General features: G+C 38.9%; 1 long non-coding RNA gene across 1 annotated transcript; it reads right to left on the bottom strand.

Annotated features, from left to right (window-relative positions):
• Positions 1–41,624: 41,624 nt before the first annotated feature.
• Positions 41,625–52,591, bottom strand: LOC136360906 (uncharacterized). Its single transcript, XR_010743540.1, has 3 exons — positions 52,470–52,591; positions 49,989–50,076; positions 41,625–42,248 (listed from the first exon to the last, which is right to left on the bottom strand). It is a non-coding gene; the product is annotated as an uncharacterized lncRNA (long non-coding RNA).
• Between the last annotated feature and the right edge of the window lie 19,498 nt (positions 52,592–72,089).

The following is a 72,089-nucleotide window of genomic DNA, read 5'->3' as shown; positions in this document are numbered from 1 at the left end:
TTAGTTAAGGGTGCATATGGATTGGATTGTCTACCAAGTTTTTACTCTTTGAAAAAGCTTGTAGTCAACCTAGGCTACTGCATACTGCCTGCTGGAGGCATCCTCTATAATAAGCATTCTGAGGAATTTCTAGGCAGACATCTTCTGTTTGTTTATCCTTCACCCTAACCTCTTCCCCCACACCTAGAGAAGTCTCAGGCAAGGTATCTACAGACCAAGATTTCATTAACAGACAGTTTGTGTCATGGTTATCTACTCTTTGTAGCTTCATCTTGTCCAGTATCTTCACATCACCCTGGAGTCCCTTCCAGTGTCAGAAACTCTGCCCCTGAAACTGCTTTTCTAGCCTAGGCCGGGTCTGACATGCTCTTTCCCAGAGACAAAGGGAAATAAAACCATTTTTCATTCCTCCTCTTTATAAGCATGGTTCTATTTTCTGTTCCCTCTTCTCCAACAGAATTCTGCATTCAGATAAATGTGACAGTAATTGTTCCTTGCCATTCCAGACACTCACAGAGAACCACTAATTGTTCTTTATCGTGCTACATTTAGGCGCTGCGGAATCTCCTGAGAGCTTTAAAATAACCTAATCACCAAATGAAGGAAGTTTAGTCAGCTTATGTCTGCCTGGTTTTCAGTTAATTTCCCCAGCAACCTGGAGGGTTTGTCCAGGAAACTGTGTCTGCACCTTCTGAAGTTTTTCTCAAACTCTACTCCCACCTGATAGCGGGCAAAACCCACATTTTTCTGACATCCTTTGTATACGTTCTCTTGTCTTCCCCCACTAATTAACATGACAGATAGTGGCTCACAGAGGTGGAGTGAGCCATGTGGACTAAATTATACAGTGTTTAGGGTTCACTGTATGAATTACTAAGATAGGTAATCCTAAGACCCCTTCTTGTACCCCCCACCTGAGACACTCAGCCTGACTTATATCCTTACCATGACAACCCCCACAGCTGTCCAAGCACAAGCTGCTTGTTGGATGTGTGCTTGGCTGTTTTTCCGGAGGAAAAGGAGGTGGTGGGGAAAGCTGCAACAGAACCAGTTAATGGTGAGATGAAACAGCACAAGAATCAACTTACAAGAATAAATAAAACTATGTTAAGTTGTGTAGTGTTGCCACAGGTTTGCTAATGGCAGCCAAGCTCCTTCACTCACAGCTCATTCAGGAAGCTCCTTGCCCATTATTGGGACAAGCAGCTTTTGACTCAGGTTCATAGGATCTGCACAGGTGTGGCCAGCTTTCCACACCCTCCACCCAGTTGCATGTCCACATTTCCTTAGGGTCAAGACAACAGACACATTTTTTTAAGTTATGAGGAGAGTTATCTGGAGATTTTCACATGCAAGACATGATGTTAACTACTGAGAGTTCCCATCACTGCACTCCTGAATTCCCTCCATCAGCAGCCTGATTCTTGATTGCTTATTCACCTCCAAAGGCTGCTGAGCAGGCTGGAACCTGGTCAGACTGTGCAGATGAATCCAACAATTAGCTTGAAGTCCACATGCTCTGATTTGTGTTCATGAAATAGGTTTCAGTTTACATATTTTGCTACAGGACTAGAATCAGAGAAATTTGAACAACAAAAGAGACCAAATTTTTTTCCTTTTGAATTTCTATTTTTTTTCATGGAAATTCTGACAGAATACTCCTTTCTTATTCCTTTAGGAAACATTGACACTTGGCCTGTTTTATTCTCAGGTTTACCTACATATAGCAAATTCTGTAGCTTGGGAGAACATCTTGGCTGCAGGCAAGAAGAAAAAAGCATTATAATTATAATATGATCTCTGAGCTTGGCTGGTGACCACCTTCAGAAGCCACAACAGGCAGGACACAGGGTCAGTAGTGAGGCACACCTTGTATTTTTAGGCCAGTTCATATAAAAAAAAATAATTTCTTTATGAATGATGAAAATGTGTGTGCATGTACATGGGTTTAGTAGTCCAGAACCACATGTGTGACTGGTGAGGTAACATTTTAGGGAAGGGAACAGGGCAGCAGGGGGAAGAAGGGAGGAAGGGAGGAAGGAAGGAAAGTAAATCCCACTGTTTTTCTGTAATATGGGAGATGTTTAAGTTAGGAGTCAGTATTCTACAGATATCTAATTTTGTGGATATATAACAAACAATATTTTTGAAGATGACAGAAATAGGCTCTTGTGAACTTTTGAAAACCCTGGGAAACAAACAATAATGGGATTTCAACTTATTTAATTTGCTGAAGCTTTATTTTTTTTCTTTTTTTCTGGAACCAAAGATGACTTGGCATTTGAAAGAAATAGATGAATGTGACATCCAGTGTATGGACATTTATTTTCATTTGAGCTCATTTGGCTGCAGCACAGAAAAAGAACATTTTCATCAGTCATTTCTCAGTTAGAATTTAGGAATATAGAAATTAAAAAAAAAAGTCAAAATCGACTGTGAAATACAATCTCTACATATAGCTAGATTTTTGGCCATCTTGATTTCCTTGTCCCCTCTCTTCCACACACAATACCGTGGCCAGAACAAGCTACTGTAGATGTGAGAAGAAAATGCACGTCATTCTGATTTAAAGCACATGTCTCAACCACTCTGTCTTTCCTGAGAATTTAGCCAGTGGTAACACATTAAAACACTTTAGGGCCCATTCAGCACAGGACTGTGTTACATATGCATGCTGGCCTTTTCATTAAAATTCATGAGTAGTAGTGCCTTAAACTTGCCTACTACAAGGATTTTTTTGTTTGGATAGCCCAGACAGGCTCATAAAAGCCACTGGTGCTTTACATTCTAGATCCAGCTCCGCAACAATAAAAGCCTTTAAAAATTGCACATATAAGGAATTAAAACAATTGCCACAATATAAAGAAAACTGTAAAACCCCTACATTGTATTCTTAAACACACAACTTAATCATTCCCTGTAAGATTAGTATCTGTACCCTGTTTGAATTAAAAAAGATCTTATATTTCATGGCTGGAATTCCAGTAAAATTGGCCAATGATATGAAAATATTTTCTTCTCCATTGAAGACTCCAAATCAATAATTTCTGGAAAGCGGGCTATTTATTTTTTATTTTTAGGAATGGTAGCATGAATAAGTTCTTAAACTAGGCTAGTAGGATGTACAGTAGATTGTCACTAACCCTTTTAGCTAATCCATCTCTTTTGTCATTCTCACCTGAGAAGGGATCTTCTTCCTTCACTTCTCACAAAAGGTTTAATGTTAAATTTTCACATTCTACAAAAGACTTAACCAAGTGTACAACATGACAAATATAGGTTGATGGGATAACTACACGGAATGAGGTTTTGAACTTTGTGTTGGAGGTTCTCCTGTGACAGCCTCAGAGTGAGTCTGCAGACAGGTTTAGGTATAGAAAGGCTTTGAATTTAAAATTATTTGTGTTTAGAAATTATGTGTAGACTGTTTATTGAAACAACGAAAAATTTAATGGATCTGTCTAATTAATTGTGACAAGAATAGATGATATGAGTTTCCTATTAAAAATGACAAATCTAAAAAATAAAGAATCTTTGAGTCCTGGATTATGGAAGAATTTCTGGATTTTTTAAATCAAATTTGATTTAAATTCTCAACCAAAATGACCTTATAAATATATGTGCAGGATCTTGGTTTATATTTTATGAAGATGAATTCTTCAACTACGTAAAGACTTTTTAGCAAACCTTGTAAACTAGAGAATGTAGTGATGATGAATAATCACTGACATTTTCATGTTTCTAATGTTTATATTTCAATTGAAGTTTTTGTTTGTTTGTTTGTTTTTTTTTTTTGTTTTTTTTTTGTTTTTTTTTTTTTTTTACAGTTCCCTACATTTTCAGAATGTTTTTTTAACAGTTCCTTGCATTTTCATTCATGAATTTCCCATTTTCCTTTTTTCTTTTTTTTCCTTTTGGAATTGGTAATCCATAGTTAGAGCAGCTCTTGGGAAGGTATGTAGAGGTTTTCAGCTCTGTTTTAAACCCCAGGATGGTGTAAGCAGTACAGTGGGGATGCTGCAGAGCTTGGGGCATCCCAGCTGATTGGGTACTCACCCAGCATTTTTGGCACACACAGTAGCACCTGTGCATCTGCAATTTGCTTTTTGACTCATCATTTGTGATTTTCAGCTAATAATCCCTGCACTCTGGTAGTTCAACACATTCAGCCTCATCTTTGCTGGGATTATGGTAACCTCTGGCAGAGGAGAAAGTGGGAGGCAGGGAATGATGACTTCTGTTGTTGTCCTGATGCCAAATGTGATGCAAGGGGTTGAAGCTTGAGAACATCTGTGAGCTGCACTTGAGGAAATGACAACTCTGCAGGTATCTGTTATGAAGTACAACTAAAAGCACATTACTCCCCTAGGGAGTCCTAAAGGAGATATGGTATTAGGGTTTTTTTGTCATATGATATTATTTATTTTAATAAATTAGCTAAAGGAGAAAAGACCTGTCATGGTTTAACCTCAGACAGCAACTAAGCACCACACAGCTGGCTTGCTCACTCATTCTCAGTGGGATAGGGGAGAGAATTGGAAGGGTAAAAGTGAGAAAACTCATGGATTTAAGAGTTAGAACAAATGCTGTACACACAAGCAAAGCAAAACAAGGAATTCTTTCCCCACATCCCAAGGGCAGGCAGGTGTTCAGCAATCTCCAGGAGAGCAGGGCTCCATCACATGTAATGGTTACTTGAGAGGACAAAAGCCATCACTGTGGACATCCTCTCTTCCTCCTTCTTCCCCAGCTTTAGATGCTGAGCATGATCCAGGTGATCTGGGACGTGCCTTTGGTCAGTTGGGGTCAGCTGTCCTGGCTGTGTCCCCTCCCACTGGCGGGGTGGGTGAGGGGCAGAAAAGGCCTTGGCTCAGCAATAACTAAAACATCTCTGTGTTACCAGCACTGCTTCCAGCACAATTCCAAAAATGGGGTAAGTGGCTTTAAGAAGACCCCTTATTTTTATAACTACATGAAACTACAGGTAAGACAGACTTAAGATTTACTCTAGCTGTATGCTTTCCTGCAGAACAGTTTGAAAAAGCCCCAGTGGAATATGTGAAGAGATGTACCACAAAGATGTCTTTTTTCCTCTGCCTCTCCGCCTTTCTGATACAGCTGCTGAACTCTAGATATAGCTGGGCATTCTGCAGGCAGACAGATTGCAGTACAAAGGCCTCATGTCCACACAAAATACTAGATAAGCCTGGTCCTTCTGTAAATCCATTCCATACCAAGTTCAGAGAATGTGCCAGGTGTCTCTAATTTTTGTCACCTGGAGAAAATTTGGAGCCTTTCCCTTCTCAGAAGTCTGGTGTTCTTTCTTCCCCACTCCCACTCTCCATGCTCTCTAATTTATTACTGCCCTGCCTTATTGCTGCTAGACCAGGCTTTAAGTGGGAGTGAATCTTTGACCATCCTTTCTCAAACCTTTTGCTGTGCCATGTAGCCCTGGCATGTCTGGGGTGGTTTATGGATTGGCTTTGTTTACGTAACTCCAATGTGAAGATTATTCTGTGAAAGTTCTCAGAGTGTCCTGAGCAAAACTAGGAGTTCAGCTCCTTCTTCAGAGCATTTTATAATTGATGTTACTTTGGAAGAAAAGAGGTGGGATTTTTTTTTTCTTGTAGGCTATCTGGGGAATACTTTCTCACAGTAAATACCAGAGCACCTTTCATTTTTGACCACTGAGGTGGCTTACTGACAGGACTATGGTTTCTGGTGTGTGTAGGAAATTCAGGCTGAAACTCATAACCTGTACATTTCACTGTTATTACAGGAATAAATTTAAATAATATATATCTGTTTCAAATAAGTTGCATAGTTAAGCTCTTGCCTTGCTTTACTGCAGCATCTGGGATTCATCAAATTATTATACAGCTGGTTAGATGTAAAATACATTTGTGTACTCAGTGTCTGTGTTTTCTGTTTCTGTAAACTATTAGTGGTTTATTTTCTCTTTGTTTGAAATAAGCAAATTTTTAATATTCTACATTTGGATTGTATGGACAGCTGAGTTTGGCAACTTCCGTCTTCCTAACCAAATTTCTGTTATGGAGAGAGTTAAGCTACATTTTATAAAGTGAATCTATCATCAGTTTGAGTCATTGTGAGAAACAATAGATGGTGTAACTCTTTGTAGGAAAAAATAGATATGCAAAGACAAATTAACATTATTCTGTTTATCTGCTATTGTTATGTTCTTTCCAATTGTAATTGGAAAGAATTCTTGTTTATGCTTCAAAGTACAACATCAGTTTCAATATTACAGTTCAATTACAACTTATTTTGATAACTTTTTTTTTTTTTTTCTGAAGTAAAGGAGTTAATTGTAGAGAACATTTGATCTCAGAAGCTGAACCCAAATGGTGATCAGGGCAGCAGGGACTTGTACTGCTCCAGCCTTCCTGCCCTCCCTCGGACTTGAAAGCAGTACTTCAACACTGGTGATGCCAACTTCCATGACCTCAGGATTCAGAGATGTTTTTCTTACAGCATTGCCGTTTTTCAATCCCATAATTTTTAGAAGCCCTGATCATAATTTTGGAATAGCTGAGTTTAGCAAAATGGATTTTCACCGGGGATAGTGATTATAGAATATTTCTGAGGTCCAAATTGTTTTGACAACAGAGGAAATGTTTCCTTGCTTTCTGCTTCTTATGATGCTTAGAACACTGACAGTCTTTCCTAGGGCAATTCAGGGATAAATAAAAAATCTCCTCACACTGCCTGCAGTACCAAGTATTCTACTTGCCCTTGTATTCATGGAGCAGTTCTGGTGTACCTCTGCTGGTGGGTGAGTTCAGGAGGCTGTCACTGATTTTGAGCTCTATTTAACAATGCCCTGCTGCCTTTGCCTCATTAACCCTTGGGTTAATAGCACTGTTTCAGAGTGGTGTAGTAATGAAGCTTATGTAGGTACATGATAAGGGGTGTGTTGGCCATCAAGAAGATTATGGGGTTTAAGGGAGTCTTAGATGGGAATGCCAGCTCCTAAAGGCAGTTTGCTGTGGGATCATATGCCCTTTGTGCTGTGATGTGTTTGTTGACAAGTGTGACATAAAGAAATTTAGGAGGAAAAAGAAACCACATTTTCTTAAAGTGTTTTAGATCACTTTGTGGTCTAACCACATGCTCAAAAACTTCCTGAGCTGGAAACAGTCTCCAGATGACCTACAGGCTTTAAAACGTACCAAAACAAAAAGCTCTCTACCACAAAAGCATTCCAATGGTTGTACTCTGGTAGAAAAGAGTTTCTCATCATACCCTTTAATACTGAAAAATGTACTGGTTCTTTGTCACCTTTTATTCTCCTGTAGAAAATACAAGTTTGTTATAGTTTAACATAGCTTTTGGCTTACGGGGTGGCTCTGTACATGCAGCAATAAATTGGGGCATACAATAAAACTTTTCCATAACTTGCCAAATTATCTTGAATGTCAGCCAGGCACAACTGTTTCTCGTGGCATCAATTTCTATAGCGTTTAAACAGCACAATGCACATTTCTAGCATCTCTTTTGTAGAAAGTGCAGTTTCATTGGAAAACTTATCTGCTGTGAACACAGGGAATAAGTGACCACATCCAGTAGTAATTTCAGTTTAACAATACAATTTGTCCATGATTTCAGAGGGGCTTTGAGCTAGAGGATTTACAATTGAGGCTGACGTGGTAGAGCTTTTTTCTGATCTTTGACACTAAAGCTTTCTTTTGCAAGTTTCTGCAGTATTAGAGCAGTGACACTTCCACCATGAAAGACACCACTGTACATGTCCATGGGATTCTGGCTTTCTTTGAACATACTGAATTGTACAGGCTGTGGTTCTTCTCTATACCCTTGTGTCTGCTGTAGTCCAATGTAAATGCACCTCATTTAGACTTACCTGGCTTTGGACCAAATCCCTTGGGACTGTTATCTAACCTCTGCACAGCCTGCATCACGTGCTGGAGAAACTCTGCTCTGTTCTCCTGGGGTTCATTGTTATCAATACTGGAAGAGGCTGGTCTCAACCCAGTTCGGGAATGTTAACTATTCACACCTTTCATTGCAGGGTATTACGCTCTTAACCAGCCAAATGTTTCCTGGAATGCAAGCTAACCTTTGGAACTCGATTCTTTAGTTCTCCCAGTTCTATCCTGCAGTTCGAAGTGACCCTAAATGGGATGCTTGGATGAACTGATATAATATTAAAGCAGGACTAAATGATCAAATTTTAATCCTTTTTACTGTGATAGAGTAAAAGCATTCCCTTGTTATACGTACATTTGGGCTGCTTGTGCAACCCTCTCTAAGCTTAAATAGGCACAAATACTCAAGGTCTATGCTCACAATCTGCTATGAACTGCAACCCTTACCTCTCTCCTTACAAGTACACAGCTGATCTTGGCTCTGCTCATCTGAAAAGGTAAATATCTTTCAATGCAGATCCCTCCAATCACAAGTATAATGAATATAATTTTTGCCAGCTGGCCAGGGTTCATTGTGAAAGTCTCTCTCCTGGTCAATAAACTTAATCATTCTGAAGGATTTATGTGCTTTGAAGGTCTTTATTCAGCTCAGTTTCATATGTGACTTCACAACTACTTCTAAAAATAAAACTTTTTTTTTTTTTCAAAACTTGGGAGTTAAACTAAAAATTTAATAGAGAGACTTCAGCTTTTCTGTGAAGTTCAATTTAATGATTTAAAATTTAAAAAATAGCAAGTTTCAAGATCAAAAGGAACTAACTATTTTTCATTCTTCAGCTGTTAACTTTTAAAATTTAAATTGCTGTTGGAGGTAGAAACCTGCAGGATTTAGACCAGTTATTTATGGCTATTTTGTGTGTCCTAGGAACATTCTGTAGACTGCCAGCATTGAATATAAATGTGTTAGACCTGAGAAGTTTTGTTCTTAGAGTCATTTTTATTTTTGCTGGAGTCAGCCCCTGCTTTTTTGTTGTTATAGGGCACCATCCTTACTTCATTAAAGCTTACACACATGTAGAACTCGTTTCTAGGAGTTGTTAAACATCATTATTAATAGAGAAATACTAGAATCTTTCAGAGTAGAAGGTTAACTATATAAAAAATTAAGCCAACAAGATTTCATTAATAAAGCAAGTAAAGCTTAACTCAGTGTTTGAAGAAAAATTAGTGGTAGGAGAAGCTGTACCTGAACCATGTAGTTCTAATCTTTGCAATCCTTCAAGATGTTGTAAGGATTATTTTAGGGTCTCTTTAGATTTCTATCTGCAAAATTTTGTAGGATGGTTCCTGAACTATCATTTGTTTCCTTTTGGAAGCAACAAATGCTTTCAAAAATACATATATATTAATATTCTTTCTACAATATATTTCAATTTTCCTTGAACTTTATACTAGTTCTGACCAGCTGTACTGTTAAGTCAACTAAAAGTTGGACTATAAGGTCTGAGGAAAGAACATGCCTTCAGTGAAAGCTTAATTTGCTCCCAGCTTTCTTGATTTTCAGATCTATTGCACACGACACCTGTGTGGTTCTGCTGACGTCTTTGCCTGAACTTTGTGGTGTGGTTTTTATACACTTGGTTGTAGCTGAACACAATAGAGGTTTGGCTGGTGTAGAATTAAGTGCACAATTAACTGTTCTCTCCAACAAGATAAACAATACTGATTAACTATTCCTTTCTGTGTAAAGATAAATCCCTGTAAGCAATTCCTGATTCTTTGTGCTGTGTAATTCATAGAACTGAATGAGAAAGCAGAGCAAGCAATCATGTCCAGTTTTCTGCTTTCCTTCTTTTTTAAATGAAAAATGTGGTAAGTGAATTAGAGTTTACTTTTTCAAACTCCATCTTTTTAGGGTATTATTTCACTAGGCAGATTCTGTGCTGTTAGGGGACAAACGGACAAATGGATTGGCAACATCCCAGCTTGCCAGACTGGTCTTAACAAGAATTTCTGTGCTAATTATCCACATTCAATGCTACAAGTGCACGTTTTCTACCCAGAAGTCTATAGATCCTTACAGTTTATTGCTTTTGTCTCATCATAGAAAATCTATGAAGATGGAAGCTGTATATCTGCCTGCAGAGTCTCTATTTGGAATATGTGCAAACAAATGAGATCTTTGGAAAATTACAAGTTCCATTACAAACATTTTATACTGAGAAACTCTTCTGCCTTACTGCCACTTGATTTTTCTTTTTGACAAAGCAGTGGTTTGGGTTTAGTGCTTTGTGAACTGATGAGCAATACATGTGGTTTTGTATTGCCCTGTGTAAATCAAATCAACACAACACTAATGAAATCCTTGAGCACTGTTCCCTTCTCTCATTGTGACTCCTTTTTTCCTGTGCTGAATTTTTATAGTGTAGAATTATAGGATGCGAAATGTGAAGCAGATATGCAGCATAAGAGCAAGTTTTGGTACCCCTCAAAAAAGAGGCTATGGAATGACAGATACAGAGCTTGCAGTCCTTGTTCTAAAAGTCTCAAAAAGTTGCCATGCGTTGTTTCTTTTCTCTCCTTCTTACGCCATTGATATTCATACTAAGGAACCTCCAATGGAAAAAAACATCATTTATCTTCTCTTCCATTTTTTTCTGCAATGGGACCAAATGTGATTTTTCTTTGAGTTAAAAACGCGTGGATAGCTCTTTTTATCTTGCCATTGATTTCAAGGCAGATAAGGCTTTAAACTGAATCCACCATTGACCTGAGACTTCTGAATTGTAACACACGCCCTAGAGCAGACCAAGGGTCAAACACACTCCTGTACAGTGGCTTAGTACAAACCTGATGATGTAAGAGCCTCATAAATCCTGAAAAGATGAATTTTCTTTTTATGGGGATAATTTTTACCTAACTCAAGGTGCACCTTGTGTTGAGTGTTTGGTGTCTGGTTAGGATCTTTGAACTTTAATTGCAGTTAAGTTGAGAAGAGTGCAGATACAGATATGGCAATCCAGTCTCTGTTATCCAATGACCATAACATTAAAGAAGTTCAGAATAAATGTGTGACTTGATAGAGTAGAAACGAGATGTTGCTAGTGCAGATTTGCCATTGTGTGTATGAGGCTGAGGTGCATCACAACTTCTGCAGGTATGAAAATCTACAATAACATGCATAAAATATTTGTGCCTGGTATGGCAGCAGATACAGTAATATTAGTAATGAATTATTATTAATTAATGCATCTGCAGCTTTATAAAGTGTAAGTAGTGCAAAAAAACCAGCTCCTATGGAATTTTTTTCTAAATGCATAGAAAGCCACCTCTGCTTGGTATGAATTCTGTTTTCTCCCTGCCAGGTGTTTTAATCTTAAAGCTCTGGAATTCAAGCTGTGTTTATGGTTTACAACTGATAACAATCTTTAAGATTTTATATCCTTTACTATGTAAACTTAATTCTGGTCCTATGTTTCTAGAGAAACTGCTTGTGGAAGCAAGATTTAAAATTTGTTTTGCATTAGTAGTTAAGCTTGAGGATGAAATTTGCACTAATGAGTTGCAGATGCACATTTTACTTAGGAGCTGGATATGGCAGGATCACCAAACTGGCTGGAATAAATAAATAAATAATTAAATAAATAACCAACAGGCAAATATTTCAGAAAATAGACATTAATTGCCTGGATCTTGCAGACAGTTTAGAAGACAAAGGTATTGTCATGGTTTTACTTATTCTCACCTATTATCTGTGGGTTGGTTGGTTGGTTGGTTGGTTTGTGGCTGGATTTTCCACTCAAACTAATCTCAGATTGCAGAACCACAGACCCAGTAAAGTTAAAAAAGAACAAGTAGGGTCACCCAGAAGAGGTTGCCCAGCATGATGCTGATGTAGTCAGGTTTTCAATATCTTCAAATTCTGTTCAAGTCTCTCTGGACACCAACACAACCATCTGGTACAGAACTTGCTCCTCTATTTTTCATGTAATCTGTAAACTCACTGCAGATGTCCTCTGCTCCATTTCCCAGGACATTTAGGAAAGAGTTAAAAGGTAAGGACATGGTCTCAGCCCCTGAGATACATCACTGGTGACTGGCTTTCAACTGGGCTTTCTGTGGCTGGTGACACTTCTCTGGGCTCAGCCATTCAGCCAGTTTTCAATCCACCTCCCTGGTATTTACCAAGCCTGTATTTAAACTGTTTGTACTGGGGTATGATATGTGAGACAGTGTCAAAAGCCTTGCTAAAGTCAAATAAACACCATCCCTTGCTCTCCTGTCATCCACCAAGCTAGTCAGGCTACCAGCTTGGTCAAGTATTACGTGCCCTTTGGAAATTCATCCTGACTGCTCCTGAAAACCTTTATATCCTTCATGTGTCTGAAAAAGGATTCCAGGATTATTTGTTTCACCAGATTCACAGGGATGCAGGTGAGGTTGAACTTGCAGCTCTTTAGACCCTCCTTCTTTCTCTTTGTGAAGACAGAGATGATACTTATTTCTTCCATTCCTCGTGAAGCTCTTCCAATTGCCATAACCTTTCAGAGATAATCAGGCAAGGCCATCTGCCAGCTTCCTCAGCTCTCATGGCTGCATCCCATCAGATCCCATGGACTTGTGTGTGCCTGGTTTGTTTAAGTGTTTTCTAACCTCACCCTCCTCAACTCAGGGCAAGTCTTTCTTACTCCAAAAATAAGTCCATTAAAAGCAAGTTAGACCACCATCCTGCCATCAGTATTAAGCCCTTTTATTTCAATCTAATGGGGCATTTTGATTTTCTTTTTTTCCCATCAGAGTGATCCTGGAAGGTGCTCAGCATCCAAAATTCCATTGGCAGTTTCTTGGCCTTGGAGTTCTCAGTAGCACTTCACAGGATCAGCCTTTCCAGAATCACTTATGAGTTTCGTGTGTAAACTTGAGGAATGAATCTTGGAGATATGACACACATTCTGTTTGTTATTTTAGGCCACTTTGTACTTGATCTGATCTTCAAGGTCAGTGTTCTTGTCTCTTTTTAAAGATAAACAAGTTTGTATCTTTCTTTGGCCAGGACATCACATCTCAAAAGTATGTGTGACAGAGCTGCAGTTTACATTTCATCTGCTCCAACAGTTGGTTCTGACAGCTGCTACAGAAGCAGCAGAGTGTTGCTCCCTGCTTGCATTTATGCCTTCATCATTTCTGTAATTCCTTCTTGCAGCAATGTCCTGGGAAAGTTTTCTATCTGATGTGGGTAGGTGATAACACAGTGGTCACACTAATGTGGAAAAAATGGTGATGTTCATGTACCATCAGCAGGATTTGAAAGTTGTTGTCTTCCCTCCACAAAGGGTTTGCGCTCTCTGCCAAGAACCTTCACCTTTAACTCTTCCACATCAGGTCTTTAACAGAGAGAATTAGTGACAGTAAGCCAGGCAATTTTCATATCTGAATATATTTACAACACTATTTTTCTGATGCTTTGTGGATTTCTTTTTCTTAGGTTTCTCTCATTTTTTAGTCCACAAATTATCACTTTCTCAAGTTTCCCATTGTTGGGTTCTCAGGATCAAAAAGTTAAGATAAAATCTTAGTCAGTAAAGTGGATTGCTAGTGGGAAATGTAAAATTGCAGAAATTCCTCAAATGACAAAAAGTTTGCATATATTCACATTTTATTGTAATTTTTTTTCAACATAGTATTGTATGTAATATAATGTTATTTTAAAAAGCAGTGGCATAAAAGTCATCAAAATTGTAAAGTTCAAATTATGTGGGTTTTTTTGAAGGCCGAATAGGGATACCAAGCCATAAAAACTGTTTCATTTGAAATTTCTGTTCTGTTGAAATTTTATTAGAATTGGCATATTGATTTTAGCAATTTATCCCCAGAAAACAGATTATTTTTAGGTCATTACTTTATTGTCATTATCAGCATTTACAGAGGTTTTTGCATTATTTTTCTGTATTCTGATAGGTGAGCAAGAAAATTTAGGAAAAATTGTATGTATTTACAGGGAATTTCATCCTGACTCTGTAGCCTGTCCTTTCTCACTTCTCACAGCTTTTGAAAGAAATTCTGGGTATGCTAACAGTGGTCTTTTCTCTGGAACACTCTGCTGAGAAGAGCTGGCAATCTAAACAAAAGAGAGAAAGGGTAAAAATATCAGTGTCACCATTTTGCTGATGGAGTTATGATAAACACACTGAAGTCACCGATTAACCCCGGGACAGAGCCAGAAACTGAACCCTGTGACCCAGTCCCTGAGTGTAGCACAGTAATATCCTCTTTTGCTAAGGAGCTTTGCCATTGGTGGCAGCAAGTGAGAGGCAGTAAAATCTGGAGAATTTGCTGTTTATTTCCTTGTGATGGTTTATGTGTCTCACCCATAGCACCAGCACTGAAATACAGTCACCAGATTGTATAAAGCCATTGCCTCAGACACAATCTCTTTACCATTTAGAAACATTTAGTTTCATTGTTAAGACACTTACATGACATGACAACATTTTCTTAAACCCCATAAATATTCCTGGTCCTGGTCTGAGAAAAGAGGTTCATGAAATGCTGGTCCCTACTCCAAATTGTAAATAGGTTTATATCTCTGCTACAGAAAGAGGCCATTGTAATGAACAAAGGAACTTCCTTCTATTTGTAAACTGCAGGAGGCTAAACAATCTATTGCATTATAAACTGCACTCTCACACACAGATATTCACATACTCTGCAAAAGAATTCATGCTTTGTCTGGAGGAAAATGAGGTCCCAGAGGTAATTTCTGGACTGTGTGGGAAATAATGCCTCCTACAGAAAATTTATAGCTATGATTGTTTAATTGAAATGAGAAATATAGTTAAATGTTAAATACGTTAAATATGTTAAATTTTTTTAACAAAAGCATTCAATTGTTTCACGTTTCTCAGATGACTATTACCACTGCCAATTTACAGAAATTATAAATCCTGGACAGAGTTTCAGGTCATGTCTCAGGAACTAGTTTGACTAGATTCAATATATTGTTTTGATCACATCATAAAATTATTAATTGAGTATGCATTGAGTTTGAATTTATTGCGGGCCTAACTTCAAAAGAATATATTTTATACAAAAATTCATAAAGCATCATTCAGAAATAGCATTAGTAAATACAAGAAATGTTTATTTTGGTGTATGACTGACAGTGAGGGTTGTCTGAGAAACAGCAGATTATTTGTCTTGAGAAGGGTCTTTTCCACCTGTATTGAGATGAAACTGAATGTTATAGGTGTGACAACCACACAGGCAAAAGCCTGCATTGCAGGTCTCAAGACATCCATTCCGTTCTTGTCCTGGGCTGATACTGGCAGCCTCCTCACATGACCCTGCTGGGGTTGGGCTGGAGGCATCAAATTGATCAGACATGATGATAGTTATGAGGCCCTTACACACTGTTCCCTACAGGAACTGCCCTTGGCACGCTCAGCCTGATAAATTTTCTCATCTGTTAAGATGAGTTTACAGGACAGATAAGCATTGTGCTCATCTGCATGGCAACTCTGAAATGAAATTCAAGTCTCTACTAATTTACTTGAATCAGAATTGAGCATGACATTTTTTTCCTGAAAAGAAGAAAGTGCGAATTCCCAACCTGATTGCTGAAAAACCCCCAACAAAGACATCCCTCATTTTCTGACATGTCTTTTTGTCTGTTTGAATCCTTTGCACACTTTCAGGGAGGTGTATTAAACCCCACGGTCTTACCTTTACTGTCCTTCCCCTTTCCAGCTGTTCTTGCCTTCTGAGAGCTCTGATAATGTTTCTTTGGAGTTTGGGGGGATTATCAGCAGGTGCACAATTTCCTTTTTGCTTTAGCTTCTGTGTCAGTAAAAGGAGTGCAAATGCAGCCTGCCTGTTCCACAGCAGCTGTGAGCCAAAGCTCGTGCTTATAAAGCACATTGAGCTGGGTACATGCTAATGTTAGATAAGGGTAGATTAGTGATTGTTATTTCTTTGGCTTAATTGATAATAAGAATAATTGAAACTGAAGATAAAATTTAACCCTTTGGACTTATGTAGATTTGAGGGGTTGTATTGTTTTCACCTACTGACTCTTTCTGATGAGGTGAATTTTATCCCTCAGGAGAAAAAAAACATTGATCCCAGCAGTAACACTGAAGAACTCCTGTGATATGCAAAATTAAAAAAAAGTCTCGTATGACCTTTAGATTCTCTACCCCTTTCTCCTCAAGTCTGATTCCACTTTTCCTTTGCATAAGACTGCCATGAAACAATGAAAAGCTCAAGGCAGTTGTGGTCATGCAGTCACCATTTAAGGGATGTTGGGAGTCAGATAGAAGCACTAAATTGCTTCTCTAGTGATAAGCCAAAGCCATCATTCACTGCATGGGTTTTGGACAAGACAAGGGGCTTATATTAACTCTGTACTTGCAGACATCCCTCATTGTATGGCTTTTTAAATACATTTAAATCCCATACTGTTAACCAGTGATGCCCAGAGCAGCTTTTATTGTTGGGCTTTGAGAAGAGCTGAGAACTGCAGATGAATGATGCAGATACAACCAGGTATTTCCCTGCAAGATGTCTATCCATCTATAGCTATTCAACTTCTCCTGTTTGGTTAAACTAATAATTTAAAGATAACCATCAGGCATTTTTCAGCAAACCCCTCACTGAAACAATTGCATGTTTCATAGTTTCCAAAAGCTTCCACAAAAGTCAGCAGATTTATGATTTAAAGAAAAACACCCTATCACATTCAACAGCTTGTGAAAACAAACTTCCTCCCCAGTTAGACATTCCCTGATCACGGTGTAATCTTTTTAAAGGGCAGTTACTGGATAGGAATTTTGTAAATGTTTAGTTGAAGGTTTCTCGTTGTCTGGGTGAAGTGTTCAATCTGAGTGTGTGCTTCTGTTTGAGCTGCACTTGCTCACAGTGTTAAATGCAGCTCAGTGCAAGCACGTTGTGAAAAAAGCTGACCTTCAGCAAAGAGGAACCAACCCTCAGCCTCTGAAAACATGGGAACTTCTCTAGAAATTCATCATCACTTCTCTAGTAACTGACCAGGCTTTTCTGGGCTGGACTGTGCTTTTGAGAGGAGATGCTCACCTCATGGGGTCACAATTCCTCCCACATGCCACTCTTGGGCTTGAAAAAAGGAACTGGGACTAAATCTGGAAAAGGGGAAGCTTCTTTTTCTCTCCAGGCAGCAAATCCAGTCTTCCAGGTAGGACTATTGCCATGATTCTCGTTTTTTATTTGGAGACTGAAAGTGACGTGAGCAAAATACAGCTCTAGAGCCAACCCAGTATCTATGGTTAAAATTAGGGTGTAAAGTTAATAGGATCTTCAGCATCTTCTTGCTCTTCTTTATTAACAGAAAAAAAAAAAAAAAAAGTGATCTTCTACTTGCACAGCTAGTCTCCATTTTCCTAGTGCGTGTATTATTTCTCAGTTATGGTCCCAATGTTTCCCTGCCCCTAGGGAACTGAGACTACTTCAGTCAAAATATGGCAGCAATGTTTGAACTTGCTCATATGGATTGGCTAAAAATAACAGTGAAATCAAAAATTCTTTCAGTTGCTCGGCAAACCATAGCCCATATAGTGCTGCATACTACTTAGGAATATAACCACAGAAAAATCAGGAAGCTGGGAGATTTCTCAGAAAACATAACTGGACTCTATTTAACCTATTCTCTGAGGTACCTTTAAAAATTCAGTTATGTAATAAATGTGGTCAGGAATTACTTGTTGAAATGGTTTATGTGTCTGTTGGAAAGTGGCACTTCATCAGAACCACAACTTTTTTTCTTTTTCTGAAATATTATTTCAGTTTCAATAAAACTTTCAACAAGACAGATATTTTAAGTCCAAGGCAGAATTTGGTGGGTCTAGAACTGAGGCTAGTAGCTGGGGATATCCATCCAGGAAAAGTTGTTAGTCCAGAAAATGTGATAACAGCAACAAATTAATGCACATGGCCTGCAATTGGAATTTAACTGAAAATTAAAAGACGATGTGTAGCAATGGGAAAATAAATGTAATGGAAAAAATTTCCAATTGAAATAGCAAAAATACTCATCTGATAAGGCACAGATTGTCATTTAGTTAATAAGGCCTTCATGAACTTCTGTTTGTGAAAGAGATCATGTGTGTGTTTGCCTCTAATTGCAGAGAGTGAAAGGGAGACACTGTCAGGCCCATTCCATTCTTGTATTTTTAAAAAATTTTCTAAATTCTTGTTTTCATCTTGGTGCCATATGGTATGAGGCTTTGAGCTTAAGCTGAGCTTAACTATAACAATAAAACTGCTCCCTTCACAAATTTATTTGCAAACTCACGCTTTATATAAGCATTGAATTAGTTGCCCAAATGGAGGCTAAGTCATGCCATCTAAATTTTGTGCCTTTTCATGCAGTTGCATTCATAGTTATAGTGACATTTCTCAATTTTACAAAGACCAGGAACAGGGAGAATGTAATAAAGACCTACTGTGAGAGACAGAAATTATAAGAATCCTACATTGAATAGAATTATATCCATCAGCAAAAGATTCTTTTGTTTCTCTTTTCTATCTGTTTATTTCTGGTCTGAAATATCTGCGAAATTTTAAGAAGTATTGTGTGGTATTTTCACCAGAGGAATCTGTGAAAACCTTGAAAAGCACAAGCAGAAGTGCAGTAAGGCACTTTCTGTTCCTTTAAAATAATAGACAGAATTCAGAACATGCTATTTATTGCACAATGAATAGAAATTAATAAAAACAACTTGGTGTTCTTAAAAAAAAGAAGAATTATATTTGGAAAAGTTATGTTATGGTGGGTCACAGTGAACATAATTGTCATCACTAAATCAAAGATGACTCTAAAATTAAATTTCAGGTCCATCAATTTTAGGCTTCTAAGAGAACATCAAATCAAAACATTTAAATTTTAAGAGAGTAATGGTAAATGGCAGATTGTTTGTTCTGTAATCTCAAAAAGAGAGTCCCTGAGAAATGAGGGACTTGAGAACTAGATAACCATTCCAATAGGGATGTATTGAATGGAGTACTTATTTTTAAACCGATTCAGGAAAACTTGAAGATTTACAATTAATTAATCTGGAATAGTTGCAAGTTCATCCTATCTGCTAGGGGGTTTGTCATTCACATCCTATAACACTACACAGTTCTGGCACATAAACTGCTAACAGAACGTGGTGCCTGAGAAGATGCACCAATAAACTTCTACAGAAATGGATATTAGATAAAGAGAATCAGCATATTTAACAAAATTAAGCAACTAGTAATTAGCTCTTATTTTTCCTGTCACCTTCAAACCCATGGTGATTCTGACAGGATACAAAGGGTACCATTCCTTCTGACATGATTTATGGCAGGTCAGCTCTAGTGCGATGTCCTAGCAATAGCAGTTTTAGCTGATAGAAGGAAAAATAAGATTTTAAAACTTCTTAATTTAACTTAGTTATGCCCATAAGATTCTCAGTGCCATGATCATGGCTTTGTTACCAATTCCTCCTGCCTACACCATGCTCTCAACAAGCCCAAATCCAGCATTAAATCCCTGACACAATTCCTGCTAAGCCTTGGAAGTTGGAATTTGATGGCATTTTTCCTAAAATTTTGACCACAGTTCCAAAATACCAAGGCTTTGAACTGGCTTTGCTGTTCCTAACTTTGGCCATCTGAAAGTTAGGCCTCAGTCTAAACTGGCTATCTGTTGAAAGACCAGAGAGAAGGAAAAAAAAAAACCCTAAAAGCTATCAGAGAGCAATTTGCACATGTAATTTAGGAGATGTGTTTTGGGGTTAATTTCTCTATCTCCCTGTTAGTCACGAGTGGCCTAGATTAGTTGTAGGACTCCACATTGGAGAAATGTGCCCCTCCCAAGGATGTTCTACTTGAAATCCCAGAAAAACTTCCCTGTAGTGCAGAACAAGCTCAGCAACTGCAATCTGGATGAGTGCCTAAAAAGTCCAACTCTGGAAAACCCGTGGTAAGTTTGAGTTGCTCTCATTATTGCTGTTTTCTATACATCACCAGTTTATCTAATCACAACCACAACAAGATATCTTCTTGTGTATTTTAGGAGAAAAGTAATCACTGTGTAAGGAATTACAGCTCTCTGAGAGGGCTGTTCCTCTCTGCTGTTCTGAGGATCAAAATGGATATTTTAATGAAACAGAAATTTTCGTTCTTTAGTGAAAGCAGAGTCTGACCATGATGAGTGTTGGGTCCTGTGTCCTGTTACTTAACCAATGTGATTTCCTTCTGCCTGATTGCTCTCCATGATGGCCAAGGTTTAAACTGGCAGTTCTGAGAATGCTAGGACAGGTGAAGGTATTGATTCATTAATTACTTGGTTTCCTTGGGAGTCTTTAACCTTCTTCAGTTACTTTTTAGTTTTAATTGAATAAATGCCTATTTCAATAGCATTTGAAACATATATTTCAGGGTTTGATTATTTGTACTTTTAAAGGAGTTGAGAGTAGGAGAAGACAAAGACATTCCTAAAGAGAAAATGTGATTTATACTGTGATTTACCAGCCACATAATTGACAGTGGTAGCACTCAATACTGAGAAGAAAAGACATTTAACCATTAAATTAATGTTTAAATATATGGTAATTAATATATGGTAATAAATATATGGCATTGATATATAGTACTACTAATCCTACCTCAGAACTTACTTATTGGGGCTGCAGCTGTTAATTTCTAAATTTGCTTGGTTGTTTGGGTTTTGTGTGTTGCAGAGCCCTTCCTGTTGAGATGAGGAAAGGAATGCGTTTGAGAGAAATGTCCAGCAAGAGAGAATCATCAAGGCACCGCGTCTGGAGCTCAGAGACCTGTGCTCAGTTTTCACCTCTGACAAGCTCTCCTGACTCAGTGTGAGCAATTTGCTTCTCCTTGTATTGCATCCGCAGTTAGAAAATGAGCCCTCTCCTGAGCAGAAGTGTTGAAAGACTACATTAATCTTTGAGGCGTGATCAGACATGGCACACCAAGTACCTGGATAGAGAGCTGACAGCCAGGACTAGGCAAATTACTAATTGCTTTCCTTCAGCTCAAGCTTTTTTGGCTTGCTTTGTGACCTGTTATGTGGGAAGACACCAAAATACATGTGTTGACTATTAAGTGAGTGACTGTAAAATATAGATTTGTCTGTGACAGAGCCATGCTAGAATGATAAAGAGAAGCTTCATTTTTCTGCTCTATTGCTTTTCTTCACACAGCAGAGTAAAGGGTGGTTACATGAAGATTTGAAAAATTTTGTGCAGAGGCAAATGGGAAGAAAACTGAATTCTGTCAAGAGTACCTTTCCAGGATGTGAACTTGCCCAAATAAAAATCATAGTGGGATATAATAAAACATGGGTTTCCTCATAAAATACCTGATCCAGCCTTTAGCTGCCTGCTTACAAAGATTAGAATTGAACGAGGACTGATCCTAGTATCACTCTCCTTTCAAGGAAATGTATTGTGCACATTTTCTTGACTAAGCGTCCACAGTGTTTCTGTGTTTTTGCCATATGATACCATAAAGGTTGTTTAATTAAGGACTTTGTAGGTGTTCCTGTTCCCCAGAAAAAAAAAAGTGTCCCTGGACTCAGGGCAGTACATAATCAAGCTTTTGAACAGTCATTGTGTTTTATAAAAGGTAAATGGTAACAAAACTAAAGAAACCAAAAATGCCTGGACTACCAGTTCTGGAGGTGAATTCTCACAGAACCCTTGCTACAACACAGGAAAACTGAAATACCACTTTTGTGCTGAACATTAACAAGACTACCACAGTTACTGTTACTCTGAGATGTTGACAATGTGAGTCCAGAGGCAAGTGATGCATGTGTTTCAGCCATTTGGGCTTTTGACCTTTTCAATATTTGTCTGCCATTTCATTCTCTCACCTACAACCTGGAGATTTATGTCAGAGCAAACTTATTAATCCTAACAACCATATTTTCATTTGGAAGCTGGACTGACTGTCAATAAACATCAAAAGGCCTCCTTGGCTCTCAAGGAACACCTGTGAAAAGAGAAGGCTCGTGCGTCACATGGCATTGCTGGACTGAAACACATTTGTTGCGCTGCAGTTATCACTGGGAAACCTGGCAGGGCTCCTCGCACTCTGGGCAGCTGAAGACAAACCTCTTCAAGGTTTTTTGGGGTTTTTTGTGTGTGTTGTGTGTTCTTGGCATGTTTTTCTGTAAGTTCTTAATCTTTTTTATTAATCAAAAGCAAGTTTTAGAGCTGAGCCTACAGCTCCTCCAAAGACAAAGAGTCTTTACAAAGTTGACTGGAGCTAATTTTTGGTTAATAAGCTTCATGCTATGGACCCAGGCCAAAGCCCATTAAAGTCAACTGTGATCTTGCCACTGACTTCTGTGGGTTTTGCCTCACATCCCTGGGGCAAAATGCTTCCACTATGAATCACATGAATATATTTTGCCCCACAATTAATTAAAATTAATCGTGCTCATGAAACTACTCATGAGATCAAAATGGTAATCAATATGAGAGTGATGGATTAGCAGTGAATGTTGTCATCGCCACTACATAGTCCACATTTATATAGTTTTACATTTATTCCTTGACTTTTGTGTTATTTTATCTTCAAGAAGTAACAGTTTTATTTTGTGATTATCCTGCTTCCTTGCATTTGCAGTGTCAATTTTTATAATGCTTATACACCAATTTGTGAGGTTTAGTTAGAGATGAAAAGCTGTATCTTTTGAATTTTTCAGCAGCTTTAGTGAAGAAGGAAATTGGATGATATTGCAAAAAATGTATAAAATTTAAGGCACTAGAATTACAAAGAAAATCTTGAAGTAAGTGGCCTGAGCCTCAAAAACAGCAGATAATAATACAATTTTTTAATCTAAATGCTTTTTTTAAACATTATCTTTTTTTTAATGAAGATTAAGTATCTTGCCAAGAAAGACCTTCAGATTTGACAAGCCATGTTCCAGCTGTATGTAGGATTTCTAGGTGCCGCTCTTACATGAGTGAAAGTTGGTTCTCTTTGGTGCTAGCAATATGGGTACTCAGGCACCTCTAAAACCATTCAAATTCCCCCGCCCCCCCCGCAATTATGCTGTCTATGATCAAACAGCTTAATGCAACATCAGCTGTGAAGAAATTAATTGGGGACTGTCACCCACACTCCAAATGTTATCCAAGTAAAGTGTATATTTTTACAGAGTGTTTCAGAATGGCTTCCTGGACAAGAGGGGATTATCCTGCTGTTCCAGTGGTCCTGATGCCTGAAGTTTTAGCTTTCATGTTTTTCATGTTCTGTGCTGCCCAGAGGTTGCAGTTCTGAGCCTCACATTCAGTGTCACTCAGCTCTCTTCACAGAGCAGGGAGACAAAACAAATCCTTGTCCTGCTGAAGACCAAGGACAACTTTCAGACCCAAAAGCACAAACAACGGTGGGCTAAGGGAGGAACAAGAAGGATGGGACCTCACAACCTGAAGCTGTAATTGTACAATTATATCCCAATATGCAAATGGACCAAAACTTACAAAAGTGTGAGACCTCGTGACCGCTCAGCCATTTTGTGACCATTTTGCATCCACCTTGGGTAGCCCTGGTCAGGCCCTGTCCTGCCCAAGGTATATCCTAGAGGCCATTCAGTAAATGTCTACTTTATTCTCTAGCTCTGTCCAGTCTCTGTTTCAGGTCAGCCTTCCCAAGGCATCACTCCAAGTCATCCAGCTGGCTTCCATGTCCCTCCTACCGTTTTCCTTTGCAGTGGAGGTGACTCCAGCACACAGCAGCATTCCCAAGCTTGCTCAGGTCCAGGTGCTTTCCCCAAGGCTGGTATGGTTTGACTCTGGTGGAGGTGGCATGTGTCTCTGGGAACACTTGAACCACCCCATGCTCTTCCCATGCTCACATTTTCTATCATTCACCCTGCACTGACACTTCCTGGCAGCTGCCCAGACCTGCCTGCCAAAGAATGCCATCCAGTGAATGTGAGCACAGCATCCGGCATCCAGTAATAATATTTGATGATATCCATTTCTGGTTATAAACAATTTGCCACAAAACCAAAAAGTACCGGCTGTTCTCAGAACCATTTTTTTTTCTTTCCTGCAAATCTGTGCTTCCTTAATCTTACTAGGTTTTTTTTTTAATCAGTTTGTTTTTCAAGCATTTGTTTAATGTATGAGTTTATTAATTTTCCAAGAACTTTTGCTAGTAGCATGATTTGCCTGTGTTTTTCCAACAGGAAATGAAATCAAGACGGGTGAATGATGCCAATTGTCAAAATTTTATTAACAGCAAAAAAGTGTTTTTTGGAGAAAAGTTGAGTTTTACCACCTGTGTTCTCAGTCCTGAAGACAGTTTTCTGTGAGGACTTGGGCAAATCTCCTCCCAGCACTCCACCTCTATGTAACATGGGGATGAAATGTTATCCAGCCTAGAAAAAACACAGTTGAAAGTGGAAATACAAAGTCTGATGATAGGGATAAAAACTGTTCATTAAGCTGAGCCAGATCTTGGAGCCCTGAGGTTTTTACAAATTAGCTTTTGGTGTCCAGTTCACGATTCCCAACAGTTTGAAAAAAATAAGTCAGAAGAATAAAGCCAAACAGAATGTGACAGAATCCTGCACTCACTTTTTACTCAGACAATGACTGGATTTTCAGCCAGAGCTTGCTTATGTGCATGCTGAGCAAAAACTATTAGGGGTCCCTAGAGGGGTAAATGATTTTTTATTGTGATCTGTGAGAGTGTCTTCTCTGACATCCACTGCATTGGATGGGTTGGATTGAATTGTACAAGAAGAGAAGAAAAAAAAGGCAAAAAAAACCCCAAACTGAAATACTACATTACTCAATGGAAATTTGCTTTCAAGCATTTTCAAGGTTACCCTTGTGGGAGAATGGTAGTTGTTTATTCCAGCTGGATAGTACAAAATGTCTCCTTTTACCCAGATATTGCTAGGAAAAAAATCGTATTTTATAAAACATGTTACTTCTACTGTGGCTTCTTTTGGGTTTTGTTGCTTTGGGTGTTTTTTTGTTTTTGTTTTTGTTTTCATTCTTTGCTTAGAGTTATCCTTTATAGAATTAATGTTAGTCTCCTGATACATGTAAAAGAGCAGAGTTGTGTCCAGGGAGGGTGCATGGTGGTTATCATCCAGTACAGCAGTGGCATGGTTTGAAGCTTTGAAAGTGGTGATGGATGGACAAGGGCACCACAGTGACAGGAAAGCATTTTTAGTAAACCCCTCAATATCAGTGTACTGGATTTATTAAGACAAATTAAAGTAGATATTAGTTGGAACAGTGTGTATCCATAACAAAATAAAAGGAAAAATGTTCTAAGGAGGGATAGAATCCTTGGGAATATTGGGTCTAACATATATTTAATGTGATCCTCGCAAGCCTGACAAATTCACTGGGACCTGAAGAATAAATCCAAACCAGCTTTAAGTGAGGTTCTGACACTGAAAACTGTGTATCAGCCTATAAGATATGCTTTATAAACTGATGGCTCTCCGAGGGCTTGGCATTAAGCCATCCAAAATACTGAATTTGCAGCAGATGGTGAGGGTGTTGCAGCTTTCAATCTGCCAGAGGTAATATTAAAAAAAAAATTAAAATAGACTATTACTAACCTTAAAAACAATGTTAAAATGTTTCTTTTTCTTCCTGAAACCCCCAGTAACAGTGTAAATATGAATGGAAATCTTTCCTTCCACCAGAGAGGTTTTCTTGTCTCTACTGGACTCACTCACAAAGTGTCTTTTTATAGCAGGTTATTTTGATTGCATTTTCTGTGTACAAAACCTTCTTCTGTAAAATATGTGTGAACTTCCATTCCTAGTTTATTATAAGCTTGTTGCTGTTCCTAGTGGGCCTGTAATGTTTACAAGGTGAGAAGAAGAAGGAACTTGTTTCTAGTACTATATTATTTGTGTGATTTGACAGAGAATTAGAGAAGGTTGATTTGGGTGTGGAAGTTGTGCATGGCTGGCCTGAGATAACATGCCATCGTTACATCTACAAGAGAGGACGCAGGGAGAAAAATCCTTGGAGCTCTATATAAGCAAAATCAGGATTTTGATGGCAGTGTGTGGAAATTCACATTTGCTCTCCACCAGAAATTTCTTTCTCCTATAAGTTTTGGAAAAAAGCCAGGCAGGAAGTTGTTGGGGTTTTTTCCCCCCATACCAGTGGATCCCAAAACACCTTATAAAAGCAAGCATTTGTAGCAAAACAAATACGCCTCTGTATGGGCTGCAGCACAAACCACCTAGATAACCATTGCAGAGCAGAGTTGCAGACACAAGAACGTTTTCCTCTCCCAGACTTCTTTATCCTTATTAAAACAACCTACATTATCAATGTACCACAGAATTGTTGAGGTTTGCCAATTAATTTTGTTAGAATAACCTAAGTTAAGGAGGTAACATCAGATTTGCCAGTCTGGTTGTACACAGGGATGTCTGGAGCAGTGAAAGCAGTGTAACAGAGAAATTAATCAAACCCTTTTTCAACAGAGCTGTTTTTATAGTGACTTTCACTGTTATAAAATTGAATGACACATCTGTGAATTATGAATTATGTAATTAAGAATTGCAGTTCTGTGTAGCTCATTCTTTAAGGGCTACCTCTACTGTTAAGTTAGTTAGAAAGAATCTCCTTGGAAAAACACATTTCAATCTGACTAATGTTTCATAGGAAGCAGAGACTGTGCCATAGCAGTTTTTTATGTGGAACAGAACCTATTAGACACCTCATGATGTGGAGGCAATTCCAATTACATGAACAGAATTTTCTAGATTTACTGGCAAAGTTACATTTCAATGTAAAAAAAAAAAAAAAAAAAAAAAAAAAAAAGTGTGTAAAAATGTAAAGTGGCCACCGGCATACTTTAAAGCCAAAACAGCATTCAAGTAGTCCCATCCTGGTAATTTTCTAGCCTGGTTTTGGATGCAGTTACTTAGAATTCCACATCCAGTAAAAAAGGCAATAACAACTTGCCTGTTCCTTCTTCCTAGTTCAACAGTATTGTCTTTCTGGAAAATGTACTCTTGTAACTCAAAGCTATATTAAAGGAAAATGGCCAACATAATCATCTTTTTAATCTGAATCATATCTCCTTTTAGGAATGCACTGAAAACCAGTAAATGCTGGTTCATTTTGGTCTCCATGACGCACACAAGACAGGGTAGAGTTGACCAGCTGCAGTGAACCTACTGCTAAGCTCAGCCAATAGATTGCTCCATACTCAAAGCAGATGTTTCTCTTTTAGACTAATGGAACTCTTGCAGACCATATCCCTTCCCAAGAGAAAACACCAGCACAGTTGGAAACTGGAAGGATTCATCTCAATAATAGAAGCAAGGTGCCAGCAGCATCAGCCACAGCTTATTAATAAAAATCCATGAACAGAACAGCAATTGCATTTTGGTTTAGCTTGTTTAAAAGAAAACCCACATAAATCAACATTTTCTTCTCTGCGTGGCCCTCTTAGTTGTAGTGTTTCTTTGTCCTATAGCAATAGACTTCTGTGTGAGAGAAGAGGAAATTAATCTCTTGCTATTTGTCTCACTGTTGTTCTGTAAGTGGAGAGAGAACTGAATTTGTGTAAATACTTGTTAAAATTCATGTCACATGTGATAACTGATACTTTGTCTATGTCCTAGGCAAAAGTAAGGAGAACTTCATTATATATTGAGAGCACAGATTGGATTTGATTTGAGTCATATACCTGGAAGTACTTCTTCTAGTGTCTGTCCATTCATATTTGTTTGTGTCACGGTAAGAAGAGAGAAATGCTCATTTCTCCAGAGCAGGAATGACAATGAACAGAGCTAGGCTTCTATATTAGACTTTGAATAAGAATTGTTTCCAATTCCTTGAAACATTCTCCTTCTTCTTGGTACTTGTACATCCATTTTTGTCTAGTCAATGGTGTTGAGAGCTACTTTTAAGATGATAATTAATGCTGGGTTTCTATATCCTATGCAAATGTGACCTGGAACCTGGAGAGCCAAATTTCATAGAAAGGACATAAAAGACAGGAAATCTGGGAACAGTTTGTGTTGCTTCACTTCTGTTTTCCAGAAGCAGTGGAAAAGAATTGAATCTCTTTTCTTGGAGAAAATGTTTCAAATTTCCACTTGGACTGGAACAAAAATGTCTCTATCTCTCTGGTTTGGGCTTTTTTTTACATTATAACATAGCTGGGTTCAAACTTTACCTGGCTTCTACAATGCACACATTTCTCCCTGGAGAGACACAATGAGGAGACCTGCTAAGGATTTGATCTAACAGCAGGAAGAGTAGAGTGAGGAAAATTAGGACGTTAGGGTCAGAATACTCCTTTTCAAAGCACTTAGGGAAAGCAGAGCACCCAAAAAAACCTCACCACAAAATGGGAGCTGCTGCTACTTCCAGCAGCCCAAGTTCTGGGCAGCTTGCTGATCATTTTTATTGCTATTCATGTCGAGTTTTGGGGCAAGTAACACTTATTAGCACTCAAAAGTTCCACTACACAAGGAGCATTACCTTGTGGTCACCAGCACCAGCTGTAAGGTTTTTTGCCCTGATGAAACCTCTGTTACTGATGTCGAGGGTAAGAGTAGGGAAATTGGCAGTTTCCATTACAGTACAATTGAAAGAAAATGGCAAACAACACTATATCTCACATTTCATTGGCTGCATAGAAGTGTTGGCTTTTAATAACAGCTTCTTAAGATTATTTATATAGTCTATTTGCCATTATCCATATCAGTTCATGCCCTTTGTGTATTTTAGATAACATTGTTGTGTTTCCTTTGACTTAACATTTGGTGTGCTGTGAACTTGCCAATAGTAAGAGCATATTGGGGTTGCCTCTGTCTGATCCCTTCCCCAAGCTGTTTATTAAGGAACAACTCATTACTAAAGACTGTAAATTCAGCTTTTACACTGGAGGTCTCTGTAGCTACACTTACAGGGGCTCTTTGCCTGTGCTTCTTCTGTTTAAAATTATATTGCTTGTTTAAATGCTGAGAAATCATTCTAGAGTGAAATGAAAAGAGTCAGGCAAAGCTCAGCACCTTTTTCTGACTGATTCTGGGAGACCATGCAATGGACAAGCCTGAATTTCCCTAGAGGTTGATCTTGCTCAGTTGTGGGAGTTAGGCTTGTTTTTCTCTAGAAATCTGGCCACACACATGAGCTTTAATCATATGCAAACTTCTTGTGCCACAGGTATATGGTTGTCCTGACAATTTTAGACCAGGATCCTTGAAGATTCATTTAAAATACTTACCAGAACAGCCTCTGTGTTACTGAAGAGCTGAGGTAAGGCATTAGACAAAGCCATCTAAAAAGAAAAAAAAAAAATGTACAGAAAAAAATCCCTGAATATATCACCTAATTGCAGCTAAACAATTGGCAAAAAAACAGGGATGAATATTGGCTGGATTGCTAATGACCTACTGATGCTGATTGCTAATGATGAAAAATGTAAGCATAAGAAAGAAAAGATGCTTTCATACCCTACAAAATCTAAGTAATACCTGCATCTGCAGAAAGAGGTTCCTGAGTAGATAAGATGCAAACTATTATAGTTCTCCTTGCCTGCCTAAAAGCAAATACCCAAAAAAACCCCATCAAGGACAGAAAACAGCTCTTCCCAGGGTACAGGCATCTATGAACCATCATATCAGCCTCTAAACCTATTTGACTCTCCAGCCATTTGGGAGTCAAGCCCCTGTAAAGAGTTAGTACAGGCTCCTAAGATTTGTGAAGATTAAGAAAAGTATTGTGGTTTTGGGTTTTGGATTTCTTTTTCCTCTTTCTGGATCTTAGACTACACATTAATCCGATGGTGAAATCATAACTGTGAGACTGTGGAACTTTTACTTGTGCTGACAGCGAGGCACATGGCATTTTTAATTTTTGTTTTCAGTTTCTAGTGTTAAAAAATATTCTGCAGTGTAGACTTTAATTTGTATTACAAGACAGCCTGCCTCTCCAGAAGAAAAACAATATTTGATGCAAAAATTCCTCCTCAGAAAGGCTTCCAAAAATGAAACAAAGGAGGAACAGATTATTCTTTCCAGAATTTGTGTTAAGAAAGGCTCTGAGCAAGTTCCCTCACAGGGAGCACCCAAGAAGTAATTGTCATTTTTTAGGACCACAGAAGCCACCTAAGGTGTTAATAAAAAACCAAGAACACCTTGTCACCTGCACCCAAAGAGCAGCCATTGCCAGGCTGGATATGTCATGCTGGATGCACTTCAGTCATGTGAGATCCCACCTGCAGGGCTGCATCCCTTTCCCAGCACAGGAAAGACATGGAGCTGTTGGAGCAAGTCCACAGGAGGCCACCAAGAGGTTTGTACAGTCAAGGAAAGGTGTTTAGTGTTTCCTGGAGCCTGGGGAGGATTGTGCACCAACAGTGTTAGTAATTCAAAAAGGAAATGTGGATATGTAGTTCTGACTCTTTTTCCTGCCAAGTACCCTTGGGACAAGGGTTACATTTCACCAGCCTGTTCCCCTTTTCACATTTCCACAACTTGTTTGCAGCCCTTTGCTGGTTGCATCTGTTTTTGCATTAAATCTTGTCCCCATCCTGAAAGCTCATCTCAGTTATTCCTCTGGCTGAATCTCTGATTGTCTGTCTCTGCTTGTCCCCCCTCTCCTTCCTGTCCTCCATTCCTCCTCTTCCACTTCAGCTCATTGCTCACCATCTGCTTTTCCCACATAATTATGCAGTTTCATTTTTATTTCCACTACTTTCTCAACAACTGGCTCTCTTTTCAAAGTTTGTATCAGAAGTTTGTCCTGCTCTTCATTGCTGATATATGGGTTACTGAGGTCTTTCTATAAGGGAAATAACAATCTTGCTTGCCTCATATGGAATTTAAGTGCTTCATAGTGGAGAAAACTTGGTGCTTTTTTTTTTGTGTTGCAAACTATCAACTGTTTTTTCAGGTCTTTGGTTTTAATAAAGCACACATAGCACTAGAGACTGGAGTAAAAATGGTGTGGTGTGGTATGTTCCTGATTTCATTTCAGTATTCTGAATGTGAATACTCTGAAAGGCAGAAAGAGTTAAACTGAGGTGTGCTCTAGGCTTTTGTGATAATGGAAAGCTGGAAGGGAATTAGTTGGTGAGTTTCAAGACAGGGTTCATATTTATTCACTTTTTAACCACTCCCATTTCCTTCGTCCATTCAGCAGATAAAGCTGCTATCTAAATCAATAGCTGTGAGGCTTAAGATATTTCCTATCATAGTTCTGGAACAAAAACATTTTCATTTGTTTCAAACTGGAGTCATTTCCACTTCTTAGTGGTAAAATGAATACGTGAATAAAATGAATACATACATATATATATACATGTCTCTATATATGAACATGTACACAAAGATACAAAATGGTTTAAGACTAGGTGTATAATGGTAAAAATGGAACTGGAATAATTAATCTATATTAATGAATTTTAACATGAACAAAGAGAACTAACCTGTCTAGAGAATGCTATTTGTTCACTGAACAATTGGAAAAATGAACCTTTTACAAGCTTGGCAAAGGGATGTTTGATTTCTGAGACACTTAGAAGATTTATACTTTAATGTATACTTATAAGAATTTACATTTTTATCGTCACAGTATTTTAATTCAGTGCTCAGCTTTCTATTTTGAGTGTATCATTCAGCTCTGGTTTTATTTTAGAGTTTCAGGAACTATTGTTGCTGTTCTGCTCTTTATCAGAATTGTCCTGTGTCTGAGTTAGATATCACTTCCGTGATTTTCCCTAGAAATTCCCCAGGAAGATTATGGAGGTGCTTTATAATTTTTTCTAATTTTTCTTTCTACCTTGTCTTCATGTTTCAATGCTGGAGAAGGATGCCCAGCTCTCCAGACAGGGTAATCCAGCCTAGTCACCCAAAGTTTCTCTTGCCAGAGACCCTTCTCTGAATGTCACTGTCCTTTCTCCAGAGGTGATGAGCACCCTTTTTGCTCTTCACGGACTCCTGTCACACTTCTGCAGCTTTATAGAGTGAATTTCAAACTTCCAAACTTTTTCAAACTGCAGTTGGTGGCATATAACTGACCCTCTGCATGCCAGGAAAAGCCACTGACCCCTTCACCTGCCCCGTCTTCTGCTGCTTTCAAGTATTCCTCTGCATTCCAAGATGCCTCAGGTTATCTACTAAATTTCAATTCTCATCATTCTTTGTGAGCTCATTTAATTTTCTCCAATAACTACTATTCCCACTCTTCTCTGTCTTAATCAGAGACTCTTTACTGAACCATTCCTGCACTGATTAGTTTCTTTATTTGCATTCTATTATCTAAGTGTTCCTTTTCTCTTTGGTCTCCATTCCTTTGTCTCACTTTTCATTCCTCTCTGGTTACAGCAGGTTTAACTCAGTAATCAAATCAGGCTCTGAGGTGCAAAAAAGTGGTTGCCAAAGATCCAGAGCTTTCAGGTGAGGTCAATAAAATTTAGTCCCTCAGCAGCAGTGCATTCATGTGCTCTCACCTGAAAAACATCTAACAGAGAGTGAGTCTTTAAGAATCTGATTGGTAAAGTGAAAGAAATCCCTTTTGAAGTCCTGTTACCTGTGAATTTTCAAATGGCTATAGTCTGACCAAATTTGGTGCCCTTTTTAGAACATGGATAAAAGACCAATATAAAGAGCTGCTCTTCTTTTGGGTCAGAACTTCTGCTTCCATAAGAATGCTCTCTCTTCATGAGGAAGAAGGTTAGTAAGCTGTTCTTAAAAATAATAATAAATCTCTTTTTTTTCTGCTGTAGTTTTTAGTAACGATTGGGCAGCTTTGGCTGGAATCTCACATCTTCCCTCCCATTTAACTAAAACAAAAAGTCAGTCTGAAGCAGAAAATGAGCCTGGAAAATTTCAACCAGAACAGTTGGTTTAGTCATGTTTTAAGTAATGGGAAGCAGTGTTCAGTGAACTTTAGTAATATAGGTAGTTCCTATTTTACTTATAACAGGAATTTTAGTATGGAATATGTGTGTGTGTTTCATTAAATATGCTAAGCTGAAGTCCTTGCTCTTTTTATTATGTAATGAGTATTGGATATTTAAATGTAAGAATTGGACCAAAGCTTACTGGAAATCAGGAGACTATGTGAGCATAGGATGTACTGGATAATAAAACTTGATGCACTTCATAAAGCGATGTATATTTTAAAAGTATAGGTAAAGTCTGTTGGGAAAAAAGGCAATTTTGCTGGTTTTCTTGGGTCTGCTGTGGATTTCCTGAGAATAAGCACAATAAATTAGCCTTCTGTTTCCATTTCCATTATCTTTAAACATTTGTCTATACGTAATCCCTTTTCCTCCTCTGTTTCTTATAAATGCTTCTAAAGCCAGGATTGTTCTTTAAGTGGGCCTGTAGCAACTTGCATGTTTGATGGTCCTACTTTTTCTCTTGATTACTGGAGGAACTTAAAACGCTGCTGTCAGCTAGTTTTCTCTAAACCTATTTCAGTTCCATGTGATGACATGCCTGGCTTGAATTGTGCTTTAAAACTATCTTAAATAAAATGGGAATCTCAGAAGTGACACTATACTGATTCTGAGCTCCTTCACCAGCCTGACTGGGGAGCAGTGTGAATTTTGTACTTGCTGTGTCAGTGACTGCTGCTGGTTTGTTGCAGACAACAGATATTTTGTTAATGCCCTGCAGCCTCCGCGGAGCTGCCATAACAATGTTTGTTAACAGGATCCTGTGGCACACATTCCTGGAATGCTGAGCTGGTTGCTGAACCCCTAAATACACGTGTGTCCCTCATCCTGCTAGGATGAAATGGGCTGGGTGAAAGGGCTTTGTCCAAGATTTAACATACAGGTTATTCAATACACTTGGATACAAATCATTCTACCCAACAGGTTCAGACCCCACAGGAATCTGAGATCACAGGAAGCTTCCTTCTATGGTCCTTTTGTAAAGATATGCATGTTGATTTAACTCAAACAGAAAGTCACTAGTCCATGTGTATGTAATTAAATGTCTTTGATAACCTTTACTGGTAAATTACCTCGAGTAGTCTGGAAGAGATTCAGAATGAAGCAATAACAGGCAGCACAGTGTATGACATTTTGTTTTCTGTTTTGGCTTGTTAAACCTGACTATTTGGACCTTTTTTTGTCTCTGTGTACTCTCCTTATCGATGAAACTTCCTTTGAGCATCAAAGACTCCCTTTGGGAAATCAAAATTCCTGGATTATTGAAACAGAGCCTTGTTGACTGAAGTTCTTTTATTAGACAGGTGAATTTCCCATGGGCTTAGAGTCTTGTGTAAAGAAAGTCACCTTGTTTTCAAACCATGTGCTTCAGTAAAAACAAAGAAGCATCATGTTTATCTGAATGTTTCATCTGGGAGAAAACAGGCATTAGAAGGGGCTTTGTGTGCTAAATATTGGCTATAGCAGAACATTTTCAGTATTACCTTACCGACACAAATGCTTGGAAGGAAAAAAACTTAATTCTCTAAGTACGGGTTTGGTGGTTTGGATGTGAGATCAAAATGTCTTGCCTGGATGTAATTCGGAGATATGGGGAAGTCTCCAGAGGTTTTACAGATCGGCGGCTGATACTGTAACCAGATAATTGGTCAGGAGGTGTTCCAAGCCACATAAAAAGGAAAGCTTGAGAACACAGCCGCAGGGGATCTCCTACAGACTTTGATTTGGCATTGAAAGCTTCTGGTCTGTCTGAGCGTAATCTTGGCATTGTCACGTAAAAACTCTAGGCTCAGGTTGTGCTGTCCTGAGGGGTTTGGTTTCTGCAGCTTCAGGAATAAGCAGGACCTGCTGGAAAGATGTTCATAGTTACAGAACTCTTGTACCTGGCAGGTGAGGGAGACAGGAGATCATAATTCTCGAGCAGGTGAACAAACTGAAAATGATTGAAATATTTTCAGCTGAGAATTCTGTCCTTATTTAAATCTAATCATTGAGAACATGTCCTTTGGAGACACCTGAGTTGTCTGGTATCATGATACCTTGGGAAGGCTGACCCAAAACAGAGACTGGACAGAGCTAGAGAATTAAGTCAGTATTTATTGAAAGGCCTCCAGGATACACCTTGGGCAGGACAGGGCCTGACCAGGGCTACACCCAAGGTGGACTAAGAATGGTCACACAATGGCTGACCAGTCACAAGGTCTCACACTTGTGTAAGTTTTGGTCCATTTGCATATTGGGGTTTAATTGCCCAATTACAGCTTCAGGTTGTGAGGTCCCATCCTTCTTCTTCCTTGTTTGTGCTTTTGGGCCTGAAAGTTGCCCTTGGTCTTCAGCAGGAAAAGGATTTGTTTTGTCTCCCTGCTCTGTGCAGAGAGCTGAGTGACACTGAGTGTGAGGCTCAGAACTGCACCCCTGGGCAGCCCAGAATGTGAAAAACAAGAGAGCTAAAACTTAAGGCATCAGTCAGAGTTGATCAGTTATGCCAAGCTAACAAAGGCGTTTCCCATTCAGCGTGATCTCAGGAAAGCAATGCTACACAGAGATTCCTGGTCATGCTTCAGTCACTCTCCTTCATCAGAAGGAAGAAGAAAAGGTTACTTTGTGGCCAGACATCTTTTGTAGTCTTTTGTTCTCCTTTTATTTCTGTATTTTCTTTAGGTGTTTCCTCAGTGAAAGCCATGAGGCTGTGTCCTTATCTATGTTGGTTTAATATATAGGTGAAAGTTTCCATATATTTTTCCCCCAATTACTGTTGAAACACCTCTTCATTTTGAGGCAGATATCCAGGAGACAAAGTGGTTCCCACCAACGCTGTTTCCCTGATGTGTTTCCTTGGAATCTGTTCCATGTTCTGAGGTGAGCTAGCTTTGAGTTTGCTGCAATTGTATTAGTTTTAGATAAATTTGTTTGTAATATGTGATAGGAGCTAAAGGAAAATCTAGAAGCCGAAGCCACATTAGATAAGTTCTCATGCAGGCAAAAAAAAAAAAGGTCCCAGGCTAGAAAACCTTGCAAGCGTAAGTGCAGGACTAAAGGCAGAAGAATGTGACAAGTCCATGGCATAATGAGAATATCTATTAGTGTGACACCTGCTGCAGTTTATGTCCAGTGCCAGACTTGATATCTCTGAGGATGGCTTGCATGACATCCAGATGCCACAGATTGCCCAGTAACATAAGTGAGTGAGTTTGATCAGTGAGCCACCATGGTGTATCTACCAGTGAAACAAATGTAGGACCTACAACTTTACTCCGCGTTACTTCATGAAACTTTACAGCTTCAAAATTACTTTGAAAATAAAATGTTACTTAGTTTTTGCTGAAGTCTGTAATCAAAATCATCCATAGTTGGTGTGACTGTTCTAAAATATTCAAAGGTACATATAACCGTTATATGTTGCACGTATATATTTCAGCAGAAATCCCTTTCAGGTGCCATAGATTTAATCGGTACCAGGAAGAAAGGAACCATAGCTATTATCTTACAGCTCTTTTCTATTAAGTGACTTCTATCAAGTTTCCTCTTCTTTCCCCATGATATTGATATTTAATTCCACCCCTGCCCCCATCAGCCAAGTGAGACTACAAGTTTATGTAAACATTTAATAAAAAAACCCAACACGCTTTTACCTAGAGAAACTTTTTGTACACTGTATCTCTAAGAAATTTTCCTTCTGAGTGAGGGAATTTGGTTTTAGCTGAACTGGTTAAGGCCTTTGTTGTTTTTTTTCCTGAAAAAGGACTTGTGGGTTGTTTTGTGGTGTTTTAATTTGTTTGTTTCCTGATTCTAAGGCAAGGCTTGCATCCATATCGATCTTGGCCTTAGAGCACTTGAATTTGGGGAGCCTACAAGACCCTTTATGGATCCAAATTTCTAGTCCATTTCTCTTTTAACCAGAACTCTTGGATGGACGAGAGCTTAGCACAGCAAAAAGGAAGAGAAGTTAAGAAATCAGAAGAGGGGTATCTTTGGGTTATAAAATGTCGCTCAGGAGTGTACAGTGTTTGTTGGATTTTCTGTGAGATGTTCTATTTTTTAAATAATGAAATCTTGGATCATTTATTTCACTATTAGAAATTGTTCTTTTCCAATTTAAAAAATCAGTATATCCCTTTGACCAATACAAATTCTTATTTACTTTCTCAGGCACTGTGTACTGGATAGTGTCTTTATGATACCTGTTTTTAAAATGACAAATAGGGCTTTATTTTTGGCAGATACCCATCAAATTTTATACTACCTTCTGACAGTTGTGATGATAAGGAAGCTTACATCTGTGTTAACACTACTGCTGTTGTTGTGTCCTGATTTTTTTTGAGAAATATTTAGATTATTTAGATCTAAGAGTCAATTTTGTGCTACTGCTATTCCTCAAGCAAATGCATTCCTCATTTGCATTCCTCCTTTTCCCAGTTTATTCATCTGAATGCACACACACAATAAGTTACAGTGCATGAATGAAAGCCTAAGCAAGTGCTGTTGAAGGTCCCTAAACTGTGACACCTTGCAGTTGAGTTGTCAGTATTGGTGCACTCCAAAAAGAAGTTGTTTGAAAGCCAAAGTTTTATGTTTCACTGTTATTAGAAGAAAATTAGACTTCCAATTTCTCTAAAATTCTTGAAATTGCTTAATTAAAGATTGCTGCTGTTTGCAAACTGGATCCAATTTATGGGCCTGTTAGGCCAGTTGTCTTTGTCACATCGTTTTCTTCTTGATCTTACCAACATGAATAAGTAGATTTAAATTGTGCAGAATTGAAAATTCAGCACGTTTAGCCATCCAGGTTGAACAAATAACAATAAACTACAGAAAGGCAACCAAAAAATGGTGACAATGATCAGACATGATGTGATGAGTCATTCAGCGTAGAACACATTCGTCTGAATTGTACAGAAATGTCAGTTTTTAAGCAGAACTTCATGTGAAAGTACACTGCGAGTTTTCAGAGTTAGGATTTTCTGTTTGGGTAATTCTATATTTTTAATAAGTGCATGTAAACGTTGTAAACATTAAGAAGGATCATTATGCCTTTCTTCGGAAATGACTTTCACGATATTTGAAAGAAAAATCCTTTTCAAAATATTTTTAGCTACATTTGCACGAAGGCAGTTGCCATTTTTTTGTGTTGCTGTTTTGGCACCTCTGCACTAACATCAGCCTCTCCTGCAGCTGAGGGCACCCAGCCACTTCAACTCCTAGGTTGGATTATTTTTTCTTTTTAATAGGGAAGAGTGAAATTGTTTGGTAAGAATAGGGGTTAGAATTCACTTTAGAATTGTAATTGTGCAATTAGTTTTCAATTAAGAAATAAAGGAATTCAGGCAGCTGGCAGTCAGATCAGGTGTCATGTATATCCCTTTTTCCTGAAAGTTAAGGGTTCATCACTGACTAGACATCATGAATCTTACAAGTCATCCCCTTCTAAAGTTATTGGCTTGTAAATGTGCTCATGTGAAAAGGTGTGATTTAATACAGTCCATGCCCTGGGGCAATCAAGAGTACTCCTGGATGAAGGGAAAATCAAACTAATGGTGAACAAGCCCCTAGCAATTTCCTGGTATATTGCTTAAAAATGGACATTATTTTATTTCCTTTCTGAATATCAGGATAATTGCACGTTTCTGGAAGGGCTGATCCTAATAATGGCGAGTTAAATATGAGTTCAGATCAGAATTTAAAAGAAAGCATAGTTAGGTGCAAGAGGCTGCAGGCTTTAATTTGGCATTTTATAGAAAAAGTATGGAGACACCAATCCAGTTATTCCTAAAATTCAATATTATGTCCTTCAGGATTAGTATTAGATCAAGGGGCTCGTTCTGAGCTAGGTTTTATTATGTCATCTATTAATTCTGTTCAGAGTTACCAAAAAAGTGTATTATTCCTTCTGGATTTTCAGAATGATGTGCAGTTCAAAATATCAAATACTTAAATATTATCACAATTAAAAACATTTCAATAGAGGAAAATATAATTTTAAACACCTGATTTACAAATGCTTTTCTACTAAGAAATGGGGACCACAATAACAGAATCTGAGTCTCCAGAACCTATATGAAACATAGAAGAGGCTTCATTTGAACTTGGATAATCATTTTAAAAGAAAAATGTTATAAAAGCTGAATGTTTGCTGAGGCAGAATGTTCTTTGTGACTCACCTGGTCTTTATCAGGACAATTGGGCTCCTGACAGTGCTTGACCATGGCAGTGTTATTTCTATGAATTACCTGGCTGCCTGCAATGTCTCTTTCCAGGAAAAAATCATCTCAAAGATCGTTTAAGAAACAGATATTAAACCTCTCACGTAAATTGAGTAGATTCTGAATATCTGGGAGTATTTTAGGCATGGAGAGCTCATCTATCACTAGTCTACTCAGCTGAATTCTTGAGTAGACTACTCAAAAATTGCTACTCATTTTACAAGTAATTATATATTTGGTGTATTTTTTTCTCTGTAGTGGTAGACAGTTTTGCCCTACTTTTCTGATGATCATAGAGACTAATTTAGATTTTGTCATGGTGCATGAGTTAATATTTCTAAACTAAATATTAAGAATAAATATCCATTGCTTTGCCCTGGCAGAACAGCATTCCACCCTTAAAATATTTCTTCACATATATTTTATTCTCAGCCATGTCAATCCTTGTTCTCAAAAATGTACAGCATTTACTCAGCCTATCCATAGCACCCTGAGTTCTTTACAAGGTAATGTCTTTTGTATTTGCTTCTACATTTGGAAAATAGTATCTGTATCAGTCTTTTTTTTTCCTTAACTCCCAGTAATATACCATTCACTATGAGGTGAATCGTTACCTTTTTTTAAAAATAAAATACATTCGTTAAAAGAATAGGAATACTTATCTTGGATTTTTCTTCATCTGTGTCCAAGTATATCATCACCTGGTCTTAGGTGTGGTGGTTGATTCCTGTGAAATTAGAAAATCAGTCAAGTTGTGTCTGTATTGTGCTGATTCCAGGGAATTTGGTTTGGAGCCAGAAGGGAAATGTAAGGAAATCTTTTTTGCAGCATCATTCCCATAACAAACCTCAAAATAGCGTCTTGTTTGCCTTTGGAGGGAATATTAATAGAGTAGAAAAAAGTTACAATAATATTTTTTTCATCAGCATAACCTGTAGGGGTTTTGTGGGTTTGAGGTTTTGGATTTGGGGTTTTTTGGGGGGTTTTGTTTTGTTTTTTGTTTTTGGGTTTTTTCACTGCTGCAGGTGAATGAGAAATAATGTGTAACAAAGAGGTTTTGTTTGAAATAAAGCATTTATCAACAATTAGAGAAAGCATAGGACTTGGAAATGGTTTGCCCTCTTTTTGTCCCTTCTCTTGATGGTGACGTGTCTTGTTAAAGACAGTGAATTTTGAGAGTCCATACATTTCCCTCACCAAATGTCTGTGTTCCTAAAGGTTTTTCCATCCTTTGAGCTTCATGGTTTTCTGTTGCAGACAGATTTTTGCAAGTTTCTAATATGATGACTCTTAATGATCATTTAGATCATTAAGATCTAAATGAAGCGATGAAACTGTTAAGTTCAAGTTTATCAAATTTCAGGCACAGGGCCTGTCATGTCAGGGGAGTCCAGCAGCTCACTGTACCCTGACTATCTGATGGTAACTGCTTCATCTGGTCAAGAACCTCTGCAACATGAAATTTAAAATTTCTGGTAAAATGTGCATTTCATGTAGGGTAGGTGTGATTCTGTTGTCCAGAAACGTTTGTTGTTCTTATGATCCATACTTAACTGTTGGAATTAATTACATCTTCTACCAAAAATTTACACCACTACTTTTGAATGTAGATTTGGATCACTTAGGGATGGGTAACAGGTAAAATCCACTTTGTGGGGAAAAAGCCCTCTGAGTAGAGTCCTGTCTACACACCTTGTGTCTATTTTAGCTAGTAATTACTGTTACTGCACTGTGGAGGACAGCTCTGTATGAACCATACAGAATCAAAGAAGTAAAAAAATTTTGTTGTATGCAAATAACAAAAGCAAAGAGTCCTGCAGCTGCTTCTGGACCTTTTTAGACCCCAATGTTTGGGTCTATTGGCCATTTTTGTAGTAACAGGAGTCTTACACTGTGAGTAATAGCATACAAAATATGCCAAAAGCAGCATTTTGAATAATAACTGTACTTCATAATATTTAGCTGAAAAAAGTAGTAGATAGTCTTTGTTCCATTGGCCTTCAAAAGGTTAACCTGGTATGAACCAAGGAAAAGCAATATAGATCTTAAGATGCTGAAGAGCTTTCATGGGCTTTTTTTGTTAGTTTTTTTTCTTTTTTAAGAAACAAATGGTAAATATATATGATGCCAGTTGCCACAAGTAACAATAAAGTTGAGGGGCTTGTGTGGAGATCTTGTGAATTTTTTAACAAGCGCTGAATTTGGACCAAAGCAGTTTCTGTGTGTGGTTTTAACTACTGTTAATTACTGTTTGATTTAAAGAGTAATAGATGCAAGAGTAGCTCCTTCTTTCTCCTTCCATATTTTTGTTTTCATGTAACTCTGAATTATTTGGTTTTGTTGTTTGTTTTTTTTTTTTTAAGTAATGAATTGTAGACAGTAAGCTAGAGGAGACAGGTAATGTTAGGAACTAGATTATCTTCCTAGGCATAGAAAAACATTTCCCGATTGTCCCAAATAGTGAAATTGAGCCTCATAAATCTCATCTCCAGTTAATCAATCACTTTCTTAAAATTTCAGGCCAGGCAGTGAATGCAGCTTCACTATGGCAGAAATGAGGCAGAGCTGGACTGCCTGAAGTCATAAGGAGAAATGTCCTTACTGCAAGCTGAGGCTGGCTGTGCTCTATGTCATGATATTGGCTGCAGTGTGATGTTGCCTGTGCTTCCCTTTCAAAGATCCTTTTTTTCTAATGTATTGATGGCTCACTCAGAATCCTAGAAGTCTTCCTCCTTACTTTTCCATCCAGCTAGTCTAAATCATCCATGACGGAGTTGCCTAATCTGCTCTTGAAGGGTTCTTTTTTATTTAACTGGTCCCATGCTTCACTCTCTGTGCTGTTGGAAAATTTTAATTTTGCGTCAACATTTAACTGTCCTTCCTGGCAATTTAAGCTCATTATTTCTTGCCCTGTTACAAAAGAAAAAAAATACTACCTTTTTTTTTAGTTACTTTTTATATTTTTGTCTCAAAGATCTCTCATATTTGAGTGCTTTGGTCACTTAACCTTTCCTTAGGGACCATGTTTGCATCTGCTGTGGTGGTGGCAATGAAAGCCTCTTTCACCATTGTTTCTTTAGTGCTTGTACGTGCTGCTGGCTCGCAGGTGCATGAAAACACTGTCAGGAAAGATTCAAGGCTGAATGGATGTGACGTGCTGACGTCAATGACCCAGGCTTCAAAACAACTTTATAACCTGGAGAAAACAGAACAAGTCTATAAAAGCTGTGGGAGTAAAATCTGTTGGTTTCTCAGCTCTGCATAATCCTTCCTCAAACACAGTCACCCCCCCAGCAGCCCAACACAGTTTGCTCAGCCTCTGGCTACTCATTACATGTCCAGGCTTGACTCTTCCCTCAAGGAAGCAGACAAAATAACTGTGCTCAAAGCACCTCTAATTTCTTTGCTGGAAACCCTTTTGGATGTGTTTTCTTGCACTCCTTCAAGGCAGTGACAAGCTCATTCTCTCTGGTGTAAGATAAATGAGCACACTGTCCAGTTACTGCCTTCTTTTGGGTGTCCTCTGGTGTCTTTATGCCCACCCCAATCTGGTGTCACTGAGAATATGTGATCATCTTGCACAAGGCACCTAGCTGAGACCTGGAAAGCAAAAACTGTTGAGGATGGGTTATCCAAACCAGCTAATTCTTACCAGTCACCTTTGCTTTTCCTTGGAGTGTGCTGTTTTACATCAATTTTAAACCTGCATTCCTGAGGCCTGTCAATAAAAGGCGTGGGCTTCCGCCACTCCTAGCCACAAATCCTCCTTTATGCTGACTATATCATCTGTGTGGTGAGCAAGATCATTGGACTGATCCAGCTGAAAATGTATTCAGCAACAAAACTAAAAAAGAATTTTCAGTACAGCTTCTGCTTTCTAGTGGGATGGCACCTCCACCACTGGAGGAATAAAGAATAAATTTGGATTGGCACAGGGCCAAGCATGCAGAGCAGCAGCCTAGGATTAACTGAGGTTACTGACCAGCCCTCGAAGAATATGACCTTTTCTTATCTCAGACAGATCACTGAATCTCAGCCTTGCCTCCTCTCAGCGGAGTTGTTCAGTGGTTTAGACCTCTCCCTCCACCAGTGTGTGTGACCTGTGCTCTCAGTGCCACCATGCTCTCATGTCATTAGGCAGGATGTCACTTTGTGCTGCCTATTCCAGCAGACCTACATCACTGGTGGTGCTGTTTCAAATGTGCTTCTCCCCACAGCTCTGAGTCCTTAAAACTTGGTTTTATGGGTCATTTCTTCCTAGCTTGTCCATGTCTTTGATGCTCATAACTGAGGAAGGTCTTTAAAGAGAGGTACGTAGGCTTAGGAACAACAAAAGCAGCAGCTTGAGAAAGGGGCAATTCCACATTTGTAACCTTTTTGGACACCAGCACATGTGATGCCTTAAGTTTTAGCTTTCATGTTTTTCGTATTCTGTGCTGCCCAGGGGTGTAGTTCTGAGCCTCATATTAAGTGTCAGTCAGCTCTCTGCACAGAGCAGGGAGACAAATCATTTTCCTGACGAAGACCAAGGACAACTTTCAGGCCCAAAAGCACAAACAGTGGTGACTGAAGGGAGGAACAAAAAGGATGAGACCTCCCAACCTGCAGCTGTAATTGAACAATTCAACCCCAATATGCAAATGGACCAAAACTTATAAAAGTGTGAGACTTTGTGACTGGTCAGCCATTGTGTGACCATTCTTAGTCCACCTTGGGTGTAGCCCTGGTCAGGCCCTGTCCTGCCCAAGGTATATCCTAGAGGCCTTCCAATAAATACTGACTTAATTCTCTAGCTCTGTCCAGTCTCTGTTTCGGGTCAGCCTTCCCAAGGCATTGGTTTCTGGTCAGAAAAGGAAACCAGAAAATCAAATCAGAAAAGGATTTGTTTAGTATACCTACTCTGTGAAGGGACCTTACTAACACTTAATATGAGGCTTGGAACTACACCCCTAGGCAGCCCAGAATCTGAAAAACAAGAAAGTAAAACTTAAGGCATCGCATGCACCAGACCAGTTCTGTTGAAGTGCCACATTTCAGCACAAGCACAGCAAACACTGCAGCTCTACATCAGCTTGGGTGCCTTGCATGAAGTTTAGGCACAGAGGTTCATGCTTTGTTAAAGCTGGGTTTAACTGCATGACCCTTCCTAGGAGATTTGTCCCAGCAAGCCGCTGAGGTTGCACTTGCCTTTTCAGCACAGCACCCTGGTCACAAGGGACTGGTTCCTTTCTGCATGTTTATTTCTGCTGCTGTGTGTTCTGGATGTGACTACCTTCCCAGGGAATTCTGTTAATGTTCCTGTGCTCCCTATCTAACACAATAACACGTGATCTTTTTCATCCCTGCTTTCCGAATTGTTACATTTGGCTAATCCCCTTCTGCTTGTACTGGTAACAAAACAAAACCACTCTCAAGTCTGTCGCTGCATAATTCTTCTTATCAAAGTACTTTTCCCATAAAACCTTATGTTGAAATATTCAACAACCTTAGGATAGCATGTGACTTCCCCTCCTCAAAAACTGCCTGCCAGAAGTTGTCTTCTCTTTTTAAAATAAGACCTTTAGACCACTTGGGGTTTATCTACAAGAAGCCCACAGATGAGGTACCTCCTTGACCCTACAGCTGATTGTGAAACTGTCACAAGGAGAGAGTTATGCACCTCAAGAAGGCATAAATCACAGAGTTAATCATCATCAAACCGCGGAAGTTAGACAGGAATCAGTTAAAGGCACAAAACCAATCTAGCAGCCATTGCAGCTGCCCTTTTTGCAAATCCATCATTTGGAAGAAGATAAGCATCCAAGGAAAAACAAATGGCTCTTGCTTGAATGCACACAGTTTCCAATACAGAGGTGGTGCCTTGAAATCCCGGCTCTAATTAATTTTGCTTTATTGAAAACATTATTTGGATGGGAGGATGGAGGTGAGAAGTGGTTATTTTGAGTCTAAATGTAAAACCTTCTTGACTCAGATTATTGGGTCACTTTATAGGAATGTCTGTCAGAAGCTTTACTGTAGTTGTTACTTAAGAACAAGTGCAGTATTCCTCCAGATAAACAAAACTACAGGAAACAGATCTTGACACAAAAATTATTTGCTGCTTGATTGAAGTGGAGGAAGCTAAAGGGGTGGGAATCCAGTTTCACAGTGAAGTTAAAAAAACCCCTCCATTACTATTATGTATTTATATTAGAGTTTGATGGGGTTTGATTGGTTAATCGGGATGGATGGGGTTTTTGGCCTTTGAGGGATTTTTTTGTGCTTGTTTGTTTAGTTTGGGTTTTTTAAGTGTAGAGGGACAAAAGGAGGCTGGAAGAACAAGAGATCAAGAATAAAGTCTGCAACCTGTCTGCCTTATCCAGGGTGAATACCAGCATCAGCTGTACTATTGTCTTCTCTGGCATACTTTTAAAAACTATCTTTAAAATAGTTCAATTTTATATAGAGCAATGTAGCCTGGAGAGGAGGGTTGGGATCCAACGTACAGGGTGAGTTTTCCACGGAAACTTGAGTGTGGGAGAACTTCCCAGCGAGGCCAAGTGAGTGTTAGTTGTTTACACAGGATAAAAGGTAAAGAGGAGATAAAGAGCAACCCCCAGTAAGACTGATGATCACCTCAACCTTGTGGTACACTGGCATCAAGGCAATTTCTGTGGATACATTGACTTTTGCCCAGGAAAAGGGGAAACTAAAACCTGCTCGTGTCGTGGAGGTGCCCTATGCACTGAATTTCTCTGCTGTTATTTTTCTTCTCTATGCCTCTCATCCTGTCTCTGTGCTTTATTTAATTTGCCTCCTTCACTGGAAATTCCACTTTCTCTTGATGCAACTTGCTTTGTGCCTGGTACTGTTCCATGAAAATTTTGCTGTTCATACATCAAGAGTTTGTGACAAAAGAAATAATTTCATTAGAAATCCCCTAGCCAAGTTGTAATTGGCACACTGCATCCCAGAGCTCTTTTGTACAAGAAGAGAGAATGCATATTGCTGTGCTCTGCTCCTGATGGTCCTCAACTCTAATTAAAGATGCCTTGCCATCTGTGAAACAGTTCCAGAAAGAAATGTGAAAGCAACTCCAATTGTATTATAATCACTTCTAGCCTAAATGTTTCTTTAATGTTGGCTCTTTTCTCTAATTTGGGAATAAAATCCTCTGTGAAAAGAGTTTTGGGGTATGGCCCTTTCTGAAATGTCTAAATTAGTGTTCCGTGTTGTTCAGGAAGTCAGATTAGATGGCCACAGTGCTGCCTTCTGGTCTGGAAAAGGTCCAAGTAAAGGTTTATAGTTTACCCCTTCCCTTACCCTTTTTTCCTACCACTTTCAAAGTGTGAAATCCAGGTACAACACTGTGCAAGGTGCAAGGGCTCTGTCTGGAATATCTCTGTCATTCCGTGTTTTTTTTTTATTGGTTTTTTCAGCTGCCACTTACCAGAAACTCTCTGGGATAACAAGATGTCTAGTGGAGGTTTACTCTTCAGGGTAGTCTGCTCACTAAGGTGCTACAGTTGTGTTTTATTTTGGTTTGAGGGGTTGTTTTAGCTAAAAAAAAAACCAAAAACAAACCCAAACAAACAAAAAAATCCCAAACCAGCTATATCCCCAAAGCCTTGATTTTTGCCCTTCACAGGTTTTTACCTTTGGCTTGCACTGACAATGATCTTATTTTCTGGCTGTACAATATATTGCAGGCAGAACTGAACAAGTAGATTAAAAAATTTGAAAGCACTTGTGACATCAAGGGATAGATTAAATCACCAAAACAATTGAATCATATTTTCAGTAGAAGATAACATTGCAAAATTATTAAATCTATAGGCTGTTTTAACTGCCTTATGTCCTCTGTTTCAAAATACTGAGGTCAAAGTACCCGAGGACTCTACTGCTCAGAATTTCACTTTGAATTAGCTGTCTACAGCTATCAGGTCTCCCCTGGAAGTAGAACATAAAAAACTTTCAGTGTGAATCAGAGTTAAAACATGGAGTGCTTACAGACCTTTTTCAGTAGAAGTTGAGCCAAAGCACTTGATGGTGAGGGGATGGCTGATAAATCTGTGGTTATTTATAAGAACTGCTATTTTTTTCTAGCTCAGACATTGTTAGAAATAATGGTGATTTAACTTACTGGATTACCAGATTTCTGAGTACTTCTAATCTACTACCACAGAAGTTCCTTCTTGTACCTGAGGAAAAAACAATCCAACACACATCAGGCCTGGAGCTACAGGGGAAAGATCAGACCTAAGGTGCTCCCATAGAGTCCCAGGCAGACAGTGGAGAAAGCAAAAAGAGGTGGCTACTGCAGGTAGGATTAACCCATTTCGAGATATTTCAGCAGGGCTTGTGCCCCTGTTCTTAAATTGGCTGGGAGAAAAAAAAAAAAAAAATCTCTCCCAGAGCCCCACCTGAGGTTATTGTGCTGATTTGAACACTTGTAAACTGGTGTTCAGTTCCTTGCTTCATGCAAATTCTTCCTGTGCCAATAAGAAGCCATCCACCTTCCCTGTTTGTCACTTCCCTGTCTATAGCATGGGCATAAAAGCCTCCCCATTATCTCAGCATGGACTTAAAGAGTGGGAAGTTCTGTTCTGGGATATATTTTTTTTCCAAGTTTTGCTGCTGACATAATAGATACCAGATACTCCTGGAGAGGGAGAAAAAGATTGCCTTTTAGAAAGTAAATGTAATTAGAAAAGTCTGCAGAGGAAATTATCTGATGGGTTTTCCCTTTCTTTGATTCCTCTTGATTCTCTGAAAATTATTTCTTTTTGAATCAGTTGTTAACTGGAATAGTATTATTGTCTTATAGAAGGCTAACCAGACCTTATTTGTTATTTATTTTGCTATGACTCTAAGACATAGCATCACACCTTGTGCTACTTTGACTTGGAAAGAGATGAATTAGAGAGTTCCATTCTGTTATTTGCAGAATAAAATTTAGTACCCCTGTCCTCACTGGAAAATCAAAATCTTTTGCATCTTAATTCTAGGCTCAGCAAGCTAAAATATCAACACGTACTGTGAAACAAAATTCCAGTAGATGATTCTAGTTGGTTCCTGTTGGAATAAATCAATGCACCCAAGAAAACACCATAAAGAGGGACTGAAGGTGGGGTCTGGTGTGACCTGGAAGTAGAGGAAGGAGAAGCAATGCACCCCAGGTGAGGTGTGTGCTGCAGGGCAGGATGCCTGCTCATTGCCTGCAGTACTGCAGCACCCATGGGCCCTGTCCATGGACATTTCTTCCAGAATCCAGGATCATTATTTTATCTGGCCAGAATCCAGAGATAAGTATAAAGTCTTTATAAAGCCTTTGTCTTCACATTTATGGTCAGACCTGTCCTGTGAATGCTCTGGCCATTTTTGGGTCAAAGGCTCATGACACACAAGAGGAGAATTTTATTAGCCATTAAGGTGCCTTTTCTGAAAACACTGAATAGTCAACATATTTAACCATGTACACACCCAGCTGCTTGTCTGTGCAATGAAAAATTAGTTTAGTATTTTGATAAGTGATAGAAGAGCCATCTATATATTTCAGTCCAAAATGACAAAACAACTTGGCATATTTTCATAGCAGGATCACATGGTGCTTTAAAAGTGTTTTATGGAGGAAAATATTTTAAGCTATAAAATATTCTGGGATTTTTTTCTGCCTACTGAGATAACAGCAGAATGTTTTGTCTACACATAACCAGTCTTCATTAGCTGCTGGAGATGTAATATTGATTCAAACTTCTTGGAACTTCAGCTCAAAAGAGAGATAATTTATAATGCTTTGGATGGGAAGTTTCCAAGAAAGGAAAAGAGGTTTATTGGTTTTCTTCTTTTTAATTTTTTAGGGTTGTTTGTGTTTAGAATATACTTCAAATTAGTATAGCATAAAATAGTTGGTGTGTCACTTTCTTTGGATTTATTTCCATCTATATACTTAGACCTCTCATTTAAATTGTCGGTGCTATTAACCACCAGCAATATAACTAATTGTCTTTATTATGGTAAGACCTCAATGCCATTTATGAATATGATTTTTTTTTTCACTAGATACTATATAAACAGGCTAAGGCAATCCATGGCTGAAGATTCACACTTTCAGTATCCCACAGAATATATGTTATTAAACAAGAAGATAAACATTACATAGGGACAGCAGATCTTTTTGATTTGGTTCATTTAATTTGATTTGGTTTATTTAATTTGTTTAAATATTAAGTAAGTGGTGCTCAGTAAAAAAGGGAAGGAGATTATTTGATTAGGAAAACAAACAACAGAGAGATGCAAAGGGAGGCACTGGAGTGAATTCAGCAGGGATAAGAGAAAGGGAAATAAGGCAAGCAGGTACTCTAAGGGCTAAAGCCAAGTGTCAAAGAGAAAGTTGGTAGGAAATATATGGGATGGAAACTGTAGTATCATAACACATGATATTATCAGTAGGTATTATAGTGATCAGTCTCCAGATGACCATGGGATTAAATGGGAGTGACAACACTAGCATAAAGCAATCCTGACATCAGGAATCCAGAAGGAACTTAAATTCACTCCTCTTATCCTCATGGCAACTGGGGTCCCTTGTATCTGCACAGTTTTCCCTGGCAAGGGAAGCTGTGCTCATCTTTTAGAGTGCAGATCTGTTTCCAGTACATCTTATACTTCAGCAGCCACTTTCCATGCCTCTTTATACAAAAACTAGACGTGTCCTTTGACACAGATAGTGGTTCAATTATAACTAGTCAGGGGCTATATGAATATTTGGAAAAATTAGTTGCTTCCCTATGCTGCTTTTAGAGAGGAGATCTCAGTCTGGAGTCTGGTCTTTCACACTGTTTTTTAATGAAGTTGAGCCTGTGCCATCTGCCAGCCTTTGGGATTACTCGGGGAGCTTCCATGTTGCTATTTACATAAATTGATACATAATTTAGGTTTTATGCTAGATATTCACCTTGAGGCATTTCTTCACTGATTCCGATGAAGATATAAGTTATCTATTGCTGATCACTTCATCAGCATTATTCTTTTAGAGCAAAAGCCTGAAGGAAAAACAGTGAAATATATTTCCTGTCATAAACCTGTAATCTGGAGCCAGTACCTTAAAATGCAAGAACAAACCATTAAAAACTGCCCACAAACATGAAGCAACTGTTTTAATTTGTTGCCAGGACCAGTTTATCAGATTAAGAGGGCTGACTGGCTTTCCTGATGTTTGTGCTGCAAACTTTTTCTGCGATTTGCTGTGTGGGATGTCTTTGTGTCACTGGTTTTAAGAGCCTGACCTTTAGTTATGAGAAATACTGTTTTGTTGCTCTTATGGATCAAGCCCAAGGAAAGTAGAGCTTCATTTTTACTCTGCTACCTTTAATGTAAAAACTCCAGTAAAGCCAATTCCTACAGCAGAGTTATGGAATCTGCCCTTAACTCCAGGTGGGGATGTGGAGAATTGTCCTGATTCACAGAGAGAGGACCTGGGCAGGCTTGAGAGGTGGCCCCGTGTGAAACTCATGAAGTTCAGCAAGGCCAAGTGCAAGGTCCTGCAGAGGGTTGGACACAGGCACAGGATGAGGGGAGAATGGATTGAGACTAGCCCTCGGGGAGAAGGATTTCAACAGGAGCCAGCAACGTGCACTGGCAGTCCAGAATGTCAGTCATGTCCTGGGCTGCATCCAAAGCAGCCTGACCAGCTGGTCCAGGGAGGGGATTCTACCCCTCTGTTCTGGTGAGGACTCGCTTGCAGGGCTGCATCCAGCACTGGGGTCCCAGCACAGGAAGGACATGGAGCTGTTGGAGCCAGTCCAGAGGATGAGAGGGATGGAGCACCTCTGCTGTGAGCAAAGGCTGATGCAATTGAGATTGTTCAGCCTGGAGAATGGAAGGCTTTGGGGAAACCCTAAAGGGGGCCCACAAAAGAGATGGAGAAGGACTTTCTATAAGGGCACATAGTGTCAAGACAAGGGGGAATGGCTTCAAACTGATATGTTTAGACTGAATATTAGGAAGAAATTCTTCACTGTGAGGGTAGTGAGGCCCTGGCACAGGCTGTGCAGAGAAGCTGTGGCTGCCCCATCCCTGGAAGTGTCCAAGACCAGGTTGGATGGGGCTTGGAGCACCCTGGGGTAGTGGAAGGCGTCTCTGCCCATGGCAGGGGATTGGAAGGAGATGATCTTTAACGTCCTTTTAAACCCAAACCATTGTGTGATTCTGTGATTCTATGGTTTCTACCCCAGAGATCTGGCATCTCTAGTAATTGTTTAGCTACTCCTACAATGTCGTAAAAATTAGCTTATGTTTACAGAGGGCTCTGAGACAATGAGATTAAAGGTTCTGAATAAGTACAAAGTATAATTATTAGCTAGTGTTTAACAAGGTTTTATGATTATCACATTGCCTGCGTAAACAGTATTTACCTTAGAGTTAATACAGGGTGAGATCTGGGCATCTCACACTACCTTTTTGGACTTCCACTGAATCTCATCTAGGAACATTTGAGATCTTTATCTTCAGTTTGTTGCAGCTCAGTCCAAAACTCTCAAATGAGGCTACTCTGTTGATAAAACATTGTTTACTTAAATATTGGAAACAGTCAGGAAAGAGCCACTCGATTTTGACAGCTGCTTTTACAAGGGTGTCATGGCAAGAAGTATTCATTTATTTAACCATCAACACAGAATTAACAAGTGAAGGTACTCTTAAAAATTTCTTTACATTCTCTAAAAAAACACATATTTAAAAGGAAATATTTGTCTGACATATCCATGCACACTAATACACATTAAAATCTATTTTTGGCTCAAGTCAGCAATTCTAGGGTTTCTGAGAAGTTTTGCAGTAACAGGTTGTTTACTTCCTCCTTGCTGTTGGTATGTGACCACACCAGGACACGCTATATGGCTCATCATTGACAGTGATCAAGATATAATTACTTTGCTTGAGGATTTTTGTTCATGGTTCTTAGTGCTCCAGTTATCATTGTGGATGCAATTCATGCACTTCATATTTTAAAGGAGTTATTTAAGGCAATAAAACTCAGCAGGTAACAGAAGTACACTTTCAGTGACATGAAAATTGTGATTGTATTTGCACATTGACCTCTCTATATCCATCTCACACTATGAGCTGTTGCTCACTGTGTTTATTTAAGATTTGTGTAGTAGTTTTGATGGCAATAAGAACTCAAAATACCTTTCTGTTCCTTGTCAGACTAGACACTCAGAAATTTCTGCTTCAATGTCTGTAAGTTCATTTGAGCTTCTCTATAAACTACATAAGCTGTTTTTTACCTCATTCACTCAAGGAGAAAAAGAGTTCTGTTTTAACTCAGCTGCACAGGGGTTAGAGATAAAAAAAATGTAAAAAGAAAAAAAGAGTGATTAAAAAACTTATAGAGTCAAAGAGAATTTGGTAGCTTTCATTATTTCACAGTACTCACCATGAAGGTCAGCATGTGTCTTCCTCTTTGTTTGAAACCTGTCCAATTTCCATTCAGATGCAGCTACTTCAAACGCCTTTTGTTCATATACAGGCTTGAGCAACTCCAGAATCTTGTAGAAAAGAAGGGAGGGAGGGGGATGAGAGGAACATCCTGACAAACCTGAAGGCCTTGTCATAGCTTGTCACAAAACAAAAGGTGTATTCCTGTGAAGGTCATCCTGAGGATGGGCAGAGCAGCAGCGTTTCCACTGGCTAACGCTGCCCAGAAGAACTGTAAATAGAACCTTTTCTCTCCCTGGTGCCAGCTAGATGCTAGATTTGTGATCATGGCACTTACAGTTCAGCTCTGCTCAAACAGCTCCTGTGCCAAACAGTAGGCAAAAAGAGCAAGCAAGCAAGGAAGCTTCTCCAGATCTCAGCACGGGGGATGGAGAAAATTAGATGATGAATTCATTACAGGCACAGAGTATTTGTGGCTGAAGTAAATATTTCTCCTGAGTCAGATCCCTTTCTATCTTCTCTGATAAATGAACTGGCATCAATGGACATACTACAAAGGCTTTATACTTTGGCTTTTTTTTATCCAGACATATTGACAGAGGAAAGATGTGTATTTTTCACTCAACCCAAGACCTATTAATCACAGCTTTGTCTGTGTAAGCTCTGAGGATCCAAGTCTAAAACATTAATAATTTAAAAAAAAAGGTGTTTTCCCCTTAGCCTTGAAATCTGCAATTCGGTGCTCTGTGCAAGAGAAGAAAATTCAGCAGGTAACACCCAGAGCAAAGAATGCATAGCAGTGGACATAGGCAGCTGACTTTCCAGCACATCTGTCTTCTCTTTGCTGAACTGGAGGTACCAAATCAATAGTGTATTAGGATGTAGGGGTTTTTTGGGGGGGTGAGGGTCAGGTTTTATTGGGTTTTGTAGATTTGGGCTTTTTTTCAGGGGCTATCTATATTGCAAGAAGATTTCTGTCTTTCCTTGATTAGAAAAAAAAAAAAGGCAAATCAAAAATACTGCAAGATTTTTTTTATGCAGGCGCTCATCTGTGCATATGACTGATTTTTAGTGGCCACTGGGAATGTTGCATGTGAGATGATGATACTCTTGCAAGCTTCCTGTCCAGAGGAGAGAGAGGAAACAGCAGGAAACATAATAAATGGAAGGGAAACTCAAAGTTAGAGCAGAGCAAAAGACTCAATAAACAGCACTTCAAAACCAGCAAACATCTGCCTGTTACCAAAGCTCTGTCGCAATAGCCTTTTCAGAGGAGAAAGCAAGAAGGCCAATCTAGAGATCTATTAGCTGTGTTTATCTGGCCTTTAAAGCATTAAAACCATTCCATTTACAAGCTCAAAACCAAGACAACATTTTTTTCCTGGCCTGTGTATTCAGCTAGTCTTGAGCAGTACTCTTTGACATGTGTATGAGTTATGGTGCCTTGCACTTGCTTTTGGCTTAGCACGGGTGGAAGCAAGAGCAGCTTTATGATTTCAAAATTGGCATCAAGCGATTGCACTTTGCTTTAAAATAAACCAAAAAATATATCAACAAACAAACAAAAAAAAAAAGGCAAAGTTTAGCTTGGTTTCACTAAGTTTTTGCTTTGTTGGACAAGCAAAAAACCCCCCATGATGTATTTGAAACCATCCATGGGTGATGCAGAGTGTATGTGAAGGATGTGCTAAATAAATTGATGCTGTTTGTACAAAGCTGAAGTCACCTTCTGCTTGAGATGTAAGTGGCTTGTTAACGCCTCAAAGAGAGACATAGCCTGCATGCCCTGGAAGCAGGAGCTCAATTGTGAACAAGCTGCTTTGCCTCCAGGAGTGGAAGGTAGGGAGGAAGGAGCTATAGACAGTTATATTTTTATAAAGGTTTTTGATCACAGATCAAAAAGCAATCTGAGTTTTTTGAGGCCAGTAATCTAGGACTTTGAGGGAAATATTCCTGCCTATCTAAATCTAATTACTAATTTCCTATCACAAAACACAAAGCTGCAATCTTGTTTTCCTTTCTAAGTAATTTTCAACCCTTTTTGATTCTTTTTGGCTTCTGCCTCTTGGAATGGCTGTACCAGTTCCTCTGAGTTGCTGGCATTTGGGGGAACTGCTATCATAACCCAAAATATTTTGTTGGGTTTCTGTTGGGGGTTGGGAGGGGAGGCAGGGATGAGAGGGCATAATTATTTTCGTTTCTTTCTGTGCAGTCAAACAGGCTCTTGTTTCCCATGGGCTGGAGAGCTGTACAAGGTTGGGAGAGTCTGCTTTCAGGGCAGTGAATCTGCACTTACAGCCGCAGCCCTTTAATGAAAGACAGGAGGTGATAATGGAGTGAGTCACCCAGCCCATAATGTGGAGTGTGGGTACAACATGTTCCTGAGGTTCCATAAAAGCCACTAATTCTTGCCCCCAGGGACAAACTGTGGTGGATAAGACTCTGCTCAGCACCTTCTGAGTTTTCCTCATGGTACCAGTGTCAGCCCTAAACCATGTCTTGTGTAGAAAGCAGCACTAATCAGAACTTCCAGTCTTTTGGGGGTTGTTGTTTGTTTTTTGGTATTTTTTTGGTGTGTTGTTGGTTTGGTGGGGGGGGGGTGTTTGTTTTTTGGGGAGTATTTTGGGTGGGTTTTTTTGTTTGGTTGGTTTTGTGGGTTATTTTTTTTTTCCTGGGGGAATTTTTTGTTGTTTTTAAATTTCTCTGTACCTTTGGCGATTTTTAGAGTAGCTGCTTACGCACCTGTTGAGGAGGAGCAGGGTAGTGGTGAGTGGTCTGTGTCTAAAACTGCAGAGTGTTTTAGGAGCTTTAGAGTAAAAGTCAATGTTGATAAAGATCATTGGAAGAAACATTAATAATAGACATTTAACAAGTTCAGGGCAAATTTAATGCTGCTGCTGTGTGTCTCTAAACTAGCAGGAGGTTTTCTTTAAGTAGGTGATTATTTGGCTTTGATTGTTATTTATGGTTTATTCAGAAGGGGGGAATTTTTCTTTGGGTTTGTTTTTTTTTTGTGTGTGTGCCCTTTGGTGGGGGATTTTGTATGCTTGGGTATTTTGTCTCAGGGAGGCAGTATTTTTGTTCAGTTTTTGTTTAGAGGACTGGAAATACAGGCAGGCCAGCAGGCTTGAGTCTATCTGTGATTTCCATGCCCCTCATCCACTTAAGGAACGTTTTCTTCTCGAACGTTTTCTTCTCTATTTAAGGTCTTTTCCTTGGGCTTAAGGGTTTCCTCCAAGATTTAAAAAAAAAAAAAAAAAAACAAAAAAACCCCAACCAAAAACCACAAACAAACAAAAAAACCCAACAAAATCAAGCAAACAAAAAATGCTGCTAATTTTTTATCAAAAGGCTTCTTGGAGATTTATGTTAAGAGAGTTTATGAGCAGTTTCTGGCCAACTCACTACCAGAAGTTTCTTGTACTGAGAGGCAGTAAAGCAGGAAGTTGATCAGCATTTGTGCCCATTTTTCTAAGTCATTTGTTAGGTGACAGAGATTGCTAGGCTTGACCAAAGAGAAATTTCTCTGCAAATGACTACAGGACCAAGTTCTGTAATAAAATAGGCTGGTATGAATCTCTGGAAAAGCTGCTGATGTCCCAACAGTGCTAATAAACTACACTTCATGTGGCCTTACACACAGTTTACAATAGGACACACCTTTGGACAAATAATCTATTCTTCAATCTTTATACTTGTATATCTCTCTCGTAAATTGTTTGTAAAAGATGCTGGATTAACTAAGATACCTCATGTAAATTAAGCAAAGGATTGCTCTGCAGTCGTGTAGCCCTAACTGGCACAAAAGCTACTGGAAAACCAATGCAACTACTAAACCATTGTCCAGATTATCAGTTTCCCCAAAAGAAGATTGTGTCCTTAGATTTGTTAATTGCTTTTAAATTTTTTACGGGGAAGACAGATACTTTTAAGCATGTCAAAGAAATGATTTGTTGAAATAATTATTGTGCTCATGCTTATCTGAAGGATATAATGTGATTTGCCTAAGTATGAGTATGTAACAAATAAAATGGGAACACCTATCACTCATGTGCAGTATGCCCATACTAACTGTGAGAGTCATTGATTTTAATTGTTTGATCTCTCAGCCTTAATTTTCTGCAGATGGGTTTTCTGTCCTGTTTTAAGGTGGGCTTACAGCCAGGTGTGGGACACAAAAAGCTGCAAAGATTTCTCCTTCATAAATGGGTAGTTGCAGACATGATTCTGTCCTATCAATTTTAGAATACTTGGATCCTAGCTCTTAAATCCCAAAGAAAACTGCCACACTGGTTTCTCATTGTGTGTGAGAAACCAGTGTGGCAGAGCCATAACCATGAAGTCCATCTTGCTGTACTCTGTGGCTAATGGCAGCTCCCAGTCTGAGATACCACATTCCCTTCTGTCTGGTCTGTGTGCTTTTGCTAATGGCAATGGATACTGATAATCTTCATTCAGCACTTTATCCTGCTCTAGGGATAGGTAGAAAAATGCCAGCAGAGAGTGGGGGAAGACAGAGGCACCTGGCCCATCCTGACTGCACAATTAGGCCTTTGAGGGCAGATGTAAAACAGAGTTGTGTGTGTGAAGTCACTCCATCAGCAAAGCAGCTGGAGGTGCAGCAGACGTGGAGGTTCTAAGAGGCATCCATTAAACTCTTCACACATCAAAGTTCTCCTCTTCCACAGTAGGTGGCAGTGGGGAGAGGGTGTGGCCAGAAACTTGGTTTTGGAAGAGTGGGCTTGACATCTTTTCCACAAATTTAATGAGATCACAAGGTCCAGCACAGTGCCTAAGAGCATCTGTGAGAAGAGGCAAGCATTGGGTTGGCTGAAATAATTGCTCCGTTTGGCACTGTATATCCTAACTCTCCCTTCTTTCAACTTCTCTAGAAGGAGCCATCTGTCTGCTTTGTGTTCCAAAGATCCTCCTGGTATCCCTTTTATCCCACATGCTTTTACACTTCCATCAGACACCTTCCCTAAGCTTCCTCATGTTGGTGCCATCTCTCCAGTGCCATCAATGGCCACTCTGTCCATGGTCTCTCTGAGTTTTAGCTCTGACAGTCCTCATACATGAGAGTGCATAGCCAGCAATAGGTGTTTGGGATTTGAGAAGGGACTAGGAAGCAGCTCTCCATCTTCTTGGAAGAAATTGGCTTGTGGAAGGCTCTGTCTGCCAAGGCTTGAGTCCTGCAGCATGAGCTGCTCCTCATGCTTGGCCCAGGGCAGACACAACATTCTGCCTGCAACTCTCTGAGCAGCCAAGGCCTAAATGCTTCTTACTTACACTTTAGAGTGTGTTTACTTTATATGAACCTAAGACATTTGGAAAACTTGATTTTGAGTAATAAATTAAATGTTAGCTAGATATTTTAGGGGATACAAGGATGGTTTACTCTATCCTACCTTTAAATGTTAAGGTTAGTTGGTAGAGCAAAGACAGTGCAGAAATTAATGGAGTGTATACATAAAATAGGAATGGTGTCAGAGCCAATTTTCTTAAGCATTGTGAACATTGCTGACATAAACCAAAATAATATTTTTTCATTGTTGTGCTCTTATGAGTGCCTGTGAACTTGTTGGAAAGTAAGAGATAAAGTTCAGGGTATTTTTTGCAGGGTATGTACAAAGAATAGGTGCAGATTGTCATTTTCATGTTTATAAATCACTTCAATAGTCTTGACCTGGAGAAGTTTATTGAATCTAGTGTTATCTTTCATATAAAATAGCATGGCTATAGTCCACAGCTTTTAAGGATCTATTTTTTTCCTCCACTGTATATTGTAGAATTCTATCCTTTCCTAATATGGTGCTTGAGAGATGTTTTAAAAATAAATCATATTGACATTTGGATTTAATTATAAATTTCAAAGATAGGAACACATAGTTTATACAATATTTCAGCATGATGTTCATCTGAGCAGTACACAATGAAATCTTTTTATTAAATTTACTTTATTCAAGGAGCCCAAACACTTAGGTTTTTGGGAATTTGTATATTGATATGGAGAGAGACCAAAACAGTCGTCTGCTGAAATCAGCAGCTGACTCTTTTGCACAGAATAAACCTGTGAGATTGTCATAAGTTAGTCAAGCTGTGGAGCAAATGCAAATTAGCTTCTTTTCACCATTTATTTGAAAGTTTTGTGAAAGAAGAGCTACAGAGAATAGTTGTAATACTGCTAGACTTCAAGACAGCCAAAAGCATGGGGGTAAACTAGCAGTATAGCTGTGCTTCCTTCCCTTTTTCTGGGATGGCAAAGCCAAGTCTTCAGTGCCACATCCAGGTTAGGGCTCCCCAGATGGACATGGACCCTCTGGAGTGAGTCCAGTGGAGGGTTTGGAAGGTTTGGATCTGAAGGTGCTGAATGGATGATGAGCAACTGAGAGCTAGATTGAGCTGATGAGATAATGAAGAGAAGAGGAAGTCAGGCTCTTTTCGGGGGTGAGTGATGAAAGGGTAGAAGCAATGAGCCCAATAATGTGAGAATATGGGAAGCTCCAATTTGACATAAGAAGAAACTGTTGCTAATGGTTAGACACTGCTACAGGGACCTGCAAAGCTTATAAACTCTCCATTCCTGGCAACAGACAAAATTTGACAGAACAAGGGCTTGAGGAACCTGCTGCAGGAACTTTGAGCAGCAGGTTGGATTAGGTGGCCTCCAGACATCCCTTCCCATCTGCATGATTTTCTGCTTTTCAGCAAGCAATGAAAGAAAAATGAAAAGCAACAACTAGTTCTAAGATCATTAAGAGTTTGCAAAGACCAACAAGTGGATGACATACTAAGACTTTTAGAAGCCATGTATTTCTGGTTTTGCACTGAAGAGTTTGCCTCCCAGAAACTGAGTACGTGCTATGGTGAGCTGGTGCTTGTCCAAGGTATCCTACAAATACTGTACAATGCAGCATGTTCCTGATGCTCAAAATTCTTAAGTCATGAAGTATATTTTGCTTACCAGCCATCAGTTAAAACATTTTTCTTTTATTGTAGCTATAAAACTATGATAGGTGGTGGGAGACCACCTCCTCAAGTTTTTATACTTCAGATTTTTTCATCCCTTCACAGACTAGTACCTCCCTTTTGTTGTACACTCTGAGGGCACTTCTTCATGTAAAAAATTGTGAGAGATTTAATAAAATTTTTCTTCAGGTCTGCCAAAGTGATCTGTAAGACCCTTGTGTCATATCTCCCAAAATACACTGACGTATGGGAATGTTCCAAAACTATAGTCTCCAGGGTAGCTTTAATGACTTCCTGGATGTAATCCAATGTCTTGCAGGACTCTAAAGGGTATTTTGTCTTTCTAATGTTACTGCTTCTAATATTTAGCAACAGTTCAGAACTTAAAATACAGATGAATAAATATAACCAAAAGAGAGAAGAAAAATGGGAATAGTCAAAGAACATATTCCATTGCCACTTTCTTGGAAGAAACCGATGAGACTGAGGAAGCAAGCTGGACAGGGTGGAAGTGGAACAGCTGGAAGAGCAGGTATAGAATTCTGTTCTTCTGGAGAGAGGATTTGTCTGCTGAAATTAGGAAGAAAAGATATGGGAAGCCAAAAACATGCAGAAAATGAAGAATACTAGCCTGATCATGGAATCTTAGTGAAGTTGGAGGAGGAAAATTGCTGTTTGCTAGGCTAATTTGGAGCAGAAATTTAGCTGGAGTAGACCCAGGGATGAGTAAGAGTAGCAAAATTCATTAATGGAGCCCAGAAGGCACGAAAATAATAGTGCTTATGAAAACACCTTGCGAATTTTAAATACTATGTTTAGTAAGGGTTTTTTTTTTTTTTCCTCTCATTTACATGTTGGTTAAAATACAAATTCTAGTAAAACCCTGACAAAAAGTCCATGTTAAGACATGGGAAAGTGTAAATAATTACAAACCATATCTCTGAGCCTGCCCTCTGGAGAGGTGCAACAGGCGCTTCCACTGAAATATTAAACTGTCCTTACTGAAATATTGATAAACAGAGTGAACTGTTGGTGCAATTTTTACTGGATCCACAGTCCAAATTACTTTCCATTGCAAATTAAGTATGTGCATAATCATTAAAAGCTCTAAAGACATTGGGCCAACTTGTATTGTTCTGAAGAATTTGGGTAGAAATGTGTTGGTCAACAGGTTCTGCATGATTTATCTGTCAGCCAGATCTTGAAATAGCTTGATCTGTTTTATACAATTGATTTACTTTAGAAACTTTAGGAAACTTGATTTTTGACTCTTCATTGGATCTAGCATTCAAACTGATCAGAACAGCAATGAATCGATCCCTTTCAGCCAGTCAAAATGAGCAGCTAGTGAAGTCTGGGCAGAGGGGTGAGGAACAGGTCTCAAGGGAACAGTTCAGTGGAAGGGGAGACTGCAGTGCATGTTCCTTTCTTGATGTGAAAGAGAGGACAAAACTCCAGGAAATGCCAGTGAAGCTCTATGGACCAAATTATTACAGCATTAGATCCAAGCTCTGTCCATTGCAGTTGCTCTGGGCTGCACTGGTTTTCACAGACAACAAAGCCTGATGAGGTACTTGCAAAACTTTGAATACCAACGTGTTCCCCAAGTTTCCAGTGACCAAATTGTTATTCTGCAAACTTAGAAATCTTAAAAAAACAACTAAGTTTGTTCTCTTTCTTCCATACATTTTGTTGTTGTTGGCTGAATGGGTTTTTAGGTTTTGCTGTATTCAAACATTTAATGAGAGATTTATGCAACATCCTAAGATCACAGCTCAGATTTCTATAGCAAGTGGATATGGAGAGCTGTTAGACAAGCTACTGTTTTAATTACATCACCAAATCTGCACTTTTGAAGTTTTAATTTAGGTTGCTGGCCATATCTTCAGTGACTAAAAGCAGTTTGATTATACCCAATAGCATTTGAAGGACAGCCTGTGCCTGAGTTAATGTTCTTGTCCATTCAGAAAATAAAAATATTTCACTCCAGCTTAACCCATGCCTCTTTGTAGGCATGAAGATAATATATCACAAAGCTTTAAATATTGATTTCCATTAGGTTTCCCAGTATGCCAGATCCAAAAATGGTAGTTAAGATCTTTTGAAAAGCACTTTTCTGTAGTCTAGAACTCATTTAAAAATTTGAAATCAAACAAATGAAAAAGCCCTTTGACTCTAAGCATGGTAGTTGTCTTTCTGTATTGCAGTAGGAGTCTTACACCCATCAACATCCTGGTAAGCAGCAGCAAGTCTAAACCAAATAAACTTCAGTGGCAATTTCTTGTCCTGGCTTATGAATATTAAAATTCAAGTGTCTAACTACAGTACTACTTAAAAATTAATATTGTTATTTGTTAAAGAAGCATCCTCATTCAATATATTATGATTTTAACTTTCTAGTAACACATTTCTATTTTTCCTTTTTAATACAACAATGACAAAATTATTCGGAGACTCTAATTTGTAACTTCTTGGCTGTTTCTGTTTGTACTGTGTAAATATTTCAAAACAAATAAATATTATCTTAGTCTTTTGGAGTTTCTACATCATAGTAAAAGACTTAATTGTAGAGACCGTAAAGGCTCATGTGCATCTGACTTTTATGTCCGTTTTCACACACTTCAATTATACAAATTATGAAAGAAGGTGTTTTCCACTGGCTTATAATTTCCTAATGATATTTTTTGCTGTCAGGAGAGGTTTTATCATTATTATTTTCTTGCTGAAATGTTTGCAAAGTCTTGTTGATGTGTTTTGGGATGATAGAAGTGATATGGTAAGAATACATTTAAAGCATAATTTTTATTAGTAAGTAAACTGCAACAAGAAAATCTAATGTAGGTTTTAATGCAGTATGTGTGGAGAAAAATCCAATTTTTCTATTAGCTAGTGAAATTAATCAGGACAATTGGTTTCTTTTTAGGGTTGTCTATGTTTTTCTTTAATAATTTCTGTATTGATCACACTCCTTCAAAGCACAAGAAAGAAGTAGAAACACCTACCAATGCATCAATAAATTTCTTTCTCTACCAGTTGTTTATCTTTCAACTCTTTGAATAATCTTAATCCAGTTGAAGCCTTCTTTGATCCAAAATTTTCAGAAGAACAAAGAGTAGCTTGGTATGTGGTGTGGTGGTTTCCATTCAGTGTGACTCTCCATTTTTTCTATTTGCCTGGGAAGACAGATCAGTACAGGACAAGAGTGAAAATGAAACAACAGAACTGCAACCACTGTTAATATGAATATGGAGGTTGAAGAGCAGATCGAAGCTTTGGATGCTCTTCCAAGAAGGAGGATAAATGAGTATTTTGTCATCAAAACTGGCCTCACCTTGGCCAATTCTTTCAAAAATTCACTATGGGATCTGGGTGGGGAAGTAAAGCAGAGTTTATTCTAACTTTGAGCAGAAAAAAGAACATGTCTTCTGGGTGCCAAACCGATGTTCTCAGGTCGTACTTGGTGTGCAGGCATTTGCAAGGTACTAGCTACCTCCTGTCTCACTGGTCCTTCAGAAGGAATACATTACACTGCCAAGAGCCACTTTAAAATCCATAAAACACAAGTAAAACTGTCAAGCCCATTTCTTCTGCTTCTGTCTGTTCCGTATGAAGCAAGAAAAAAAACCCCACATTTGTTTTTAAAACACTCACTTGCTTCCCTTGTTGTAAGATGTTTTTGCTGTAGCTGAGCAGCTCTGTCCTGTGAGTTTCAGTTTCCAGAGTGGAAAACCCTAACAGAACAATCAGGACAAACTCGTTTGGGTTGACTGCAGCAAGCTTGTAGTCCAGGTTTCAGACCCGAGTATTGTTTAAAGGACTCTGCATTTGCTCCATCTGGAAAGCTGCAATAACTTGAGCCTTCCTTCCTCTCTCCTTTTGGGTTGGTTGTTTTGTTTTGTTTTTTGCTGGTTTCCTAAACACACACTCCTTGATATAAGTCCCATGTTTAAGAATGTAAGATCTATTGAAGCCGTACTCTTTTCCCTTGCAAAGCACAGCCTCCACACTCTGATGCTGTACACACTCACTGAGGACTGCTGGGATATTGCATGCACAAAAGAGCTGTGAGAGTAGCAGAATTGAGACCAGGATCCTCTCCAGAGCTTCCCTAGGATAGATATTCAATCATGACTTCTAAAACTGTGAAGTACTGCAGTTCATAAAATGACAGAGTGCTGAGTCAACTAATGTGGCTGTTCATGAACCCAGCAGGAGCAGATCTCAGTTTCTGCGAGGTTTTTGCCCCTCCATATCAGTCCAGTTATGCTTCTATATTATAGGAAACTGTCTTTTCCTTAACACACTAGTTTTTCCAAAAACAGACAAGGAGATTTTTTCCTCAGGAAGTTATTTGCAGATCTGCATTTCTGCATTCCCAGGCCTTTGACTTGCATGGGATATCTGTTGCATGTAAATTACAGAGCAGCTGCTTGAATTCCCACTGGTTTGTTTCTCTGCACATCTTGTTAAGGACAGAGGAAACACAAAATTCATTGTGAAGCTAATTAAATTAATTAAATTCTAAACAGTCTAATTAAATACTTATTAGTCAAATAACAATGCTGCTAATACTTCTGGTTGCAATTATATGTAGTTAATGTACAAACAAACTCTGTGGTATTTATCTTTTTCTTGCATGCTACCTTTACCCTTTCACTGCCCCTTTTGGTCCAAGGCTTAAAGGTTTCAGTTTGGCAAAGGTACAGGGCTTGGCAAGTGATTAGCATCCCCAAACCCTTTACCAGGAGGAAGAGAAGGGTGTAAGTTGTGGTTTCTTCCCCTTTTTCAGTTTCCATTTAATGTTTGTCAACATGCTCTATACCTTGTTTTTTACTTCATTGATCTGTAAGATTCATGTTGCATTCAAATTTACCACATCCTCTCTATATGGATTGAGTACTTGTTCTTTTTTTAACCCCTAAAATAACATTTGCCCAGTCCTTTAACTGGCTGGGGCAGAGTAGTTTGTAAGCCTGGAATCATCCAGTACCCTTGCTCCTATTGCCCTGTGCCTGCCACATTTGTTTGCTGTAACTGATTCAAGATCATTTTAGCCAAAGGATCAGAGGCTTTTTCTGTGTATTTTCACCTAGGAAGACTAGTACTCTGAGGGGAGACCATTTCATTTTAGTACAGTAGGCATAGCCACACACTTCAATGTAGTAGATTCTGTGTGTTTAGCATGCCTGCAGGGAGAGGTGAAGGCAAAGGAGGTGCCCAAGTGGCATCTGTGAAGTAATAACTCATTCCTCCCTTCTGCATGGAGATGTGAAAGTAAGGCATCCTTTATTTTTCCTCTTTTTTTCCCCCCACTTTTTCTGTGACGCTGCTGTTCACAAAATCTGTGTTGTTCCAGAAGCTATTAAGTGCTTTCTGATAGGACAGTGGACTCCAAGGAGGATTCTTCTGGACTCCTCAGGATTTGTAAAGGAAATGTTCGGAACAGAATTTAAGTCTGGAACCACCAGAGGAGCTATCAAAATTGCCACTACATTTGCAAATAAGCTTCTTAAGTATAAACCTTTCTAACAAAGGCACCTATTTATGTTTATAGACCTTCCAATGTTACAGGTAAGGAGCTGTCCTTCACTAGGACACATGGTTAGTTTCTCTCCGAAAAAGTTATTCGTTATGATTAATATGATTAATTTTAATTTATGGAAACAGTCAAAAGAATATGTTGAATCATGCCAGAAGTGGATATGGCCCTTCTTTTACTTAGCTTGACAGTTATATCCTCCATATACAAGCAGGATCCCATTCATAAATCAGGTATTAAGGTGCTGTTATGCTGGGCCAGCCCTACCCAAGCACTTGTGCCTCGCAATTGGAAAAGTGGATTTTTACCCTGTTTATACCTTGTTTGTTTTTAATGTTTTAAATTTTGGCATTTAATCTATATGTTGTCATAATGACCGCAACCTGGAAAGCAGCAGCATTCCACCTGGTTTCTTCCAGGTGTTAGAAAAATCACACAGTTTTCTTAGTCTGCTGTGTTTATGGAGCCACTTCGAAATAAGAATTGTCTAAGAATGCTTCCAAGAATAATTCTTTTTATGAGATATATTTATCAGAAGCCTGAAAATGTATTTTCTTGAGGTAGAAGTCAACCAGCAGAGAAGTAATTGTGTGAAGAAGTAAAAAACCCGTCTGTAAATCTGGTGCAGTGACTCAACAGAAAAAAATGGCTCTGCTGTGGAATTTCAGTGTAAAAACAGAATTTATAGGATTGAAGTAATAACATAATTCATGTTTTGAAACTACAGCATCTAGACAAAGGAAAGGAAATTTGGGAAATGATTTGCATGTTCAAATCTGTCCCACTTAGCTTTTCTTAGTAGTATGAGACTGGCATGTGATAGGTTATGAGATAATAGAGAGCATTGAAAGACCTTTGGAATGGTAACTTCAAACAGTCTCTTTTCTCTTGGGTTATCAGCCCACTTAGGTGTTTTATAAATAGCAAAGTTAGATTGTCAGATACTTTCAATAGGAAAATCAGGGGCAGGACAGGGAAGTAATAAGTTATATGAGATACTAATCGTATTTCCATCAACAGAAAATGACTCATGATTCATAAAAGCCTTCTTTATACTAGAATACATTGCTGAGAATTTGTTTAAAAATTAAACAGAATGTCTAGCATTTCAGCAGTTTTAACTTCTTGGCTAAATTTCTAATGGACATTCTATAAATAAAACACATATTTCAAACCTTGAATTCCCCTCAGAAGAGCCTATGGTCAGTTTTGGTGGGATATTGTTTGTCAGTGCAGTCATATTAATTTGCCAGCTTAACAATGCTTTGCAAGCAAAGCAATGAGTAAGAAGTGTTCTTTGAGATGGCAAGTCAGAATAAGGCGCCTTGTGAAAACAAACATGAAAAAGAGAAAGCCCTCTGCAAAATGCAAATCTAAATTGATGCCAAGATTGCTGCTCTGAATAGCAGTGTACAGCAGCAGAGTGAGATTTCAGTCAATTCACCACCTGTGAGTAATCCTCTAAATAAAGGTGTAAATTTCACAGTAAATCCTTCTGCAAGGCTTTTTAAGACCTGAGCATTAACAAGAAAATACACAGTGCACAATTCAATACAATGTATGGGGAAGAAGGAAAGTTAGAAGATAATCCCGCTGCCACTTTCTTGTCACACAGGCTACTTGCACATATTTGCATAAAAGAACCAGTTTCTTTTCTGCTGCATTTGACTCCACAATCCAGAGTGCATCACAGGCACTGGAGGGCAGACCTTAACTAGACACTGGAGAAAAGGAAAGTCCTCTCTGGAAAAGTCTTCCAACCCTTTATTACTAAATTATTACTAAATTCTGGATTCAGGGGTGGAGGCTCACAGTATTTTAGGAGCAGCAGAGCCACACTGGAGCCAAGAGAGGCAGAAGGTGGACACATCATGCAGTGATTGCTGACAGACTGTTTCAGCACAGAGACAGAAGACCACATCCTGATGACATTTGTCTATTTGACATATGTATGGATATATATGTGCCTTACCATTTGCTTTTTAAAATTTAATTTAGCCAGAACATAACAGCTTTAGTAATGGCTGCACCTTACCAGGTACTCCCTGGTCAAGTGGCTTATTCTGTTCATGTCAGCTCTCATCCGTCCTCACGTGCCAGTGCTCAGGCTCCCCCAGACAAGGTGGCTGCATGCAGGCTGCTGACCATGAGCATGAGCTTTCCCCTGAACCAGGGCCAAGCCCTGACTGGGAGGGTAAGCCTTCGAGGGAGCCAGAACTGTGCCAGGGAACGTGCCAAGAGCAAGGAGGTAAAGATGACTGTGGCCCAGCTCTCAGCCTGTGTCCTGGCCTTATTCTGCTTACTGGAATAGACAGAGCACACAGCCAAAGAGGTCAGGAAGAGAGCAGAGCACTGAATGTTTTTAGCACACTGGGGACATTTGCCCTGCTGGTCTTGGCAATGTTTTCTCATGCACCACTTTTGTGCACACACTCATTCCCTTCCCTGCCTTGCTTTCCCCTCCTTCCCTGCCTGCTTCCTACCTTTTCATGCATGTCTGAGTCAGATGGTCCAGCAAAAAGCCTGCAATTATATTTCATCTTTATTGGATCCTGTAATAATGCAAATAATTTCTTGAGTTTTATTCTGCTTTATGAAGGCCCAACATTTCTAGTCCAGGAGCTCCACTCAGACTTGGAAAGGAGGACTAAGACTCTACCAGCCTTTAAAAAAAAAACGTATTCCCAGGAGCGTAGAGGACTGCAAAAGGCTGCTTGCTGCCCTGCCAAGGAGCCTGCAATAGTGCCTGTACTACTGCAAACTTCTGCAGAAATCACGTAGTTTAATTTTTGCGTTGATTTGGTTCCAAGGGAATACAGAGCTCTAATCCAGGCCACCCTGTGTTGCGCATCACTGACTTTCCCACTCGTGCTTCCTCTGGGGTTCAAACAAAAGTTGTGGGCAGAAGTAGAGAACCTTGTTAAAGCAGAATGAATATTATCACAGGTAATAATACTAGAACTAAGTAGTTTCTCCAGATAATGTGGCAGCAATGTCCTCAGAGAAAAGGCAGTGGTAGAAAGGATGGGTCTACTATGTGGATGACTAAGGTGAATTCTCTCTGGCATATATAGGTGAGTTAACAAAGTGAAAAAAAATAATACTCCCCCAGTGATCTATGAGTTCATGCCCTGCTGCCTTCCAGCAGGGCAAGAGCTCCTCAATGCCTGAAGCACTTTTTAAAAAAAATACAGTATAGGCTGTATAATCACTGAAGTGTTTGAAAACTTACCCAACACTGATTTTGTCTCTTTGTGATGGTGGAAACCTGGTAGAGTAGTGAGAATTGCTTTCAAGGTGTCCTGAGACAAACCTTAAAAGCTGAGAATGCAGCTTGATTTGGACCAGCAATCCTCTGGGCACAGATTGGTTAAGCCATGCAGCCCATGAGCATCAGTTAGAGGAACTTTCAGTGCTTGGAGATTATTTCAGTTCTTTTTACATTTTACAGAAGAATTAACCAAAAAAAAGAGAGTGGTCTTAAGAGAACGCAGTGATGACTTGTCTTTACCAGTCAAAATCTAGGACCAGGGTCTGAAAAGCCAGAAAACATCCCCAGAAACATGGATATAAAACTGTGCAAGAGGGAGGAGGCGTCCAGCTCCAGACTCCAACACAGGAGAGCTGACTCTGCTTTTACAGTGAGATCAAGGACAAATTGTCTACTGGCTTTGAATCAAACACTGGCTCAAAACTAAGATAATGGGAAAATTTCCTTTTTATTTGACTTTTTTTTTTTTAAGTGTTTTTTATCTTGCTCATTTAAAAGTCTGTGCCTCTGTTCTAAGAAGGATTTTTTCCAGGATCAGAGATGTCTTGCATTCCTCAAGTGCAATTCATTCCCAATAAAATGCTCTATGTTCCATATCAACCATTAATGTTTCCAGACTGTAAACCTGACAGGAATAACAGATTTATTCTTGTTTTCTATTAGTGTGAAACTAAGATTGTGAGCTTAACATTTAGCATGCTGTGGAGACATGGAGAGAGCAGCTCTTTCTGTGTCCATGACTTTGCTCTATAATGAAACTAAACTGGCAAAATAAACCAGGAAAAGCAACTCTTTCCTGAAGTGACTGAGCTCCAAGCAGTTTTGGTTTGGACAATCAATGCAAGAAATAAAGATCCAAAATATAAAATATATGAATATTTTCTTATTAAATTTGGGGTGGGTTTTTTTTCAAGTGTCCTCTAATAAAATATAGTTCTGACTGGGGACAAATTAAATCCTTTTCAGTTGCCTGATGAGAAGCTGTGGTTGTACCTATTTAGGCATTAGCTAAATCTCCCTTGAACAACAAAGGGACTTCTTTGTTTGCATGTTTAATTTCTGCTTAGTAATCAAGACAGTTTTATGTATTTACAGTAAGCTATGTTTGGATTCTCAGCTGATAAATGAGCTGGTTTTTTATATAAAGCTTATGTCTCTAAAGAAAACACAAAAACTGATTCATTGTTCCAGTGTGGGAAAAATACAACATACTATGAAAAATCACACTAAGAGATTGATCTTTTTATTTATCTATTTATTTAAATCATAGACTCATATAATGATTTAGATTAGAAGAGATCTTAAAGATTGATCATCTGGTTCCAATACCCCTGTGGTAGGCAGGGAGAGCCTCCACTAGACCAAGCTGTGCAGCGGTGCCTGTGTCGCCTGTCTGGCCAGCCCTGGCACCACAGCAACACAGTGGTTCTTGGCTTGTCGGGAGTGCAGCGTGGCTATGGCAAAGGAAATGAAAGGAGGGACTCTCCAGTGCTGTATCCAATCGAGTTTATTGGAGGCTCCAGACGAGGAGTCCTCACCTCGGGACACCAGCCTCAGAGAGACCAAGAGCTCCTCTGTGCTGTAGCATTTAACAGGGGGTGTGACACAGGGGAGGGTTCAGTCAGGGACCAATGGGGTACAGTAAGGGTGTGGCTCTTAACATAACAGACATGTGCAACAACCATACAAGACACAATAGGAGGGGGAAGCCTGGATCCTGCCCAATCACTTGATGCCTTCCCTGGAACATTCTGGATGCAGGGAGAGGCCCCAGAATGACAGACAGGACCAGGAGCTTATATAACCAATGATTGACATAAAACTGAACATGGGGTAAACTATACAAGAGGAAACATAGCGGGTTACAGAACAAACCATTACGGTAAAATCTTATTGAACAAATCATATACAGAAACATGAGCAAAATACACCACCACAAAGCTGCTCAACAAACATGTAAATGAACCTATAGCTAGAAATATATTTTCCATAACACTCAAAAAATATAATTGTCTGATACTGGGAGCATGTAGAAGAGTTTTGTTTAAAAAGTAAGAACTTGACTTAAACTTCAATGTTAATTTAGTGCACTTAATTCCACCTCCCCAGGCATAACTAGAGATGTGGAAAAAAAGTGGCAACGTGAATAGACATGAGTTAAGGAATTGAAATAACTTTGCAATAAAATTCTATAGCCAAGCTGACCTTTGTTGATGGAAATAATTTGGCTGAGAGCTTAACAACAGTTGAGTGGATCCAAATGGTCTCACATTTGGATCCCAAGACTGCAGTTTGGCTTCACGTCTAACATTGGAGTCAGCAGGCGTGACCTACACTCAACCAGAGGGCCACAGCAGGACCTCCTTGCACCACTCTAGCTTCAATCTTTATTTCTATCAATAAAAGAATTATTCTTGCTTAAAGACTATTGGCTTAGCCAGATAAGGTCAAGCAAGACCGTATTTATCTGTCTAAGAATTGATAATGTTTGTCTTATGCTTTGAGGTGATTCTATGTCAGCAAAACATGATAATTTTATCTTCTCCCCAGAAAGTCTATAGCGTGCTTTTGTGTTCATCTCAGCAGATTGTGTTTAATTGGGTTCAGCACTGCCATAAGTTGACAGTACACATTTCTGGTTGGGTGCCAGTTAATGCTTGCTGCAGATGTACCTCAGGACTCTTACAGGCCATGGAGCTGCTACCAAGCAATATATTTGTGTTCGTGGTGGAATGAGTAAGCTGCAAGTTTGGGTGTATTGGATTACTTGACATGGTTCAAAGGTCAATTCATGGAGAAACATCACTGAAAATCTCCCAGCAGTGATTCTTCTTTTTCTTTTCCACCGACTGGGAGAAAACAAAAAAATGAGAGAGAGGAAAATTTTCTGGCAACTGCACCCTTCTATTTAGAGGAGGTTCTGGTTTACTTGTATTGAACAGTTCATTGTCCTTTCAGGTTCTGCTGTGTTTTTCTTGTTGACATAGATTTCAGTAATTTTACTACTTTTGTAGCTAGGTTATGGATTATTTAGCACAGCTATTAGCTTTCATGGGATGTCTTTGCCCTCAATTTAAAGTATATCCTAAATCTTGTTTACTGTAGTTTGCAAGCATTCATGAGAATTAGACTATTTTCCAAGCAGCAGCGCCAGTGTTTTGTTGAGTAATGTCATTTTTGGTTTGTGTGGCACCTGGAAATAACTCTGTACCAAGAAACTGCTCTTACTATCTGTATTGTGTATGAGCTAAAAAGTTGACACAAGATTCATTTCACTTCCAGGAGTTTTTATAAACACATCATTTGTGTAAGAGATTGAAATGTTTTGAATTAACATGAAATATTAAGTAGAGAAATATTAACAAGTTAGTAGGTGATTCTGTACTCTTACAGATGTGCAAAATATGAAGTACGTATGTGAAAATGCTCAAAAAAAGTCTTAGTTTTGTGTGCAACATTGACTTAGAGCAGAGCTACTGGGAAAGAACTTTATTTCATCTTTTTCTTTCATATAAACTGGCAGCGTTTCTGAAACAGCTCTTTCACGTCAGCTCTGTACATAATTGTTCTGTTTTGGCTGGCAAGTATTATTTGCTGAAATACCACTTCTTATCTTCCATCTCTTTGCTGGCTCTTGTCCACTTTTCAGCTACTCCTCTGCATCTTCTAACTTTTTGGTTTCTTTGAGAGATGATTTATAGTGCTTTAGATTGTCTTGTATGCTGGCTCCTTTGGGGTGTTTTCTGTGTCTTGTTTTGTTGGTATATTTTAAGTAGATGTCCCTCTTCCCAGTGTTTTTTAGCAAGGGGCATTCCAACTTTTTGTGAACAACTGTGAAG

Source organism: Sylvia atricapilla, chromosome 5 (assembly GCF_009819655.1).
Source record: "Sylvia atricapilla isolate bSylAtr1 chromosome 5, bSylAtr1.pri, whole genome shotgun sequence".
NCBI classification, from domain to species: domain Eukaryota; kingdom Metazoa; phylum Chordata; class Aves; order Passeriformes; family Sylviidae; genus Sylvia; species Sylvia atricapilla.
Note: the sequence above shows the minus strand (reverse complement) of the source record. Positions and strands in the feature narration are given on the sequence as shown.